General features: G+C 42.8%; 1 protein-coding gene across 1 annotated transcript; it reads right to left on the bottom strand.

Annotated features, from left to right (window-relative positions):
* Positions 1 to 16,775: 16,775 nt before the first annotated feature.
* On the bottom strand, positions 16,776 to 49,361 carry LOC147637176 (zeaxanthin epoxidase, chloroplastic-like). Its single transcript, XM_086800786.1, has 5 exons — positions 49,020 to 49,361; positions 43,653 to 43,717; positions 43,499 to 43,559; positions 43,239 to 43,385; positions 16,776 to 17,114 (listed from the first exon to the last, which is right to left on the bottom strand). Exons 1-5 carry the CDS (start codon positions 49,267 to 49,269, stop codon positions 17,056 to 17,058), a joined length of 582 nt encoding a protein of 193 aa, XP_086656912.1. The 5' UTR covers positions 49,270 to 49,361; the 3' UTR covers positions 16,776 to 17,055.
* Between the last annotated feature and the right edge of the window lie 22,728 nt (positions 49,362 to 72,089).

Genomic DNA, 72,089 nt, shown 5'->3' with positions numbered 1-72,089 from the left:
TAAGGGATCTTATCTATATCATATTATTTTTTATTATTTGTGATTTGATGATAGTGCGAGCATCACCAATTTTGGTGTCGCACGAGATTTCTTTTGTTTGTTGTTGTAGCATTTTCTTTTACGCAATTGAGGACAGTTGCTTTCTCAAACAGGAGGACTATACATGTATATATTTTATCATATTTTTGATGAATTAATAATCTTACAAAAAAATATGTTTAATTTAATTTGTACAAGATTTAGTTTAATGGAATATGCAAATGGGCACAAGATTAATGTATAGGTGTAAATGTGCACATAGTCATTTATGTAACAAGGCCCACTAGCAATTATATATTGGGCAAGGTTTATTTTTGATGAAATACTTTAAAAGCATTGGACTAAGGTTCAATTTTGTAAAAAGCCCAATTTTGGAAAAGCTATGCTATTTATGGCTCTAAGGGCTAAATTTATTAATATGATTTAAATACCGCATGTGGGAGTGGAGCCACACACGTTGGGGTGGAGATTGCACCCAATCTTGTCTTGATGGTGATGTTATTCTTTCTCTCTTGTCTTACATTATGCTATGTGATTTGATTTTTCAATTAAATTCAAGTCTTTGTTTCAATTAAATTCAAGTCTTTGTTTCAATTTTTGATGTATTTTATGAGTTTCTTTAATTATTTCTTCAAGAAGATTAAAGGGTCCCGTGATCGAAACCCCGACCAAAGCTCTAGTACAGACACTCTTAGGTCTTTAATGAACATAAAGGGATGTTAAAGCTTAAGTTCCACATCAATTCCTACCCTGTGAAAGGTAGTATTTATGTTATGACTATAGGTATGATTCTTGAAGAGATCATCCTTATAGAAGATAGTATTTATGTTATGAAAGGTAGTATTGATTCTTGAAGAGATCATCCTTACCCCGTGAAAGGTAGTATTTATGTTATGTGACTGTAGGTATGATTCTTGAAGAGATCATCCTTGGAAGGGGATGGATTGCTAAACATGATTGTAGCATAGATTGGACCATGAGGATAGCAACAATCAAGCTAGCACAACGGACAAGAGCGTTATTCTTGCTAAATGAGGAGAGCCAAGATAGATTTACAAAGATCTAAAAGTTAATATTACTATAAGCAGGTCCTATTGAGCCGGTAAGTATAATTATCTATAAACTCATCCACACCAGATCCCTTAAAATTGTCAATAGCCCAACCAAAGGAGGAAAAGCTTTTTCAAAAATCTAGGCATCATAAGAGAAACCTAAGGCCAGCAAATAATACATCCAATCCTGCTACCTTAGTTCCTCAAAAAGCCCCAATGAACCAAATAAAGAAAGTGTGGGTACTGAAGACACCGAGAAAGCCCCAAGGAACCAAATAAAACAAGTGTGGGTACTGAAGACACCAAGAAAACCTAGTCATCATGAGCCCACCAAATAGTCAAAGCCTAAGAGTAAAAAGTCTAAATAGGTGTCGATTCCAAAGGACAGTATCCCTAAAATGGTGATGAAAGTTGACATTGATAAGCGTGTGTGGATCCCTAAGCTGAGAAGAAACTGAAAGCCATACAATGATCTAGGGACACAAGGATGGGTGACCACACAAAGGTCACTAATAGCCCAAGGATGCTCCAAAGGAAGAAGCCAAATCCAGGAGCCAAGGATGTAATATGCACAAAGATGCAACCCTCCTAGAGCGCAAAAAAAAAGTTAACAAAATCATTATCATACTTGAGGACCTTGCATCGACAAGTCACACCAAAGGAGGTATGGATGCTCAAAAATCAAGATAAGGGGAAAGTTAAGATAAAGGACACATGGACTGTAAAAGAATAGGAGCAGCTCCAGCAATAAATCCATGAACTACCCTCTCCTTTAACTTTGTATAAAATCCTAGCTTCTTTATCTACTAAACCCCTCTAATGAGCACATTGTTAAGGCTATCCTAGCATAAGAAGGCCCAAAAACCATCAAAGTCTTATTCTTAACCTGGGCAGAATCCATACTCATCAAAATGATTCAAATCTCCTTAACTCATGTAACAAAGATAAAGAAGCCATTGCGCGCTTAAAGCATAAGTTTTTTTTTAAAAAAAAAGAAGGGATGGCATCAAGTATGCAGTCGACTCCAAGGTCGTCTCACAGAAGGACAAAATGTGCCAAGGGCATAAGAGTTCACAATTTGAGTCACCACCAAGGGTCAAGACATACCTAAGGCATAAGAGTTAAGAATCAGGTTGCAGAAGGCCAAAACGTACCCAATCATAATTCCTAAGAGGTTCACCACACTCATACACATGAACATAATTGCTATTTCAAAAGTCGAGTCGCTTGTGCTAGGGAAAGAGGAGCATAAGAGTTCAATCGAGTCGCCTATATGGGATGTGATAGGCATAAGAGAAGTCCAATTGAGTAAAGAGGAGAGATAGAGCTAAGTCCTTAAAATACATAAAAGGTGCACTAAAAGAATTTTAGTGAACCTTGCCATTAGAAGCCCAAGACACTCGGCTCACAACTTTGCTTGCACCAAATTCTTGTTTGGAACATTAATTTCAAAACATTTAGGTGTCACACCTAATTGACGCATGCATTAGGCACTCTATTATCCCCATTGATCTCTCAAAAACACTTGCAAAATGCCACATCACTCATGCACTAAACACATAGGCTACAAAACCTTGACATTGAAAGTCCATAGACCCACACTAAGTGTGTTGCACAACATGACAAAACTACATTAAGCATGGCTAGGGAACTGACATTACATGGTGCGGCATTAGGCACAAAATCTTGTTGATACCCAAGCACTAACACTTGAAAATTCCTAAAGGTAAATTCTTGGATCGCTAACGATCCCACTTTGAAACGATTTTACTTCATGAATCTCCAATCCAACTCTAGGATCGCTAGCTTCAGGATCGCCAGAAGTCTAGAATCGTCATCGAGGATCGACGATCCTACCTCTCTAATTGGCCACGATCTAACTTCATAAATCATCGAGTTCTTACATCACACAAATTCTTGAATCGTTTTCTTCTTGATTGGTGGACTTTACCTAGGTGATCACTTGATCCTACTCCAAGGATCGATGATCCACCTTTATGCCATGCCATCAATTAAGTATATAAGGTAATCTGCATTGATTCAACCCTATTCCAATACTCAAAGTCCTTAACTTAAGATGACCCTACTATTGACTCCCTTTTTGTAGACAAAATCACTCTCTTTTTTGCGACCATATAGTCTATTGTAGCTTTGATATCGAAGGAAGGCACCCAACGTATCATTGATTTACATATTGGTCTTTCAATCAGTGTGAAAACATAAATCTTATTGGGAAAGCACGAAAACTTGCAACTTTTATGTGTGCAAACTTTAAGGTGCCTTCTTTAGCTATTTTTTAGGTCAAGGTGTAACACCATGTGCAACAACTAGGCAACAAGAGAAGAGTAGGTGTAATCCCTATTTTCTAAGTAATTGGCCGTACAGGTGTACAAATGCACGTAACATGATCGCTTGCCTCCAGGAGGGTCACCGACATTATGGATCACTTGCATAGAAGGATCACTAAGAGTCAAATCGATCTGATTCAACTGCACAACAGTAGGATCACCCACATTATGGATCACCTGCATAGAAGGATTGTCATAAGAGTGGATAGTAGAATCATTGAGTTGGGTGGGATCGCAAAACGATCCAAGTGCATAGTCACCCAATGATTCCAAAAAATAGAATAGTGATAGTAAGTGTTGCCATATTTTTACAAACTCAAATGCATGCAAACTATGGTAGTCCCCACCCTAGAATGCCACAAGCTCACATTGGAAGATGAGCCAACAAGGTAGCTACTATAGAATATTGGGATGTTGTTCTTGTTTTGAGTTACCTCCCTAGGGAATGGACCTATGCCAGGTCATCCATTCATTTCACAACTTCACTGAGTCTTTTGTCATATAACCATGGGACCCACCGAGCAATGAAAGAAGAATAGTAAAGCTCACACAAGAGTTAGTAAGGTAGACATTCAACTTGCCAATGGTCACACCATGGAGTGGGACTTTAAAAGAATAAATAAACCTACAGAGAAGGTAGCCTATTTTAGAACAGACAAATGCAAGCCGCATTGGATGTAATCTTGCCTCATCTTATCATGCAGAGTGCAAGTTATGTTACACCTACTTATCCTTTTACAAGCCACATTTCTTGCTTCAACAAATCTCACATATGCCCAAATCCCATTTAGGCAAAAGAAAACTAGGTAGAACTGATTTATGTAGAGATTAAGAGGGTGTTAGCACTGAAGAATCCAAAAGAGACCTACCGCGGAATAGCATCCTTCCTCACACGGGGCCATAGATTCTCTCCCACCACAATTGATAGTAGCATAGGTGCTAGTTTCCAACAAATGATGCAACTCACGGAAAAGATAAACACATGAAGGACAAGAAAGACAAGAGACCAGGGAACAACAACAGTAAGAAACCACCACCCAAGAAGCAAGGATTTTCTACTGATGAACATGGTAATATTATTGTTGAGTCTAGGCTAGTGTTAGAGATTAACACTAGGGCAGATAAGGAGCCCAGAAGAAGAATGAGAAGGGTAAAGAAAAGGAAGAAGAGGGCAAGGATACCATGGCTGAGGCTGGAGAAAAGCAGCAAACCACATCAGCACGGTAGCCTGTCACACAACCATCACTGATGTAGAGTCGAGCCAGGTAGTTCTCCAAACTTTCAGGAAATGCCAAGTAGATAGTGCAATTGGATGTAAGTGACGTTGTGAATCAGTTGTGCCAAGCCCAAAAGTAGAGGAGGGGTGCGTAGAGGAAATTATATACAATACACTATATCTTTTGTAATCACATGTAGCAAAAGTGCAGATGTATGAGATTTCTTTGAAAGATGCATAAAGCACAAAGCTAAAGCATACACAAGAAGCTAATACCCTTTGTGTAGAACAGATTCTTGAAGGTCAAATGCAACAACTAAAGGTGGAGGTAGCAATAAAGGAAAAGGTGTCCACTAAGCTCACTTAAAAGATATTCATGCTAGATGACCACCTGTCAAGATCCAACATAATGATTTAGAAAAAAATTAAATTATCAACAAGTGTAGTGTTGATCTGGCAGGCATGCTCTAGAGTGGATGAAATGTAGGTTAAAGCTGATAAGATGCAAAGATCCTTGGAGCAAACACTAACGATATGCTGGTGCAACTAAAGGTCAAAGATGACCAAATGACAACCTTGGAGGCGGAGTTGCAGATGCTGAAAGATGCCCAAAAGCAAGACAAAGATCCTTCCACACCTTGCACTCTTGTCAACCCACCAGGAGGAGAGGGATGCTACCTTGAAAGATGTAGCATTAATGCTCCCAGGTATCCTATGTGATAATGAGAGTCCTTGTAATTGGATAAAGCTGAAGATGTAGCTTGGGACTTGCTTTTATTTGCCAAGTGATGACGGTTTGAAAAGGCACCTCTTAATTTAGCCAAAAAATGCATGAGCTCTAACAGTCGAAGAGTACACAATAAGCGATATGGCCAAATGCCGAGTAGATTTAGAATGGTTGGAGGGCATAAGAAAGCAATTGAATGCAAAAACTTACAAAAAGCTAGCAGATATAGCATGCCCAACATATGAGCCTACCAACTTTTTGCTACTTTATCTTTGAGTCCACAGGCAACTTAGCTCCTTGCAAATAGAAGAGAATGCTTGTTTCTTTGGGATGGGGCACATGGCTTATCCCAAGACCATCTACAAGGAGAAGTGGAAGATTTCCTCGAGGAATGAGGAAAGTGAGGGAGAGGAAAGCTCGGATGAGGAAGGGGAGCTGCTTAGAAACTCAGAGGTTGGACTTACTTGTAACAATAGCCCACCACCATAGAGTGCACTACCCAGTGGGGTGCCAAACATCTATAAAATGAAGCTACCTATACTAAAGGAGTACTTGGAGTCTAGATGGAAATAATGGAATATGGATCACATAGAATATGAGAGGGCGGGCAAATCGCTTAAGGAGAACTTTTTCACCAAAAGTGCAATGGAAAACCAACCAACATGGAGGCTCATATGGTTCACTAGAGCCCCCCAATATAGAAACACTTACTGCAAAGGAAGTAGAGCAAATAGATCCACAATACATGCCAATCAAAAAGATATATTTGTATGGCGGAATTACTTCGAGTGGCAAGCAACAAATTTATTTTGATCAATTAGCTATTTTGATCAATTTTCCAAAGCTACCCTCTCCACCATGAAAAGATTGGGGGAGGAGAGAGAGCTTGAGCTCTTGCAAGCACATGCACTCACACAACAATGGATAAGACACACACAGAGATGGAAGGCTGTAATCTTCTTCTTGTTGTTGCTCTCATAAGAGGTCTTCAAAAGATAACTGAAACCAATATAAGTACTAGAGTACTATGTACAAGCGATGCATTATGTGAACATGCTAAATAGGTGAGCTGGTAAGATAAGTATACCGTAACTCAGTTTGACTAGGTAGGTGTAGTCACTGGGTGAAGATCAACTACCAAATGCACCAGTGGTGTAAAGGTAAAACAGTCCACCTAGGCACGTCATGAGTGTGAGTTCATGTTGAGCTTGACATCTCAACACTCCCCCTCAAGCTTAACTCCATCTCCAAGACTCCAAGCATAGTGCGGAATCTGCAAAGCTTGTCTGCTCCCAAGGCCTTGGTAAAAATGTCAACTACCTACTCCTTTATGATGCTGATTTGCAGATGTACACAAGATCAACATCTCTCGCCAAGACCTTCTCTCTGATGAAGTGATAATAGACCTCTATGTATTTGGTCTGTGCATGAAACATTAGGTTCCTGGCCAACTATATGCTACTAAGGTTGTCACAAATAGATGACAACCTGCCTATCCACATGATAACCTGTCTCTATGTGCTTGGTCCACGCATAAAACACTAGGTTCCTAGCCAACTGTATGCTACTAAGGTTGTTGCAAAATGACACTACTTGTCCACATGCAGCCCCAAATCTCTAAGTAGCTTATGTAACTAAGTTACCTCACATGTTGCCACATAGCGCCCCTCTACTCTACCTCTATACTCGGCAAGACAACTGTTGGGCAGGCCGCTTCTTGTTTCTCCATGTAATAGCACCACTCCTAAAGGAAAACATAAACCCGGTAGTAGATCTTCTGTCCAAGAAGCTGCTAGCCCAATATGCATCACTGTATCCATACACCTACAAATATGTACTAGCTTCATAGAAGAGGGCATAATCCACTGTGGACCTCATGTAGCATAGTGTGCACCTCACACTATCCAAATGCAACTTCTGAGTAACCTGCATAAATTGGCTCTCTAACCCAATCGGTATTTCATATCTGGCTTAGTGATCATCATACATAGTGGCATTATCTAAAATCTTACCTGTGTTTGCACTTAGCTTGCCATTCTAATCCAATGGTATAAAAATGGGCTTATAACCAGCTATACCATATTTGGATAACATGTTTGGCATCTTGATGACCTCAATGCCAAGAAATTATCTTAGCTCCCCAAATTCTTCATGTCAAACTTCTTCTTGAGTAGACCCTTTGCATTATCAACTTCTTCTTGAGTAGACCCTTTGCATTATCAACTTCTTCTTCATTGTCACCCTTAACAATCAAGTCATCCACATAGATGGTGATGACCACAATCCCCTTATCACTCTTTTGCACATAGAGTGAATGATCAGTATCTACCATGTGAAAGAAAATGGATACTGTGGAATCTTATCATGCCATGCTCTCATACAAGGCTTTACGTAGCTTGCACACATAATCTGGGTGACTCAAATCCTTATAACCAGGTGGCTAATGTAAATATACTTCTTCTTCCAACTCACCATACAATAACGCATTATGTACATCCATCTAATGCAAAACCCAATCTTTTGATGCGCATACTACAAATAACAGCTCTCATGATTGCCATCTTGGCAATAGGATTGAATGTCTCCTCATAATCAATGCCATAGGTCTGATCATAACCTTTGGTAACCAACGTTGCCTTATACCTGCTAATGCTTTCATCTGAGTTGTGCTTCACTTTGTAGACCCACTTCTATCTAATAGTCTTTTTACCGTCAGGCAAAGGCACCAATTCCCATGTCTTATTTGTATCCAATGTAGCCATTTCTTCATGCACCATGGATTTCTCCCAATGTACATGCCCAACAACATCCTCAATGTACATGCCCAATAGCATCCTCAATGTACATGTCCATCTGAGTTGTGCTTCACTTTTTAGACCCACTTACATTTAATAACCTTTCTACCTCAGGCAAAGGCACCAAGTTCTATGTCTAATTTGCATCCAATGTAGCCATTTCTTCATCCATGGCTTTCTCCCAATGTACATGCCCAACAACATCCGTGGCTTTCTCCCAATGTACTTTCCTGACAGCAGCATCCTCAAAACATGTGGGTTCAATATCTTGGACAATCTTTACCATGTATGCATTATGCATAATGGTGAACTACAAAGCCATCATATGCCAATCTTTGAATAGGGGTTTTGACCCTATCCGACTTGTGTGGTCATGGATCTGTCCTTGGTGTCCTTATGCCTTAGCATTCCTTGCACTAGGTGTCCTAATAGTTAGAATCCAAATCCTTATCAAGGCTTTTCTCTGAGCCACTAGACTCTCTATCAACATATGAATGCCATGCTGAAATGTTAGGCATACCAAGAGACTCATCAACCTTCTCTTTACCTTTATGTAATACACTTTTGCCAAACTTGTAGGACTGATTTTCTGATGCAGCCATTCTTGGTATATCATCATTAGACCCATTGCTAGAGGACTCTCTCAGTCCACTTAATGACTGTGATTTTGCTGACCTGAATTCTATGCAACCACCTGCTCCTATGCATCAGCCCAAATTGAGTCTTTTACATCTTATCAAAGTGATTTACTGACTTGTATTCTATGCAACCACCTTCTCATGTGCGCATCAGCCTAATCGAGTCTCATCTCATCAAAAGACAACATCCCTGTGCTCACCATCATCTCATGTGTGACAAGGTTATAACATATGTATTCCTTTTTCTCAAGACAGTAACCAATGAACACATATTTTTTAGCCTTTGGATCTAACTTATTGCGTAGCTCATCAGGAATGTGTATATATGAAATGCATCTAAATACTTTCAAGTGTGACAAATCTGGTATTCTCCTCTGGAGTCACATCATGCACTATTGTTGTTGTAGGGGCCTATTTATAATGTAAACTATAGTTACAATTGTTTCAGCCCAATAATGGTGAGGCATGCTCTTCTCAACCATCATCAATGCATGAGAAACATTTGTAATGTGCCTATTCTTCCTCTCATTAACACCATATACTTCTCCTCTGGAGTCACATCATGCACTATTGCTATTGTAGGGGCTTATTTATAATGTAAACTATAGTTACAATTGTTTACTTCTCCTCTGGAGTCACATCATGCACTATTGTTGTTGTAGGGGCCTATTTATAATGTAAACTATAGTTACAATTGTTTTAGCCCAATAATGGTGAGGCATGCTCTTCTCAACCATCATCAATGCATGAGAAACATTTGTAATGTGCCTATTCTTCCTCTCAGTAACACCATTTTACTACGGAGTGTACCTACATGTGAATTGCCTCGTTTGAATTCCATGCTTTCTCAAGTACTTACTAAACTTGTTGGAAGAAGTACTCTCCCCCTCCATCTAACCTTAGACACTTAACCTGCAAACCTATTTGCTTTTCGGTCAACACTTTGATATTCTGAAAGTGAGTAAACATTTCACTTTTCTCCTTCATAAAATAGACCCACACCTTCCTCATGTGGTCATTAATGAAAGATACATAGTAATGATATCTTACCATCAATGCCGTCTTTGTCGGCCCCCATACATTTGAGTGCACCACATCAAGTTCTCTCTTACTTACATTCCTGTCATGTGGAAATACATTCTTTGTTTTCTTTCCAAACTGGCATGTTTCACATGCTTTATGTATTCCATCCACCGTAAACTTTGGTAAACCTATAACAATTTCTAAATTCTACATAGACTTCAATCGTTGCTTATTCATATGACCAATATGTTTGTGCCAGATATATAAGCCACAACAGTTGCACCTTGTGCAAACATAGAAGTTTTTACCTCAGGCATGCTTACATCTAAAGTAAACATTATGCCCACTCTTTTTACCTTTTACAACCAAACGACATTTGTTATTGAAGTCCTCAATGTAGCAGCCCTCAAGGTTAAAATGTACCTCCAAACCCTACTCAACCATCTGCCCAAACAGAAACCAAATTCTTTGTTATGCTAGGAACATGAAGTACATCAACTAAGTACCTCATCTTACAATCCTGCATAACCGATGGCACATTCGCAATGTGAGCAATAGGATGAACCATGTCATCCCTCATCTCTAAATAACATGGTTTTTTCAAAAAATTTACATCTCTAAACCACTCACCATGATAGGCCATGTGGTTAGAGGCTCCCAAATCCACATACCATACCATACATAATCAATGTTTATGGATACATTTGTAGTCACATCACTAAATTCAACATATGCTGCATAAACAAACAAATGCTCACATCTATCTTCAACCTACTTGCTTGAAGATGTATAATTGTTTTGCTGTAACTTGCCACTTTTTATGTCACTCTACTTTGCAACATTCTGTTGCAAAGTGACCTAGTTTTCCATAATAAAAACAATCCTTTGAACCTACTTCCAATTGCTGTCTTTTCAAATTACCTTGCCCTCTCTTGCTCCCCATGTCTTGAGACTGGCATCTTCCCCTTGTGTGTGTTTCTCTTGCTTCCCATGTCTTGAGACTGGCATCTTCCCCTTGTGTGTGTTTGCAGCTAGCTGCCATGAATCATTGGTGTCCATACTTCCGATTTCCAAAACAGCACCACCTTGGCCTCGACCACAATCTCTACCTCTACCTCTACATAGATTTGAGTAGAAGGCCCGTTCTGAAGTGTTCTTATTGGGAGGAAGAGTCTTCAACCAAAGTCTCCTCTTCTATGAATCATTGCTGTCCATCACTTTGATATCCCATAACTATCACCATCTTAGTCTTGACCACGATCTCTACCTCTACCTAAATTTAAGTAGAAGGCCTATTTTAAAGTGTTCTTACTGGGAGGAAGAATCTTCAACCAAAGACTTCTCTTCTATGATTAATATAGACACCAAATCCCAAAAGTTGGGAACATTCTCTCTTATAGCAATAATAGAGGTTTTGAATGGCTTGTATTCTTTGCCAAGCCCATTCAAACAAATACTCGCCAAGTCATCATCTTCCATTGAGACAGAGACATTAATAGATCTAAGGGATTTAATAGTACTCTTGATCTTCAATGCATACCCATTGATGTTGTTAGACATCTTTGCTTGCAATAACTAGAAATTTGTATAAACAAATAATTTCTGTATGTAACTTGTAACACACTAGTATTTGTTGTAACTCCTGGTAGTACTTTTACACAATCTATATGCCACAACACCTGATAGAATGCATGTACATACACCCACAATCAGCAATACATGTACAATCACTATCTGGACACCTAAAATGCACTGCCCGAAAACACCTTGCAATGGTGGAACGGAGATCAAAACGTACCCAAAACGTAAATATGGATGTATATTTTTCAGTAAGAGGTACTACACACCATGCAGGTACCTCTATACACCTGCAAAGATAACTCCTTAATCGAAGACATGTACCCAAGGGGTGTCGTATCGAAACAAGAAGGGAAAGAGTGATGATGCTCTTACCCATGTATACCGCTTCCTTTGCCTTCATAGCTTCCTTTGCTTGGCCCCTGTGCTCCTTAGCCTGAAGCAGACTCTGATACCATGAAAAGATTGGGCGAGAAGAGAGAGCTTGAACTCTTCCAAGCACACACACACTCACACAACAATGGATAAGACACACACCCAGATGGAAGGCTAAAATCTTCTTCTTCTTGTTTTTGTCGAAAGAGGTCTTCAAAAGAAAAGCGAAACCAACATAAGTACTATTTTTGAACACGCGGTCCATAATATGAACATGCTAAAATAGGTGAGCTAGCAAGATAAGTATGCCATAACTCAGTTGGACTAAGTAGGTGTAGTCCAGCTATAGAATCACTCGTGAAGATCCATCATGTTAGAGCTACCAAATGCGCCAGTAGTGTAAAGGTGGAACGGCCACCCAGACAAATCATGAATGTGTCAAATCGTGTTGAGCTTGACATCTCAACACACCGCACCAAGTGAAGCCATCACCAAGCAAATGTTGGAAGTGTTAACCATGTTCATGGGTGAACACAAAGAATCTAAAGACCTACATGTCCAAGTCACTTACAAAATCTTCCACACACTAACTATTTATCTCAAAGGTTTCAATGAGGTAAAAAGCTATCGAGGGTGAGACATATATCACGAAAGCAGTGTAAAAATTAGCCTTCAAATTTATATGACCCACCTCTGAGGTAGAGTTACTGCTATTATGAGCGAGTTTGATACCTCTCATCCCATCATTGAGGAATGTTTTATGATAGAGTTTTTCAATGTGGTATGTTGAAGATTTTTTAGCCTTTTTCTGTCAATCCTCTACTATGACATGATGCTATCCACAAGTTCTCGCTCACACCACTTTTGAGGACAAAAGCTAGATTAGGTAGGGGGTTGTTACTCCTTTTGGTACACTCTTTGTAATCCCCATCCTAGATTAGATATTTCACCTTGTATATGGCCAAAGGTCTAGCAAGATCAAATGGCAGTGGCGGTGAGGATTACTAAGACCAGTGAAGACCTAGCACGAAGATGCATTAGAGTGTTGCCCCTAAAGAAGGATTTTGGTGACCTCATTGGACATGCAAGTGTGTAACCCACCTCTTACTTTTGAGGAGTTCACTGTAATGTTCGTGGAGGGGGTCGTGTGCCCATTCAAGCATGGTTTACTGATCTGGTGTTGGTGGGACTTCACCTTCTTTTAGTGCCTTTTAGGCTTCATGCAGCTATGGTGTTAATGTTGAGGTTCTGGAAGTCAGAATCGGGATGACTTTACATCTCTAGGTGGTTCCTTATTAATAGTTTCGGAGGGTGGCTCCTCTCCCCTTCTATTGTATCTTTGTTACCTTTACCCACCATGATACGAAATGCTATGCTGCTTCTCCTTTAGAATGCCTTTTTGTTGCAAGCTGATTCTCAAGGTTTTGAATTCTTGTTTGATTCCTCGTCTCATACCAGTTCTTAAGAACTTGCCATGCTTCAAAAGCTATGGTAGCATGATGAGAATCAGAGTCACTGAATCAATGACATTGGTAACAATGTCATATAACGTATCTCTATTCCTACACTTCCACACTAAAGTGAGAGTAGGATCTCGTGGTATGGTCTGTTGTGGTTTTGCCGGATTGGGAGAAGTAGGGTGGAGCATTGAGAAAATTCTTTTCTAACACCAACCTCATAAAATCGTCTTTTAAATTAGGCAGGATCATCTACTCCATTTCCTTATGTAGGAAATTTGGCCACATCTAAATCATTAGCTTCTTTTTCCGAAGTGTAGAAGTCAAGATTGTTAGCTTCTCAAAGTTAATAGAGATGTTAATTGCATGAAATGTTCATCAAGATTGTTGACTTTTCAAAGTTAGGCATGCGGGAGGAGGTGGGTATTGAACCCAAGCCGTGGTGGTGTAGGAAAAGAGCCCTTACCATTGGGCTATCCCCTCCCCACCTCAACTTCTCAAAGTTAAGAGGGATGTTAGTTGTATGAAATGTTAGGAACATGGTTATATATGGATTTTTTAAGCAAAGACATAAGAGTATTTAGTTTTTTTGAGGGGGAGAAGAAGAGGAAATATCTTTTTTCCCTCTTGGCTCACAATTACAAAGCCCTTTACATCAACTTGAGTCCTGGGAGGGGCCAAGGTGGAGGCAAGAATGGGGTTTCTTTTCCTATTCATAGAAGCCTTAGTCTTTTAAGAAATGGCCTTGAGACCACATAGAGTTAGGGAGATCTATGTAGATTAGTTTCTATTTTTCATTTGAAAGCCGTTTGAAAGACAGCAACCCAAGTCCTAACTAAATGACAATGAAGTAATGTAAAGGATCTAAAAGTTTGAAAGATGTTTGAAAGACCACCACCCAAGTTCCAAGTAAATGACAATGAAGTAATGTAGAGGTTCTAAAAAGATTGATTTCAACACAAGTCTGGGAGTGAATCCTTCATCTGGTCTAAAGCACAAAAAATTTCCTAAGGGCCTCAAACTAGGTTGCATTAATTCGAGTGAATTTTTAAAATTTTATTTTATTCTATAAAATTTGTGTTTTATAGAATAATGCATGGAGTGTGGACTTTTCCCTAATTCTATTGTACAATTCCATCATATATGATACCTTTGATTGTACAATAGAATTAATTACCTTGCCTATATAAACATAGCCTCTCCTCCTCCTTGATGCAACTTTTAGTAATATTTCTTAAGAGCTTTTAGGCAATTAAGTTTTAGTTAATTACATTTTTGTTTTGCATTTTTAATGTTTAATTACTTAGGTTGAAGTTTTGGAATTTTTATTGGTTTAACTTAGATTTTTTCTCAACAGATTGATTTAGATAATTTGAAATATTAATTTGGATAATTTGATATAAAATTTAGATACATTTGATTTAAATGTTCTATGTTAGATGAATCAAGTTTAATTAAATATTTTGTGTTAGACAAGCAGTCTCATATATGATTATGTGGAATGCACTAATTACTGAAAACGTAAGAGGGAAAGGTTAAATGCCATTCTTGATAAATGTAGTGATTAAATTTAGTTTTTAAAAATATATATAAGGCCCGGGAAGGCTCCCAACAGTAATATATATTTATCCACAACTTTTCCATCAATCCCAATGTTCTATATCTTCAATTTTTCTAGAATATTTCAATGCTTGTGCTTGTTCTTATAAGGCTTCAGTACACTAATTGGAGGGAGACTGGTGAATGCATTATGACTACTTTTCTAATGCCACCATCAAAGGAGAGAAGGGAAGGATAAGAGAATGAAATGTGCAATGTATAAAGGCTACACTTCCAAGAAAGAAGATCTTTCATAGCACCAAACTTCAACTCCGATTGCACAATAATGTGTCTTGCGGCACAATAGATGGCTAAGCCCCACACTTCTAGTTCTCCTTCAATTGGCTTATCTAGAATTGTGTGAGAGAAGGTTGTATGCTAATAAAAGCTGGGGTGCAGCATTTATTTTGTAGAAAATTAGTGAAGGTATGGATTGAAGTGTGACTATGTCAACAGCATATGTTAATCATTTTGGTTCCTGCAACCCTTCATGGTCACCATGTAATAGATAGGTGAAGCCTATGGTTCGGTGCGACTATTCTAAGTCCACAACAGACCTACAAACTAGTCACTACTTCCAAGCCCATCCAAAAACACATACTCACACCCCACAAAGATGTGGCCATGCCAATCACTTGCAATAGAGGTTTGTGGACAAGTCCGTTGTCATTCTCATCCTACCTCAAACTACATCTGCATAACATGTGTATCATTGTGACATTTGAAGAGTATGTGCAAGGAAACAACTGATACCACTTAGGCATCAATGCAACCCTAAAGATACAACACTCCATAGCATGTGTAGTATTGGGACATTTCAAATTGTTAAGTTTAAACGGCAAAGGGCATCAAACCCAATGCCGAGCCTTTGCCACCTCCATGGAAATGCCATTAATATTCGTAGCATATGCAAACCAAGTACAATCCCTAAATTGATGCATATCAGTGTTAGGGCATGGGATAGTGCTCAGGTCTAGTCAACAAACACATATGTTTCCCAAGGCATGCGCGACTGTCTACAAGGGGTCATATACTTGCTTTAGAAGAGTCAGGAGCATACTTGTGTATTTAAAATAGTGCACTTGAAGCCTAATGAATGGGCTCCTTATAGAGTACATGGGGTATATTCCAAATAAGCAAAGATTATCCCCAGGATGAGTGGACAGATCACACATTTCTATTGTGCAACTTGTGAGCTGAAGATACGCAACCACCGTCTACTAGGAGTACATGCACTGCTAACCATGAAAGGATAATGTTTGGTAACAAGATCTTGCATTGTATGAGATACCCCCTAGTATCATTTTCGAAATTTTCCTACAGCATTACACTACCATCTCCAAAGTTTTCTACATACAAACTAGGTCATAATTGTCTTTAAGCACGGCTCAACTTGAACTCATCTTAATAGCGCGTGTGTCGAGTTATACTCTCATCTTGATGTTGGAATATTTCGACCCTAGTGAGCAATCAACCCTCCATACTTTCCTCCCACTTATATAACCCTCCATACTTTCCTCCCACTTATATAACCCTCATGGTAATGTTCCTTGAATAAGCATGATAAGACTACAACTGGGCTTATAATTGTCTTTAAGCACGGCTCAACTTGAACTCATCTTAATAGCACGTGTGTTGAGTTATACTCTCATCTTGATGTTGGAATATTTCGACCCTAGTGAGCAATCAACCCTCCATACTTTCCTCCCACTTATATAATCCTCATGGTAATGTTCCTTGGATAAGCATGATAAGACTACAACTGGGCTCTTGGACATTGTTGTGTCAAAAAGAACCCCTCTTTCCAATGCTTGCTTGCCCTCTCCTGCACTTTTCGCTAGTGGTGCTAGAGAAAAGAGAGATTCGCACCCCTCTTCACCTCGTCAATCTCCAACTACTCAACCCATATGACAAGCACATATAACATAGACATTGAACCATCGCCCTTTAAATGCTTTCATCTCCATAAAATCTCACCCAAACAAGGGCATTGAATGAAATATCATACAATTTCCAACACAAAATAGATGTGAATTGGCTTTAAAACTTCATGTACAAGCACCAGTTCCATAAAGAAGGTACGAAACATGGCACCTCAATAGGTAAGGCAAATATTATTAGACCTACATTTTGATACAATCCCTTTGGTGCATGAGCAGACAGATGCTTCCTGGCACCCAAGTACACGCTTACCTTCCATAGAATGTGTCAAGATGATGTTTCCTCTTCTATTTTGGAAAACTTGAAAGCAGCCAAGTGATCATCACCTGTAACTAAAAAAAGTGAGCATTCTTGAAATAGGGCACATGTCAAAAAGATATAGGAAACATCAAGAATATAATACGAACCTACAAGATTCACATGGTAGAGAAAGAGCACATTTTGGAGGTAAGGACCGAGGGACACATGAAGCCATGTGGCTTGACAAGAACTTCTTCAAAGATTATCCAGCATTATTGATGGACTACTTGGAGGCTTTGTAGCTTCCGTCAAGTTAAGCAAAAGAGTATGCCACGTGGATCCCAAGCAGGTGCAAGACCTGGAGTGGAACCTAGTCCCTTGTTAGCCCCAGTCTGTGACGAGTCAGCCAGGGTTCCACTCTAAGCGTCCAAGGTTAGGTGTACAAGTCTCGTACATGGTCTTGGTCAAGTGTGCAAGTCCCACACATGAGGCAGTGCCAGTCCATACTGCGAGTCACCCTCTAGAATGATGACAGATGTTCCGAGTATTAGGCTTGTAGCCAGATGCCAGGAATCTGAGGTAACATGTAGTTGCATGTAGTTTTGCATGGAGTGTAGGGTGGAACCCTACACTTTGGGCCATGTGGGGCAGCCCATGGGTCATGACTTTCGCCCATGAAGCTTCATAGCATCTAGTGGCCAGCCCTAGGAGGGCATGGGCAGCCTGTCGGCCAGCTTATACCAAGCTTGCCACCATGGCAGCCAGCTCAAGGGCTGTAGCCCAGTCAGCCAGCCCCAAGGGCTGCACAGCCAGTCGGCCAGCACTTAAAAGGTTAGTCCAGCCAGACCATAGAGGGCCAGCAGCAAGGCAGCCAGCACCCAATTCAAGGCGGCCAACAGACTGGACAAAAGAAGCATATATAATGAGCATAAAAACAGGTCGTGGAAGTGAATAAAAGCAGGCCGACCCCTGCTGAAGTCCACCGACCAGCATCCTTGAGACTATATAAGCATGGGTTAGCCCAAGGCTTTATTCATCTGATAACTCACGAAGTGCCGAAGGTATTCAAGGGCCTGAACAGCCAAGGGAATCCCTACCGCAAAGGTGAATTTGAAGGTCAAGAATCAGGTCATCTTCAGGCTGCAAGTTTATAGGGAAGGAAGGTCATCAAAGTCGGTCTTTTTATCATCATTCAATAAAGCAAATACACCATCCTTGCTGGGGGGGCCCTACAGACGGTATTCAATCAGGTATTGTGATTCTTCATGGGTTAGCCCAAGGCTTTATTCATCTGATAACTCACGAAGTGCCGAAGGTATTCAAGGGCCTGAACAGCCAAGGGAATCCCTACCGCAAAGGTGAATTTGAAGGTCAAGAATCAGGTCATCTTCAGGCTGCAAGTTTATAGGGAAGGAAGGTCATCAAAGTCGGTCTTTTTATCATCATTCAATAAAGCAAATACACCATCCTTGCTGGGGGGCCCTACAGAGGGTATTTGGGACCCAATCAGGTATTGTGATTCTTCTCTCTCTCTCTCTCTCTCTCTCTCTCTCTCTCTCTCTCTCGCACTCTTACTTCCGCTACATTGTGCAATCGACAAGAACCAAGGTGCTGAATATTCATTATCTGAAGTATAATCCTGTCTGTAAGCTTCCACATGTTACATGGGGACTCGCATTTATGCTTCCACAAGCTGGTAGGATCTTCCTTTTGCTTCAACGGTGTGTGGACTGAATTGTAGACCTCCATATGCTTGCATTTGTTTTGTGTTGGGGTAAAGGCATTATGCCCACCCTTATAGTGTGTACAAGCCCATAAGTTATAGTACATAGTACACTTAGTACTTTTAATGTACTAAGTGCACTATGTGTACTAGTGCAATATACATGTGTGATAGGGGAGTCACACACTCATTCCTTGATGAGTTGACTTATCCCCACATATCTCTCTCTCTCTCTCTCCCTTCTTCTTCTCTCTGTGTGTTTGTCTCTCACATGAAACCCTAACCCTAATTCTCTCTTCCATTCAATTGGTATCAGAGCCTGCTAGACTGCCTGGACCTGCCCGCCTTCGAGCTACTGTGGATGGACCTGTGTTCACCTTCGAAAGCTGCTCTGGCCGGACAACCTGAGAGAGCTTGTGTTTTCTTGTGAAACGCTGCCTGTCGCTGCACAGTGGGCCGGACAGTGATAGGGAGTGGTTGAGGCCTGGCCACCGCAAGGCATAGCTGCGCATATACTAACGCCTTGCCACAAGGCGTAAAACTACCGGGCGGAGGCGGTGTCAACAAACATGACTCGTCGCGTGTAGCGCTGGCCACCAGTCGAAGGCAGTGTCAACGAGCAAAAGACCTTGTGGCGCATGTTGACTGGTTCGCTTGCCGTGTATGCCAGCTTACGCCTTCACTGCAGCCGGCAAGAAAGTCATCGTCGTCGACGTCTCCGGTAGCTGGAAATCGTGCGCGTGCGCTTACAGGTGTGACTCCAATGCGGCCGGCAAGAAAAATCATGCCACTTCTGCGTGCGCTTTTGCTTTAAGCTGCAAGTGGGCGTGAAAGCACCGGATACGCGAATACTCGGCAGCTTGGTACGTCTGCACGTTTGCTGCCCTTCAATCCTGCTCCCGCCACGTCAACAACCAGCAACGCCAAACTCTTTGGTGCAGCCTGCAAAGCCCATCAGCAAATCTCACCTCATTTCTGCAGTAGCATCAGCACGACCCCCCTTTCCTGCAAAACAAATTTCAGAGGTACATGCTTCAATTTTTTTTTGGGATTTGCAATTGAGCAGGTACAATCATCAATTGAGCAGGTACAGGTGCCAAATTGCTCAATTTTTGAGCAAAATTGGCAAAATTGGGTGACATTGGTCACAATCAGAGTCAATTTGCAAGAAATTGGATGTCAAAATTTGGGGCTTTTGATGTAATTGTGCAATTAAGCATTCATACATGCTGTATGATGTGAGAAATCGCACATTCGGGCAAAATTGCAGCAAATTGCAGTGCAAATCAAGAGGCTTTTGTGCCGATTGGGTTGATTTGCATGCAGGCACTCGCATTTGATGCTTTGGGCAACATGTTGATGCCTGTCAAGCACTCGATGTGCCTGTAAATCAAGGGGCTTTTATGTATTGGATGTATATGTGGCCAGGGGGAAGCATTTCGAAGACTCTGGATGCCTTCATGTGCGTTAATGTACCATGTATGATCAGAAATTGATCTTAAATCAAGGGGCTTTTCAAGATTTTATGCTTGTTGAGCTTGGCAAAGCAGCAGGCAAGACTTTTATGCCTTGAATCTTCAGAAATCAGCTTGTAGTCAAGGGGCTTTTGCCCAATTTCTGTTCGGGACTGTTGTATGCAGTGGTCGTGACTGTAAAAGTCTGATTTTCACTCATTTGGACAGCTAGGAGAGCATTTATTGCTACTGTACCTACTGGTACAGATTTGGTACAGCTTTGTACAAGTTTTGGCATGGCTGCACATTGATTTGAGTGACCAAAAGGCTCAATTTCAGCTGCTGTACTTGCCGATACAGGTTTGGTACATCATTGGTGAGCACTTAGTACTGCTGTACAGTACTTTGGAAGGGGAACAGAGCACATTTAAGGTGCTGTCCTAAATCTGCAGCAACCAGATTTTGGTGATTTCATCACATACAGTGGGAGTAGAGTTGCGTTTGTGCTTCCGCAGTGGGAGATAAACTTTGGGAGAACAACTGTGAGCACTTTGTGTGCTTTTGGTGCAGTGTTTGCACATCTTGCAGGGAGTCAGGCATTGACAGGTTGCATATTGCTATGGCAACCACAGGTGAGAGCTCTTCATTGCTTCACATCAAGAAGCTTGAAGGCTCACATAACTATGATATTTGGCAAACCCAGTGCTATAATGTGTTGCTCCAGAAGAAGCAACACAAGCCTATCAAAGAAAGGGGTGTAATGCCCGCTTCTCTTACTGCTGAAGAGTGGGAAGATATGGATGAGCTAGCAAGATCCACCATCATGTTGTCTATGTCAGACACTTTACTTTTCAGCATTCGTGAAGAGAAGACAGCTTGGGGAATGTGGCAAAGATTGCAGGACTTGTATGCCTAGCAAAGTGCCTCAAGCAAAGTGTATTGGTTGAAGAAACTCATAGGTCTTCAAATGAAGGAAGGGGCGTCTATGGCAGCCCATCTAAATGAGTTTAATGGTATTGTCAGCCTGGTCATTAATCAAAAGTTGGCAATGGACGAGGAGTTCAAAGCCACTTTTCTCTTATGCACTTTGCCAGAGAGTTGGCACACATTCAGGACAGCCACTAGCAATTCGAATGCTATGCTGTCATATGCAGATGTTGAGGGTGCTCTTCTTCAAGAAGAGATGAACAGGAAGAACAATTCTGTTGGAAAGTCCAATGCAATGAATGCACGTGGGGGATCCCAGCAAAGGGATAAAAGCCAAGAACGGGGAAGGAGAAAGTCTCGCTCCAAAAAGGACTTGGAATGCCATTATTGTGGCAAGAAGGGACACATCAAAAAGCAATGCTACAAATGGAAAAATGATCAAAAGGAAAAGGGAAAAGGCAAAGACAAAGACAAAGATGAAGCCAAAGATGTAAAGCCAAAGGGCAAAAGTGGAGTCAAGATTGAAAAAGTCAATGTGTCACATGCAGGTGACAGTGAGGATGAGGTCCTATTCACGTCTTCACTTGATGCCCATTCACTTCTTACAAGAGATGGTCATGGTATGCACTCATGGATCATTGATTCAGGTGCCTCCTTTCATGTCACAGGTTGCAGAGACTTGTTTGTCAGGTATACTGCTGGCAATGAAGGAGTAGTTTATTTGGGTGATAACCATGCATGCAAGATTCTTGGCAGAGGTGATGTGAGGCTTGTGTTTTCAGATGGCTCACAGCTTATGCTCCATGATGTCAGGCATGTGCCTGAGATCAAGAAGAACCTGCTTTCTACTGGACAGCTTGATGATGCTGATTATGTTACCACATTTGGTCGTGGAAAGTGGAAGATTAGTAAGGGCTCACTGGTTGTTGCAAGAGGCTCTAAGGTGGACACTCTTTACTTCATGCATGCAGGTGTTTGTCACCATGCTAATGTAAATGCAACCGAGCTGCCGGAAATCTCTATGTGGCATAGCCGGTTGGGACACATGAGTGTCAAAGGAATGGAGCAATTGTCTCGTTTTGGTTACTTGCCTTTTCTAAAGTTCTCAAGTTTTCAGTTTTGTGAGCATTGTATATATGGCAGGCAACTCAAGTGCCCCCACAAGAAAGCTCTTGGACAGAAAGATGCTCAGTTAGAGCTTGTGCATACAGATGTATGTGAGATGCCTCAGCTTTCTTTGGGAGGGGCAAAATATTTTGTGTCCTTTATTGATGATGCCACACGCAAGGTGTGGGTTTATCCTCTTCGTTTGAAGAGTGATACATTCTCAGTGTTTGAGAAGTTTGTTGCTCTTCTTGAGAATCAAACTGGCAAAACACTGAAGGCTTTGCGTTCCGACAATGGTGGAGAGTATATGTCCAAACAGTTTCAGGACTTTTGTGATGCTAAAGGCATCAAGAGGGAGCTCTCTACTCCTTATGATCCTCCACAAAACGGGATAGCAGAGAGGATGAACAGGACCATTCAGGAGAAGGTCCGTTCTATGTTGTCACATGCTGCATTACCTCATGGTTTTTGGGCTGAAGCTGTTATGACAGCCGTTCATCTTATAAACAGGTCACCTAACATGAGGTTTGGTGGGAAAGTGCCAGAGGAAGTATGGACAGGGAAGCCTCCATCATACAAGCACTTGAGAGTGTTTGGTTGCGTTGCGTACGTGCATATACGCAGGGAAATGCGCACCAAACTTGATCCTAAGTCTCACAAATGCATATTCCTAGGATATGGTGACAAAGGTGAAATGGTGTACAGACTTTGGGATCCAGTGAATAGAAAGATTATACGCAGCAATGATGTCATTTTTGATGAAACATGCATGTATAAGGAGCCTGCAAGGCAACAGGAGCCTGGCAGAGTCATCTTTGATGATGATGGACATCATGGACAACAACCAAGGGCTGTAAATCAGCCATTACAGCAGCAAAACCAGCCCTTAAATGGTGCTGAAAATGGTCCAAATGGACAGCCAGAGATGGCAGAAGATATCCCTATGGATATACCACAGTTAGAGGAGATACCGGACATGATATTTCAACCTTATGGCATGGAACAGGAGCCACCAATAGGTGATATGCAGGCTAGACAGCAACCTGCAAATGATGGTCATTGGGTACGGAGGTCCACAAGACCCTCCAGAGCCCCTGACAGGTTTGTTCCAGGGATTGACTACTTGATGCTTACTGATTGTGGGGAGCCCTCATGTTACAAGGAGGCTTTACAGAGGGCAGACAAGGCTCTTTGGGAGCGTGCCATGAAGTCAGAGATGGATTCTCTGCACAAAAATGGAACATGGAAGTTGGTGCATTTGCCTACAGGCAAGAAGGTTTTGCCATGCAAGTGGGTTTACAGGCTCAAAGTTGCACCTGATGCAAAGCCAAGATACAAAGCCAGGTTAGTGGCTAAGGGCTTCAAGCAGGAATATGGTGTGGACTTTGATGAGATCTTCTCTCCAGTGGTCAAAATGACCACACTTAGAGCTGTGTTGGCTTTGGTTGCTCATGATGATCTGGATTTGATTCAGATGGATGTGAAGACTGCTTTTCTTCATGGTGATCTCCATGAGGAGATATATATGCAACAGCCAGAGGGTTATGCAGTGAATGGAAAGGAGAAGCTTGTATGCAAGCTAAAAAAGAGTCTTTATGGGCTCAAACAGGCACCAAGGGAATGGTATCATAAATTTGATACATTCATGAAATCCCAGGATTTCAGGAGAAGTGACATAGATCACTGCTTATACACCAAGAAAACTTTGGATGGCAGTCTATTGATCCTCATCTTGTATGTTAAAGATGACTCTGCCAGGCTCCTGTTGCCTTGCAGGCTCCTTATACATGCATGTTTCATCAAAAATGACATCATTGCTGCGTATGATCTTTCTATTCATGGGATCCCAAAGTCTATACCCCATTTCACCTCTGTCACCATATCCTAGGAATATGCATTTGTGAGACTTAGGATCAAGTTTGGTGCGCATTTCCCTGCGTATGTGCACGTACGCAACGCAACCAAACACTCTCAAGTGCTCGTATGACGGAGGCTTCCTTGTCCATACTTCTTCTGGCACTTTCCCACCAAGCCTCGTGTTAGGTGACCTGTTTATAAGGTGAACGGCTGTCATAACAGCTTCAGCCCAAAAACCATGAGGTAATGCAGCATGTGACAACATAGAACGGACCTTCTCCTGTATGGTCCTGTTCATCCTCTCTGCTGTCCCGTTTTGTGGAGGATCATAAGGAGTAGAGAGCTCCCTTTTGATGCCTTTCGCATCACAAAAGTCCTGAAACTGTTTGGACATATACTCTCCACCATTGTCGGAACGCAAAGCCTTCAGTGTTTTGCCAGTTTGATTCTCAACAAGAGCAACAAACTTCTCAAACACTGAGAATGTATCACTCTTCAAACGAAGAGGATAAACCCACACCTTGCGTGTGGCATCATCTATAAAAGACACAAAATATTTTGCCCCTCCCAAAGAAAGCTGAGGCATCTCACATACATCTGTATGCACAAGCTCTAACTGAGCATCTTTCTGTCCAAGAGCTTTCTTGTGGGGGCACTGTAGTTGCCTACCATATATACAATGCTCACAAAACTGAAAACTTGAAAACTTTAGAGAAGGCAAGTAACCCAAACGAGACAATTGCTCCATTCCTTTGACACTCATTTGTCCCAACCGGCTATGCCACATAGAGATTTCGGGCAGCTCGGTTGCATTTACATTAGCATGGTGACAAACACCTGCATAAAGTAAAGAGTGTCCACCTTAGAGCCTCTGGCAACAACCAGTGAGCCCTTACTAATCTTCCACTTTCCACGACCAAATGTGGTAACATAATCAGCATCATCAAGCTGTCCAGTAGAAAGCAGGTTCTTCTTGATCTCAGGCACATGCCTGACATCATGGAGCATAAGCTGTGAGCCATCTGAAAACACAAGCCTCACATCACCTCTGCCAAGAATCTTGCATGCATGGTTATCACCCAAATAAACCACTCCTTCATTGCCAGCAGTGTACCTGACAAACAAGTCTCTGCAACCTGTGACATGAAAGGAGGCACCTGAATCAATGATCCATGAGTGCATACCATGACCACCTGTAAGAAGTGAATGGGCATCAAGTGAAGACGTAAAGAGGACCTCATCCTCACTGCCACCTGCATGTGACACATCGATTTCTTCAATCTTGACTCCACTTTTGGCCTTTGGCTTTACATCTTTGGCTTCATCTTTCTCTTTGTCTTTGCCTTTTCCCTTTTCCTTTTGATCATTTTTCCATTTGTAGCATTGCTTTTTAATGTGTCCCTTTTTGCCACAATAATGGCATTCCAAATCCTTTTTGGAGCGAGACTTGCTCCTTCCCCTTTCTTGGCTTTTCTCCCTTTGCTGGGATCTCCCACGTGCATTCATTGCATTGGACTTTCCAACAGAGTTGTTTTTCCTGTTCATCTCTTCTTGAAGAAGAGCACCCTCAACATCTGCATATGACAGCATAGCATTCGAATTGCTAGTGGCTGTCCTAAATGTGTCCCAACTCTCTGGCAAAGTGCATAACAAAAAAGTGGCTTTGAACTCATCGTCCATTGCCAACTTTTGATTAATGACCTGGCTGACAATACCATTAAACTCATTTAGATGGGCTGTCATAGACGCCCCTTCCTTCATCTGAAGACCTATGAGTTTCTTCAACCAATACACTTTGCTTGAGGCACTTTGCTGGGCATACAAGTCCTGCAATCTCTGCCACATTCCCCAAGCTGTCTTCTCTTCACGAATGCTGAAAAGTAATGAGTCTGACACAGACAACATGATAGTAGATCTTGCCAGCTCATCCATATCTTCCCACTCTTCAGCAGTAAGAGAAGCGGGCATTACACCCCGTTCTTTGATAGGCTTGTGCTGCTTTTTCTGGAGCAACACATTGTAGCACTGGGTTTGCCAAATATCATAATTATGCGAGCCTTCAAGCTTCTTGATATGAAGCAATGAAGAGCTCTCACCTGTGGTTGCCATAGCAAAATGCAACCTGTCAATGCCTGACTCCCTGCAAGTGTGCAAACACTGTACCAAAAGCACACAAAGTGCTCACAGTTGTTCTCCCAAGCTTTATCTCCCACTGCGGAAGCAAGAATGCAACTTTTCTCCCACTTTATGTGATGAAATCACCAAAATCTGGTTGCTGCAGATTTTGGACAGCACCTTAAATGTGCTCTATTGCCCTTCCAAAGTACTGTACAACAGTACCAATTGCTCATAAATGATGTACCAAACCTGTACCGGCAAATACAGCAGCTGAAATTGAACCTTTTGCTCACTCAAATCAGTGTACAGCCATGCCAAAACTTGCACAAAGCTGTGCCAAATCTGTACCAGCAGGTACAGTAGCAATAAATGCTCTCCTGGCTGTCCAAATGAGTGAAAATCAGACTTTTACAGTCCTGTACACTGCATACAACAGTCCCGAACAGAAATTGGGCAAAAGCCCCTTGACTGCAAGCTGATTTTTGAGGATTCAAGGCATAAATGTCTTGCCTGCTGCTTTGCCAAGCTCAACAAGCATACGAACTTGAAAAGCCCCTTGATTTAAGATGAATTTCTGATCATACATGGTACATTGACGCACATGAAGGCATCCAAGAGTGTTCACGATGCTTCCCCTTGGCCACATATACATCAAATACATGAAACCCCCTTGATTTACAGGCACATTGAGTGCTTGTAAGGCATCAACACATTATCCACAGCATCAAATGCGATTGCCTGCATGCAAATCAACCAAATCGGCACAAAAGCCCCTTGATTTGCACTGCAATTTGCTGCAATTTTGCCCAAATGTGCGATTTCTCACATCCTACAGCATGTATGAGTGCTTAATTGCACAATTACATCAAAAGCCCCAAATTTCAACATTCAATTTCCTGCAAATTGATCCTGATTGTGACCAATTTCCTGCAAATTGATCCTGATTGTGACCAATGTCACCCAATTTTGCCAATTTTGCTCAAAATTTGAGCAATTGGGCACCTGTACCTGCTCAATTGTTGATTGTACTTGCTCAATTGCAAATCCCAAAAAAAAAATTGAGGAAAATACCTTGTAATTTTCTGATTTTTCTCTGATTTGCAGGCGGGTTTTGTTGTTGCAGGAAAAGGGGTGATGATGATGCTGCTTGTTGTGCAGGTAGGCAATAGCTGAGGAGCTCTGGTTGAATTGCTGAAGGCGACCAAGCTCAAGCTATGGAACTTGCCTCCCAATTGCGACCGAGAGGAGTTTCTGGAGGTGGCCCATGCAGGTGTCGAACTCAATGACGAGGAAGGGAAGGGCCTACGATTTGAATCGCATTGTAGTCGGGCAGGTCGTGGGGAAGGTGACGAGGAGCGAAGGGCCTACGATTCGCTAACGGGAGCGAAGGGCCTACGATTCGCTAACGGACGCCCCTTCCTTCTTCGCTCGCCTGCCTTCGCCTAGCTGCCTTTGCATACGTTCGCACTGTTGACGCCCGCCTTGTGGACCAGCCGACGCTTCTTCGCTGATTTAGTATCCTTCGCCGTCGAGCGCTACGTCGCCTACGCTCAGCGTTTGTTCGCCAACGCTCACTTCAGTGGCTCCGCCAGCAGCGCTAGAACTCCACGTCACTTAACTTGAGCGCCGCCTGCTCTTCGCTCCTCGCTCGACGTCTGGTTTCGCCTGGAATTCTTGCTGCCGCCTAGCGCTGGCGCTACACGCGACTTGGGCTGGCCTTGAATGAGTACAAGGCAGCAACGAACATGACGAAACAGATTGTGGCGTTGGCAGCCATTGCTCAAAATCCTGGGGAATTGCGTACTGAAGTGCTATCCAGTAGTTCGCTTCTGGCCTCTTCACACACAGGCTAATAGAAAATCGAGCTGCTGCCTGCCTGCGTCAGAGATTCGAAGGACACCTGCTCTGATACCAGTTGTGTGGGAGAGACGAGAATTAGGGTTAGGTCATGTGTGGGAGACATACACAGAGAAGAACAAGGGAGAGAGAGAGAGAGAGTTGTGGGGATAAGTCAACTCACCAAGTGAGTGTGTGACTCCCCTATCACACATGTATATTGCACTAGTACACATAGTGTGTCACCAATTGGCCGACCATTTGGTCCATTCCTAGTTTTTGCGTCTCGTTCACTTGAGGCCAGGCCGGTGTCTCATGTGAAGAGGCCAGTATTTTGCTGACATGGACGGGAGCCAAACTGGTGCCACCCGTGTGTTAGCAGGATGGTGTCGTATGGACGGGAGCCAAATCAGTGCCACCCGTGTATGACCTGGACTGTGTTCGATCCATGGGACTGTCACGCCATGGAAGAGCCAGTATTCGTGCCGTGTTTTACCTATGGGACTGTCACACCATAGGGAAACTCGTGCCTGGAACTGTGTCTTACCTATGGGACTGTCACTCCATAGGAAGACCAGGTTTTTATGTTTTTATGTCGTGCCAGTTTTGTGCCGACAGATATTTTGTACTTGTTCCATGAACGGGAGATATGTCCATGTTACTATTTGCACATGCACACATATTTTGCATGTTTGAAACTGTTTTCGCATGACATGTATTCGTGTGTTTGCCTGCTTGACGTGTTACTTACTGAGCGGGACGCCTGCCAGTGAGTCGTGAAGTCTGCCCTGTATTCTGACAAGTTTCAGTGCATGTGAACAGGTGGTAAGTATGTTGCACATGTAGTTTTTAATATTTAATTCTAACCCCTTTGTTTTATAAGGTTAGGGGTTCACACTTATTTAAAAGTGGGCACCCCCTTTGGGCACCCACTTAGGGGCCAAGGTGGGGAGCCTCACTTTTAAGTGAGTGTGGGGGTGGGCATGGTCACCTACCCCCACTAGCCCCCCACATGCAAACGTGGGTATGACCAAGGTTATCTCCACATGATTATTATTAAATAAGGCTTTCTCCATCGTGGATAGCAGCAGCGTACGTTTCCACCCTGTTTTCGTGAGACTACCAGCGCTTCAACCCTTCGCTCCTCAGGCTGCGCTTGTACTCGGGCAAACCACTCTCTACACGGCTGTACCCTCTGCTGCCGCTGCTGCACCTGCCCCTCTACAGGCGACTGAGCTTGCTGCTGCAGGCGGCTGCCATCTTTTCTACTGGCTGCGCTTGCCCCTCTACAGGCTGGCTGCAACCACCCCTGCAGGCGGCTGCCTTCTCTTTCCACCTCTACAGGCGACTCCTCCAACGGGCTGTACCCTCTGCTGCCGGCTGCGCTTGCCCCTCTACAGGCTGGCTGCAACTACCCCCCACAGGCGGCAGCATACTTGAAGACTGGCGCTGCTTTTCTCCTCTGCATTCAGACGTGGGTTCCACCTCCACAAGGACTGTTGTGGCTGCTCTCACAGGCGGCTACTGACAGGCTGCCATTTTCTCTACCCTCAGGACATTGTCCACCACCAGTAAGTTGTGCTCATTCTTTCACAGCAGGCGGCTGTGGCCTTTCGTGGTGGTGCTTGTCTTGATAGTTCTACACGAGGCAACTCTTTCTTCAACAAGGGAGGTTTCATCCTCAGCAAACCACAAGTATTGGTTTTCTATCAACCATCTACAAGTAAGTGATTTTCAGATTTTAGTAAAGCATTTAATGTTTAAACCTGATAAGGGATTCATCCCTCTACGGCCACACCCGTTCGGTGCCGGGTTGTCCAAGCTGTATTGGCGAACCTCGGTCCAAAGGTGCTGAGATCGGGAGAGCCAGGCGTTAGTACGAGAGCGCCTGTTTGTGCGTGGTCTCGGAACACCAGTGAGGCGCTCTCCGCGGAGTCCAGTGAAAGCACACGACCGTAGTGATTGGACCACACTAGTGGTCGTACTGCTTCGAGTATTCTTCATCGAAATCCGAGCCTATTTGTTTGGTACTGTTTTCATATGTACATGGACATTATCTGGTTCTCAGAACCCATGGAGCATTGTATTCATTAAATACTCCCAATAAATATATCATATATTGAGGGGGGGGTCGGCCCGTTCCGGCCCCAGTGCTGGTGTCCATCTTTCCAATTCTGTTCATTTAAATTCAAGTTGTTTTAAAGTTGTCCATTTCAAATTTGTGGTTTTAAAGTTGTGCTATTAAGCGTGTGGGTGTCCAACGGAGTCTTTCCCACTTGACGGGATCGGTTTCATTAGTATCAGAGCACGGTTGTTTCCCTCTTTCTAGTGGGGAAACGAACCTGTGTACTGGACATCCCGCTTTTAGCAAACTTTGAACACAATGGACAGCCAAGGCAACCCTTTGGAAGTACCAAATTCGAGGGGTGACAATAAGGAGTACTTGAAGGTGCTTCTGCGCATCCGCCCCTTCACGCTCTAGGTACATACTACCTACCGTCTACGTATTGCGCAAGGCTCAACTTTCAAACCTCAACCACGTTGTTTTTTGTGGTAATTGGTAGCCTGCACATTGTTCAGTGTTAGGTTTTTTTTTCGAGGAAAAAAAAAAACCTAACACTGCGAAGTTCACACCTTGGCATCTTGTGCAATGTGCATTGTGAGCATTGGGCACTTCAAAGAATTTGGGGCTGAAATCTAGCATGAAATCTGCCCATAATTGAACCCTTTTTTTTTTAATTTCATAAAAAAACCCCAAATTTTTGATACATTTGTATCCAATTTAGAGCGTTTAGCCCAAAAATTGTTAGCAAAATAAAAAAGCCCAAATTTGAAAGCTTAGCTCGGTCCAATTTGGGGCTTCTTTTAAAAGACTCGTAAAAATTGATAGTGCACGCTATTACATTAAGGCATCTAGCCGAGAAATTGATAGCCAAAAAAAGCCCCAAATTTGACAAAGCTCGGGGAGCTCTAGCATAGGCCTCTGCCGGATGGCCTGGATATCTGCCATAGTGAGATGCCTAGTCAGACAAGCCCGCTGCCTCGCAATGATGCTCTCAATCCTCTGGTGTAGGCACCGTCTCCGATGTGAGGATCCGCGAACCCTCGAGCATCTGGATCTGCCCAACTGGATAGCTCTCTCAACTAGAGTCCCACAGGGTGCCTGCAGCTTGGTTGTCGGCTGTGTCCCCTCCCGGGTAGTCCCTCTAAAGAAGTCAGTAATCTATCTCTGTGTGGACTCCCTGCCAGTCGGGCGTCTGCTCCTGATAATGGACTCTCTGAGCCTGCGGATCTCCAAGAGATAAAAACCCAAGCATCTCTGATCACAATACACCATGACTCTAGCCAGTGGTCCAAATCCCTCTCTCAAAAGGCAATGGTAGCGGCCTATTTTTTCCCTATTTTTCTGTGGCATGGGAAGCAGTCTGGTAGTGGCAGGAGGACCTTGAACCTGGCCGACTGCAACCGTGGAGACTCTAGAAGTGGCCGACTGCATTTCATGAGTCGTGGACTTCCCTGATGCTGGCCGACCCCCTCTGCTCGTGGCCAACTGTGGATTTTCAGTCGTGGGGGTGTTTTGTGTCGTGTCGGCTGCCCTACAGCAGGCCGACTGCTGATGGGGGGCCATATAAAATGGCCCCCAACCCCCTTGTCATTTTTGTATCAACTCCGGGATCTTCTTGTGTATATAGAGCAGAGTTACACGCCTCGGCTTTGTCAAATTTGGGGCTTTTTTTGGCTATCAATTTCTCGGCTAGATGCCTTAATGTCTCGGCTTTGTCAAATTTGGGGCTTTTTTTGGCTATCAATTTCTCAGCTAGATGCCTTAATGTAATAGCTCTGAGGTAAAAGCTCTAAATTTGATACAAATGTATCAAGAATTTGAGGGTTTTCATAAAAATGAAACAAATTTCTTCAATTATAGCTTTATTTTAATACTATTACATCAAGGCATCTAGCCAAGAAATTGATAGCCCAAAAAAGGCCCAAATTTGATAGAGTGAGCTCCTTCAAATTTGGGTTTTTTTTTTTAGCTATCAATTTCTGAGGTAAAAGCTCTAAATTTGATACAAATGTATCAAGAATTTGGAGGTTTTCATGAAATTGAAACAAATTTGTTCAATTATAGCCTTAACTTAAGGCTATGATCAATTTGTTTATGACTATTTTAAGAAAAGCCCTAAATTTGACCTCTATCAAATTTGGGGCTTTTTTCAAATCATAAACAAAATTGACGTGTAAACTTTCAAATTGAAAGATAAGAAGCAGCCCCAAATTTTGTTAGTTTATTAATGGCATGATTTGATATTTTTCTTATCAAGATTGAAATGTTTAGACCCAAAGGACTCCAATGAGAGCATGTCACCATTATGCGCGAATTAGAAAGCGGATGTTTACTGTCAAATACAAATATTGTGGCCATCAATGGAATGGGGGGCCTCTGCGCATTCGAGCTTATATCTTATGCAATGCACGTCAGGAGTTGGCAAATGTACAAATGGTCCACAAAATGCAAAAGATGTATGTAGAAGATTGCATGTGGGTGCAGTCTCTACGAATGCATGTGAAGACATTGATGCTCAGGTGAATGATTTGGGAGAAGCAGTGGCTTCCACCAATGCAAGTAACGTTGCGGGTCCTTCATGTAAGAGACAAAAAGTGTCTAAAGCTAGTCAAGTCCAAGGCAAGCTTGCAAACGCTTGGCACCTACAAGCAAGAAGGAATGCAACAATCGCCACTAGGAGGTTCTTTTATGCAAAGGACATTCCTCATTGCAAAGTGAGAAGTTATTACTTTTTGGACATGATGAAAGCAATTGGTGAAGTGGGACCGAGCTTCAAGCCACCGACATATGAAGCTTTCCATATTAGCTATTCGTGTGCTCTCTCAAGGGAGCACGGCTTCACCATGTGAGAGAAACTAGAGTCCTTTTTCTCTTATACATACCAAGAAAAGGAACAGGCTGAAGCCATCCAACACCGAGAAGTTGGTGTACATACACACCAAGCTTCAACTCATATCGAAGATCAAGGCTAGAGGACATGACAAGATGCAGGTGACTTTGGAGATGGTCAACAAGGAGAAAGATGATGAGAGGTTGATTGCCTTAGAGGAAACACAAGAGATTGTGGAAGATATGGGTATAGAAAATAACCGTGTAGGATGCTTTGTTCATGAAGGTCAAGATGGTAATGAGCATGATTGCGAGGCAAATGAGGATGAGGAGGATGCTTCATTGTCCTCTAGCTCCAATGCGGAGGAAGAAAACGAGGATGGCGAATGACTCATGAATCCTTACTCCTATGATTTATCTCAACCCTCTAGACTCTAGTTTTGAGTGCCCACTCTCTAGCATCTCTTATGATTTATCTTCTCTATGATTGTCTCGTGTAGCATTTGATCCCAAGTTCCAACTTCCGAGCATTAAGACTTTCAACTTTGAATTCGCACTTCCATCATATGCATTATTAATGTCTCTTTTTAATCATCTATGAAAGTCTCAATATTGCAAGTTGTGATATGTGACTCGTTGGTCTCTACAGTGTACTGTATAGTGTCCACAGTTTGAATTTTTGAAGTAAAGGTCTTTAACATTTGTTAGTGTCATGACTCGATTTTAATATTCATGTTTCACTGTAATATGAACTTTTTATGCATAAAACATAGGGTCGCGTATGAAACTTTACCAGGGATTGATTCATACTTTTTGCGATGTACCATAACAACGAATGGCCGTATGTGCCGTATGTTTGCAACTATGCTCCCCATAGTCCGTGTGGGTCGCCATGTCCTGTGATGTCCGCTCGAGATCCGTGCCCACCATGTCGATCTCCTGGTACATGGGATCATTCGTCTCGAAGAAAGGTACCTATGCACTAGCGGTGCGGGCATTGAAGTCTCCAGCAAGGAGGATATCCCCTAGGTTGAAGAACTTCATATATCATCATAAAGTAGCAAGTATGGAGACTCCCCACGGGTGGCATATTTGGATGTGGCTAGTGCAAAGTAGCACACTGCAAGGTAGATGTCTCGAGCCCTTTGTCATGATCCTCACCCACATGAACTATGCATCCTCATCTCGTCTGACCACTTGTAAAAGGAAGAGGTGACTGTCACCTCTCGTCATGCATCCTCTCCCCAAGGCACTAAGCCTGACAGATTTATGTATGCCAGTGCTCATGGAGGGCACGAAAGTCACATGCATGCAAGATATGTATCTCATGGTGACAGGTCTGCTTCCAGAAAAATTTTGCCTTCTGAGTTGTCTCATGGAGAGACCATGCCATATGCAGGTAAGTCACATGCATCTGAGCTTCGAGTTCGTGGAGCACATGCCACCGTGCCCCATGAAGCTTCTATGACGGCCCATGGAACCCATGCAGACAGGGCTATCCCGTTGGATAAGGGGAAAAGAAAAAGAGAGGACCATGAGCCTCATGCCAGGAAGCTCAAGGAGTTCAAAGCAGGTGATAAATCTGTCAAATTTGATGTCTTTCATGGTGAACATGATGCTTCTAAGGTGTTAGCGTTTGTGGCACAGTTCGACATTGCTTTTAGCGATGAGGACTTTACAGAAAAGTCGAAGGTGCGCCATGCTAGCATGTTTCTGAAAGGCACTGCTGCCCATTGGTGGATCACCGAAAAGATCACCAAGGATCCCATCTCTACTTGGAAGGAATTCAAAGATAGATTTTATGCTCAGTTCTTGCCACCCAATGCGGAGCAAACTCTCACTCAAAAGTGGGACAGGCTGGAACAAAAAGATAATGAGAGTGTGCAACAGTATGTTAACAAATTTTGGAAAGTGTTGCTGGAAGTGACTCCCTTCATGCTAATCACAGAGGATGAAAGAAAAAGGAAGTTTCGTTCTGGATTGCAACCAGCATATAGATCGGGTATTGAATTGCACCCAAAACATACGTTGCAACAACTCACAGCTTCTGCCCTTGCTACAGAGCAATTGGTGCTCAAGATCAAGCAGGATCAAGGAGGTTCCAAGGCGAAGGACAAGGCTGCCCCAAATCAGCAAAAGGGCGGACAGCCATCTAAAAAGAACTTCCGGGAGCCTTACAAGGGTGGTAAAGCTGAAAATTACTTATCCAAAGAACAGGGCCCAAGAAAGAACAAATTCGGCTTAACCCCGGAGCAAAGAGAGCAATATGCTAAGGATGGAAAATGCTTTTCTTGTGGTAGCAAAGACCACATGTTTCGGCAATGCCCAGATCGCAAACCAAAGCACGAGGACAAGCACACCAAAGCAAATGTTCATGCAGTTCCTGATGTGCAAGGTAATACAGGTCATGATGCTAAAGAACGTATGGTTTGCAAGGCTTGGGGGCAAATCAAGGATCAGCCCGCACTCTTCATGTTTGATGACTGTGCAACTGACAATTTCATCTCTATGCAAATGGCAGCTGCATTGGGAATTGAGGTTGAAAATATGGGACCTCAGATTGAAGCTGAAGCTGCATTTATTGGCAAAGAGGTGCAGGTTACCCCTTTGATTGGGAAGTTGCGTATCCATATCCAGGGCTACCTTGATAATGAGCATTTCCTAGTTGCTCCACTGAATGGATGTGATGTATTGTTGGGCAAGCCGTGGCACCATAGGCTTGAGCCTCGCAAAGACTACAAGTCCAATATAATTTCCTTTATGCATAAAGGCCGCATGCATTTTATTAATGCTGGCAAAGAAGGGGATTCTATCCCAATTGTATCACACATCCAAATTAATAAAGCAATGAAAAAGAGTCTTTCAGCTTACTTGGTTTTTGTGCGTGATAGTCTTGTGCCAAATCATCAAACTGTGGATGCTATGTCTAATGATAGGCTGAATTTTCTTAATGCATTCAACGACTGTTTTGCTGACTCGTTGCCAGGTGAATTACCTCCCCAAAGGCCCGAAGATCACCGCATAGATCTTGTGCCAGGTAGTTCTCCTCCTAACAAACCCGCATACCGAGTGAGTGCTGCACAACAAGAAGAAATTATGAAGCAGGTAAACGAGCTTTTAGAGAAAGGTTTGGTTCAGCCCAGTTCCTCACCTTACTGCTCTCCTGTGCTTCTTGTTCAAAAGAAGGACGGATCATTCCGTATGTGTGTAGACTATAGAGCTTTGAACAAGCTTACCATCAAGAACAGATTCCCTATTCCACGTATTGATGATATCTTGGATAAGCTTGATGGTTCAGCTTGCTTTAGCAGACTTGATTTGAAGAGTGGTTATCACCAGATACGCGTGGTGCCACAAGATGTCCATAAGACTGCATTCAGGACAGCTTTCGGATTATATGAATTCTTGGTAATGCCTTTTGGTCTCACTAATGCTCCTGCTACTTTTAATCGTATGATGGATAGGATATTCCGACCCCATCGCAAGTTTACAGGAGTCTTCTTTGATGATATCTTGGTTTTCTCCAAGAATGAGCAGGAACACAGAACTCATTTGGTCACAGTGTTCGAAGAGTTACGGAAGCATAAACTTTTCGTCAATGCCAAGAAAAGTGAGTTTTTCCTTTCAGAGATTCATTATCTGGGACATCTTGTATCCAAAGATGGAGTTACAATGGATCCTGCAAAGATAGAGACCATTCGGAATTGGCCCGAATTGCAAAACGTACATCAAGTACGTAGTTTTCTGGGATTATGTTCGTACTACAGGCGTTTCATAAGGCATTTTGCTATGATTGCCACTCCTCTACATGATCTCACGAAGAAGAAAACTGCTTTCAAATGGACTTCAAAGGAACAGGATGCTTTCTTGCAGCTCAAGCATGCGATCATATGTGGTCCAGTATTGATTGTTCCTGACTTGCACAAGTCATTCGTGGTTGAATGTGATGCTTGTGGTGATTGCATAGGAGCTGTTCTAAATCAAGAAGGGCATGCAGTTGCATACGAGAGCCGTCGTTTGCATGATGCCGAGCTTCATATGGATATCTATGAGAAAGAGCTCTTGGCTGTAATTCACGCCTTAAAGATTTGGAAACACTACCTTCTTGGGGCTGAATTTGTAGTCAAGACAGATCATCAAAGCTTGAGATACTTTCTATCTCAAACCAAGCTTTCAGAGAAGCAGATGAGAATGGCAAATTTTCTTTCCATGTTTCATTTTCAGATTGTGCATACTCCAGGAAAGAAAAATGTGGTGGCCGATGCACTATCTAGGAGGCCTTATATTGCTGCAGTCTCAGTGGCCTCTCATGGAGACCTATCTGCTATGAGAGATTTGTATCATTTGGATGCTGATTTTTGCCATATATGGACTGATTTGATGGCTGGTCATTCACATGCCTCTTATGTAATCAATCAGGGTTATCTCATGAAGGATAATTGTCTATGTGTGGTGAAGGATTTGCGTCCAAAGGTTATGGACGAATGTCACGCTCCACCATATGCTGGTCATAGAGGTATTATGCCTACTACTCGCATGATTCAGAGGTATTTCTTTTGGCCAAGCATGCGTAAAGACATTGAGGCTTATGTGCGTGCATGTATCACTTGCCAAAAGGTGAAATTTGATAGGCAAAAGCTCCGCAATTGTTGCAGACATATCTTGAGGCTTTTAAGTTGAGGTCAACTCTTTAGAAGCCCGGGGGGATGTCACCAATTGGCCGACCATTTGGTCCATTCCTAGTTTTTGCGTCTCGTTCACTTGAGGCCAGGCCGGTGTCTCATGTGAAGAGGCCAGTATTTTGCTGACATGGACGGGAGCCAGACTGGTGCCACCCGTGTGTTAGCAGGATGGTGTCGTATGGACGGGAGCCAAATCAGTGCCACCCGTGTATGACCTGGACTGTGTTCGATCCATGGGACTGTCACGCCATGGAAGAGCCAGTATTCGTGCCGTGTTTTACCTATGGGACTGTCACACCATAGGGAAACTCGTGCCTGGAACTGTGTCTTACCTATGGGACTGTCACTCCATAGGAAGACCAGGTTTTTATGTTTTTATGTCGTGCCAGTTTTGTGCCGACAGATATTTTGTACTTGTTCCATGAACGGGAGATATGTCCATGTTACTATTTGCACATGCACACATATTTTGCATGTTTGAAACTGTTTTCGCATGACATGTATTCGTGTGTTTGCCTGCTTGACGTGTTACTTACTGAGCGGGACGCCTGCCAGTGAGTCGTGAAGTCTGCCCTGTATTCTGACAAGTTTCAGTGCATGTGAACAGGTGGTAAGTATGTTGCACATGTAGTTTTTAATATTTAATTCTAACCCCTTTGTTTTATAAGGTTAGGGGTTCACACTTATTTAAAAGTGGGCACCCCCTTTGGGCACCCACTTAGGGGCCAAGGTGGGGAGCCTCACTTTTAAGTGAGTGTGGGGGTGGGCATGGTCACCTACCCCCACTAGCCCCCCACATGCAAACGTGGGTATGACCAAGGTTATCTCCACATGATTATTATTAAATAAGGCTTTCTCCATCGTGGATAGCAGCAGCGTACGTTTCCACCCTGTTTTCGTGAGACTACCAGCGCTTCAACCCTTCGCTCCTCAGGCTGCGCTTGTACTCGGGCAAACCACTCTCTACACGACTGTACCCTCTGCTGCCGCTGCTGCACCTGCCCCTCTACAGGCGACTGAGCTTGCTGCTGCAGGCGGCTGCCATCTTTTCTACTGGCTGCGCTTGCCCCTCTACAGGCTGGCTGCAACCACCCCTGCAGGCGGCTGCCTTCTCTTTCCACCTCTCCAGGCGACTCCTCCAACGGGCTGTACCCTCTGCTGCCGGCTGCGCTTGCCCCTCTACAGGCTGGCTGCAACTACCCCCCACAGGCGGCAGCATACTTGAAGACTGGCGCTGCTTTTCTCCTCTGCATTCAGACGTGGGTTCCACCTCCACAAGGACTGTTGTGGCTGCTCTCACAGGCGGCTACTGTAAGTTGTGCTCATTCTTTCACAGCAGGCGGCTGTGGCCTTTCGTGGTGGTGCTTGTCTTGATAGTTCTACACGAGGCAACTCTTTCTTCAACAAGGGAGGTTTCATCCTCAGCATACCACAAGTATTGGTTTTCTATCAACCATCTACAAGTAAGTGATTTTCAGATTTTAGTAAAGCATTTAATGTTTAAACCTGATAAGGGATTCATCCCTCTACGGCCACACCCGTTCGGTGCCGGGTTGTCCAAGCTGTATTGGCGAACCTCGGTCCAAAGGTGCTGAGATCGGGAGAGCCAGGCGTTAGTACGAGAGCGCCTGTTTGTGCGTGGTCTCGGAACACCAGTGAGGCGCTCTCCGCGGAGTCCAGTGAAAGCACACGACCGTAGTGATTGGACCACACTAGTGGTCGTACTGCTTCGAGTATTCTTCATCGAAATCCGAGCCTATTTGTTTGGTACTGTTTTCATATGTACATGGACATTATCTGGTTCTCAGAACCCATGGAGCATTGTATTCATTAAATACTCCCAATAAATATATCATATATTGAGGGGGGGGTCGGCCCGTTCCGGCCCCAGTGCTGGTGTCCATCTTTCCAATTCTGTTCATTTAAATTCAAGTTGTTTTAAAGTTGTCCATTTCAAATTTGTGGTTTTAAAGTTGTGCTATTAAGCGTGTGGGTGTCCAACGGAGTCTTTCCCACTTGACGGGATCGGTTTCATAGTGCACTTAGTACATTAAAAGTACTAAGTGTACTATGTACTATAACTTATGGGCTTGTACACACTATAAGGGTGGGCATTATGCCTTTACCCCAACAAACCTGACCAGCCACTTGGCCGCCTGTTTGGCTGCCCATAGGGCTGTCCACATCCCCATAGATAGCCTACACACCTTCCAACTCCAGATGGCTACTGTTAGTACCTTTAATAAGAGGACTCAAACCCAGCCACTGCCTAGACCTATAACTTTAACTGAGGTCTAGATGGCTGCTGTTAGTACCTTTGATAAGAGGATCCACACCTAGCCAGTGCCTAGACCTAGGCCTGTGACTTCAACAGGGGTTGTCTGGGCACCCGATAATAGTCTATTAACTGTCCTGGCACATTGTACATCATTAAATCTAGCTAGTGGGCTAACATTCTCTGTGTGGTACTGGCAACAACAGTACAGTGGCGGGTTTGCATAACCTGACCTGACTACTCTCAACAGTACACTGACGACTCATCCCTGGACAAGGGCTCACATTCTCTGTGTGGTACTGGCAACAACAGTACAGTGGGGGGTTTGCATAACCTGACCTGACTACTCTCAACAGTACACTGACGACTCATCCCTGGACAAGGGCTCACAAAATTGCACAATGTCCGGCCTCAAGTCCTTGCACTTGTCTGTAGAGCATGTCCACATGGCATTCAAGCAGGGATGCACAAGACAATACAACTCAACAATATCCAGTATGTTAGGGTTGAGAGAATCATCCAGTAACAACTCTTTCCTCTCTCCCCTCATCTCTGTGTATTCTCACTTTTATGCTTTAAACTGGTCTAAAGATTCACGCTTACACACAAGCAACCCTAACATCCAACCAAATTTGGTGGTCATCAGTCATGGATCATCCCCCCACTAATGTATTCCATGGATCCTTTTCTGCATCTCACAGCAAGCCAGGCAACAGATAGAACTCAACACTAGCAACCATACTTCAGCCTCACACTCAAAGTATCCCTTATGGTTAAGGAGCAATAAAGAACATGTAGCTCAGATTATTCAGCTTCTAGTAAGGGCACTTTACTAGCTAGGAGCTCTTGTTGACACGTGGACGCATGTTCTATAGCCTTGGCAGCTATTTTCTTTTTTTCCAATTCTTTCCACGACTCGGTATTTTTCATGGAGATATTGTAACTTTGTTTGGTCTCATAGACCCATTAGGTCTTTTGAAGACATTATAGTACTTTTTTTTTTCTCTACTGTACACGCATGGACTTCATTTCAAGGATTTAGATGTTAAAACATGTTGGTTGGGTGATCCCTTATTGAGTGGAGGTTAATTTTAGCAACCTACTATGTTGCAGGCTGCAAATATTGAGTCTAATGCATGTGGACTTGTCTTGGAGGATCGAGAGTAAAACCACATGTTGACTAGTAAGCCTCTAATGAGTGGTGATTAAATCTCAGCTGGAGTATTTTGAGTAGTCAATTGAGACTTTGCTCTCAAGTGGGATCACTTATTCTGGAAGTATTAGGAGAACAAGTTGGCAAAGTTTCAGAGCGAGATTCAAGCCCAAAAGGCAGTATTGGCAAATGCACACAAAGTTGACTAAGGCACCCCAATGGAGAGTTCACCATAGGCTGAAGGAGGGGGTTTTAATTGAGAGCTTTGAATCTTTGAAGCTGTTCAAGATTTAGAATTAATGGAGACCAAGGTTACAGGGATTCCATCGACACACAACACTCCACATGCCCATAGATGGCCTACACACCTTCCAACTCCAGATGGCTCTGTTAGTGCCTTTGATAAAAGGATTCGAACCCAGCCAGTGCCTAGACCTAGACCTATAACTTTAACTGAGGTCTAGATGGCTGCTGTTAGTACCTTTGACAAGAGGATTCACACCTAGCCATTGCCTAGACCTAAACCTATGACTTCAACTGGGGTTGTCTGGGCACCTGATAATAGTCTATTAACTGTCCTGGCACATTGTAGATCATTAACTCTAGCTACTGAGTTAACATTCTCTGTGTGGGACTGGCACAACAGTACAGTGGGGGGCTTGCATAACCTGACCTGACTACCCTCAACAGTACACCAACGACTCATCCCTGGACAGGGGCTCACAAAATTGCACAATGTCCTCAAGTCCTTGCACTTGTCTGTAGAGCATGTCCACGTGGCATTCAAGCCGGGATGCACAAGACAATACAACAACAATACCCAGTAGGTCAGGGTTGAGAGAATCATCCAGTAACAACTCTTTCTCTCTCTCCAAGTGAGATAGCTATGTTTATGTTTTCTTTCTGTTTTATTTTCCATTCCATGATGAGATATGCCGTGGACATTATTGTATCACTTTGTTCTCATAGGCCCATTGGGTCTTTAGTAGACGCTTAATATATATATATATATATATATATATATATATATATATATATATATATATATATATATATATATATATATATATCCCTCATCTCTATGTATTCTCACTTTTATGCTTTAAAGTAGCCTAAAGATTCACGCTTATACACAAGCAACCCTAACTGCCAACCAAATTTGGTGATCATGGATCATACCCCCACTAATGTATTCCACGGATCCTTTTCTGCATCTCACAGCAAGCCAGGCAACAGATAGAATTCAAGACTAACAACCATACTTCAGCCTCACACTCAAAGTATCCCTTATGGTTAAGGAGTGATGACAAACATGTCTCTCAGATTATTCAGCTTCTAGTAAGGTCACTTTACTAGCTAGTAGCTCTCGTTGACACATGTGGATGCATGTTCTATAGCATTGGTAGCTAGTTTCCTTTTTTTCAGTTCTTTCCACAACTCGGTATTTTTCATGTGGGTAATCCCCTATTGAGTGGAGGTTAATTTTAGCAACCTACTATGTCGCAGTCTGCAGGCTGCAAATATTGAGTCTAATGCATGTGGATTTGTCTTCGAGGACAAGAGTAAAACCACATGTTGACTAGTAATCCTCTAATGAGTGGTGATTAAATTTAACCAACCTCAATAGAAGCACTTTTTCTGAGGCCCTTCACAAACATCACCATTTATTGTCATCCCTCACTACCATTCGAGCATTGTGCCCTGGTCTCCACCTCTGGCCCCAGCCCCACACTCTTACTCCAACTTCAAAAACATCAGCATTTATTGTCTTCCCTCACTACCATTCAAGCATTGTGCCCTGGTCTCCACCTCTGGCCCCACCCCCACACTCTTACTCTCCAACTTCACAACCCAGCTGGTCCCAGTCCCAGCTTCCCCAACCAGTCTCCTCTTCAAGCAAACCTGGCCTGCGACTAAGCCAGACCCCACATTGCTCTGCTCACTATCTCAGCACTTATTACAGATCGCTGCTGTATGCAATCTGTCTTCACCTACTAAGTTTCAGTAGATTAAGTGGATTCAAAGGACTCTATCAACAACTTGATGGTAGACTAGAATTAGCATAACTAGTCCCATACTGCCAGGTTACACTAGTTGCATGTGGCTTATTGAATGCATTATTCCAGACACAATGATCCCTAATTTATCACGTTCAGACACGCCTTGAAAATACAATACACTGACCAAAAGTTACTCGGCTTCCAGGAGGCACAGGGGTAACAGCTCCAGGTCTGATCTGCCTATCATTGATATATGTGCCATTAGTGCTGTCCAAATCTGTCACATAAAGAGTCCCACTCTTCTTCTCAAGTCGGGCATGAAGTCCCGAGACTGATGTACAAAGGCCACAAGAACCAAAATTGGATTGTCATGAAATGTTGCTTGGCACATGATTATACTGACTAACACAGTTCAATACATCTGAAGTGCATCTTATAAACCACCTGTAGCAATTGGGATGACAATGTCAGCCTTTTCAGGCACCCGACCGACTGTAGCTGCATCCTGCAGCATTGCACAAATCATGAATGCTAGTGTATAATACAACAAACAAGTCCTTGCTGAAAAGCGAAACAGGCATATGGCTCTTCAACTCACAGCTGACAGTTCAAAGGCTCCTGGTAATGGGACCGCCTCATCAAGGTGACTGCAGTCTCCATCACCTATGAAAATGTAGAGTCACTACCTCAGCACATTGAAACTGACATGGCTTTGACCACGCTTGAGTAAAGCGGCATTACAACAAGCACTAACAGTCAGCATTGGTTACAATATAAAAAGAGTGAGACAAAAACAAAATCCACTTCAAACCATTTTACACAAGACAAAGAGCAAGTCTACATCACTGAATGTGAATAGAAGGAACCACTATCCAGTGTCAAGCTGGTAAACTTTAAAGAACCCAAATAAAAGCACAGGCTACTACATGCCCTAATAGATACCAAACAAATTAAGGAAGAATGCAAGTCTAAGAAAAGCTGTTAAAATCACGAGCCACCTAAAGGTTACTGCATGAGACCGTTTGACCTGTCTGTTAGGTGCTCTTGCAGAAAAAATTGGCCATTTAATGCACTAAGCAGAGAAAGACAGCGAGAATATTTTAAAAGAACATTTGCACAAACACCACACAGCGCAAGTACTGGGCCCAACCACAGCTATGGGAACTGGGAACATGAAAATGGTGCGACTCAAAAAAAGGTGTGAACTTAACCAGTTGTCACTTAGGTCCAGGAGAGTTAGTTTGTGTCAGAGAACTAAGGAGTATGGTTTCATAAGATTTGGACATCCTTGGGTACACACACTGCATGCATACATCAGTTCGGAAAGAGAGGTGAAATTAAGCAATGTCACTTAGGTCCAGGACAGTTGATTTGTGTGAGTTTTTGTGACACACCTCACCTATGGCAGCCACATGGCAGGCGGGCAACAAAGTTGGCAGTCGGGCAGCAGGCCACAAGGCAGCCATGCTTGGAGGGCATTCGAGCAGTAGAGATGGCAGCCGGGCAGCATTCAGAGGTGTGCATCTGGACGGACAGGCCATGGGCAGCCCACACATGGAAACATGTGAAGTTTTGTTATTGGTCAAGGGCAATTATAACAGCCTGACATGATTAAAGATGGCTGACCAGCAATAACATTGCATATATTCATGTGCATAACAAAATCATCAAAATCATCTGCTTCCCCTCAGTGCAAGCCTTCTACAAATTGTTTCTCTACACGTGGGCTGGCCAAGAGATCTTCTTTCAGCAGTGCTTAGGCTGTATTTGATGTCTTCATTTCTTAGTCATCTTTTGTACTAGAGATTCAGTTGTAACACTTCTTTCTTGTACATGATAGAGATGTGTGACAACCAGCCCTAAAAGGGAATTTTATGTGGTATTTGATGTCTTCATTTCTTAGTCATCTTTTGTACTAGAGATTCAGTTGTAACACTTCTTTCTTGTACATGATAGAGATGTGTGACAACTAGCCCTAAAAGGGAATTTTATGTGTTTAGGCTGTATTTGATGTCTTCATTTCTTAGTCATCTTTTGTACTAGAGATTCAGTTGTAACACTTCTTTCTTGTACATGATAGAGATGTGTGACAACCAGCCCTAAAAGGGAATTTTATGTGGTATTTTTGTCTTCTGCTGCTGAACAGCTTTCTCTGACCAACCAGCAACCCAACCCCATATATAAGCATCGTTTCATACAATCACAAGTAGGTTTACATTGATTATTTCAAGTTGGCAAATGGTTCTAAGACTTGTTAGTTAGCAATGGAGGAGAAGGGAAGGGGGATCCTGAGAAACATTGACACAATCATCAAAATGCAAGACAATCTCAATTCCTAATTTGATAGCCATACCCTTACCTGCAGCACCTGGTTGATCATTGCAGATTACTTGGTAGTGCCCAGTTCTCTGCTGTGTACCTGCAGCCTGTTCATCGCCTGAAGCTCTGATCCTTATACCTGCAGCACACCTCGGGACAGCAGCCCATTCTCTGCTCATTCGACATCAACTTGGGACAGCAGCCCTCTCTGCTCTTCACCACCTACCTCGTGACAGCAACATACCATCTGCCCGGGACCGCAGCCCTCTCTGCTCCTCAGATCTGCACCCCAGCCGCCCCCAGCCCTGCACCCCTCTATTGTCATGAAGAGGAAACTCTTATGGATTTGGGCATTGTCCAAATCTATGGGGTAAGCTGGGAGGATATCGTTCAATCGGTTCCTCATGCCACCAGTGAGAAAGACCATTTGTAAGTTATTTGTGATTGCACTCAAAGGATAGTGGAGCATGAGAGATTCCAATAAGGGTTCATGGTAGACCCTAAGGCACCTATGCTACAGGTCAGGACATCAAAGGCAAGAGCACTTGTTATGAGTGACATTGTTACCCCACCAATGAGCCCAATTGATCCTACTTTTGCAGTGTCACCTGGATACACTATAGACCTAACTGCATCTACTATTCCACAAGACCTTGCTAGCACGAGCTTCGCATTCCTTGTGTCAAGAGCTATTAAAGCCTGAGACCCACTTGGCATATTCCTTGCTCCAATGATTCGTAGCATGGCAACAACCACAAAACCTTTGCCACAAAGCTATATGCCCACAATCACTACAGTAATAACTATGGCTCATCCAATGCCTACTACCACTGCACATACCTTTCTTGCTCTAGGCATAGCTGGCACAACCATTCCAAATATGGGTGCTACAAGAGAACCATCCTCTTCACAACCCCCTTCGTTTGTCACATCTCACTCTAGTGCGCATTTTTCTTATCTAATGCGGAGAGTCATAGGTTTTACACCATGAGCTGTTGGACCCATTATTCCAACACATGCTCTGAGGCCGACAACCCTTATTGGGAAACCATCCGGATATACACCACATGATTCAGTTTGATACCCCCTAGGATTCTGAGGGTATCACACCAATGTTAGAGATAATGGTCAAAGCAATTCAGGTCAGATAGCAAAGCTAACCCACAAGTTCAATGGAGAAGGAGATCCTAGGTGACACCTAGAAGTGTTTGATCAACTTTGCGAGGCCCTTTGGGAATGCAATGAGATTGCTACAACCAATGCTATCAGCCTAACCCTAGATGGGAAGGCAAGGGATGGACAGCATGTACAGCAGCACCCTTGTCATCAGAGTCTACATCCATCAGGTACAGCAACACCCTTGTCACCAGAGGCTGCAACACTTCATTTCCGCTGCCCACTACAGACATACCTCGGAGTGCCTCCGCATCCACCGACGTGAGCCTTCGATACCGACCACCTCACCGAGTGCCACCGCTGTCCCCGACACAAGCCTTCGTCACCGACCAAGCCCCTTCCTTTGACATCGACATCTTCACGGAGTGCCACCGCTATCCTCGACGCGAGCCTTCGTCACTGACCGTGCTTCAGCTCTGACCTCATCTTTGCTTCTTCACCGGTCTACTACTCAGTCACCTCACATCAGAGGGCCTCTTGTACACGATTTCATTCATCATTGTACATACACTCATTCATCCATTTCATGCTGTGTTGATTTGCTCTGATCTCTCGCACATCTGGTTCTTTCGTCTTTTTGCCCTCACAAGAGATCCGTAATCTCATACCCTACGAGTGTCAGAGCCAAGGAAATTGCCAAATTTTTACTTTTAAAACCCGTGTGCATAGCTTGCCTGGTTAGGATGGAGCCCTAGTCTCCACAAGAGCACAAGTCGAGGTTGGGAAAAGTCGTTATTTGGCTTAACTTCTTTCTTGTACATATTACAGATCAATAGTTTAGGACTCGTGTGTGTTTTGTGTGTTTTTGATTATGCTACAATTTACTCTCATACCCTAGCACATAGACACCAATGTTCAGTTTTAAAAAGCATAATTTAATAAGGTTTGGACGTCTTTGAGTATACACGCATACATAACTGGAGGAATCCACAAAATATACTTCTCCAAGGCTAAAGATGTATATCTCAGACTCTTCTTCACTAACCCTAACCGGATAATGACCAGCTGCACTTGTCCAATCTAGGCTCATACCCTCAAAACCCTATATCAAGTCTATGATACTAATTGAAAGGATACATCATACTACTCATGAATGTGTTCTTTGGGTATGTCAGGTGCACCTGCTATACTAGGGTGCCACGTGGCCATTCTACATTAGCCAATACACTCAGGACTCTGTTGCCCATCAGGGACTAGCCTTGGATAAGGCATGTCCATGTGCATGCACATGACAAGATCAATCACTTCATAGAAAGCGATCATGGACATGGCTTGGGCATCCCTGGAGTCCAAGCTACGTTGTTCTTCAGTTTGTTACACAACCACCTAGCACCTGTTTATTCCCACATTCATCACTATTATATTTAACACCCATGCCCCGTGTCAAGCACCTTCTCAAACGCTTAACTGGTGCAAAAATGTTCTCCAAGATAGATCTAACGAGTGGGGTACCACCACGTCCAGATATTCGACGGGAATACCCCCAAGCTAGCTTTCTAAACAAAATGGACCCATTTGAGTTTCTGGTCATGCCTTTTGGAGTGACCAATGCACCCGCCACATTCAACTATAAGATGATGCATGTCTTTAAAAGCTACAGAGGAACAACACAAGAAGACTATCGAGAAAGTTCTTGAACTATTGGACATCAATAAGCTATTTATCAATTCCAAGTCTAAATTTTTCTTATCTAAGCTTCACTGCCTTGGTTATATCATTAGTTTAGAGAGCATTTGTTTGGAGTAGCCAAAGTCCAGGAAGCGCTCAATTAGAAACTCCTCATCACAACATATGATATCCGTTCCCTCATAAGGATCAGGTAGAAGTTCCACATTCGGGACTCACAAGAAGGCCCTCTTTGAGGCACCTTGTCTACAGGTGCTAGTAACCATGCTATTGGCGATGTTTTGCAATAGGAGGATGATCATTCATTGCATACATGAGCCAGCAAGTTGAACATAGTAGACAATAATTATTTGGTCTATAATAAGGAGCTCCTCAAGCCCTTAAGCATTGGAAGCATTTCCTTTAAGGGCGAGAATTCACAAATCATCAGGCACTTAAATGGCTTCAATCCATGCCAAGTGCGCAAAAGACCAACCGTGAGGCCCTTGGAGTCAAATTTTCCAACAATTTGGTGAAATGATTGAGTATAGTTGGAAAGTTGAACCCAGTTGCGGATGCACTCACTAGGAAGGGAACTACTTCAGTCATCACTACCCTACATCCAACCTTGATAAGCCTGGAGGGACTTGATGGCCAGGTCAAATGTGATTTTCCAATTATGATGTGACCTCTGATGTAATCAATGTCTGCCACATCTTTACTCTGCAGAAGTTGCAGGAGATTCTGACAAGTCAGAAACTTCTGAAATTGCTGAGCCTTAGAATTCAGCCCCCCTCGACCCAGTAACATGACAATATGTCCAAATTAATAAACTTGAAGAAAAACAACAGGGGTTAAGGCATACCGATAGGCTGGAGAAGCCATTTCTCTGTTTTGACGGAGGATTCAGCTGCGAAGATACGGAGGGATTGCCGGGCGGTTATAACACGGCAACTGACGTTAGCGTTAGTAGGCCGAGTGTTGCAGAATCGGAGAGCCGAAAGCTGCCGGAAAGCAAGGGGAGATGGCAGTAATGCATAGTGGGCGCTGCTGCTGCTGGGGCTGGCCCGCGCAACGGCGGCTGCAGGAGAGGCGGATGCGGGGAGGGCTTGCATCTCTTCCCCCACGGGCGTCCCAACCTACACGGAATGTTTTTCCTCAGAGCGATTCGTCCTCAGTGTGAAAAATCATAGTCTGTGTGTCAAAGATCTCTTCGAATGACATGCCGGATTTCCATTGGTTGACGTGGATTAACATTCAGAGGCTTTGAAAGGCCGGACAAAAAGTTGTCCGGGCCCATAGCCTTCATTCTATCCGCCTGTACAAGTGCAGTTGAATCCATACTAAAACACAACATACAAAGATAAATTGTTGTACAAAATCAATAAATCTTTTGTTAAATTCTTAGATGTCAAGATATCATGTAAAGCAAAAGATGTAAATAGACCTTGCATTTATTGTTGATTACTCATATTGCAAAGATAAACGTACGCATTAAGTGTTGAAGAAAGATCTAATTACATTCAAAAATATAAATTCTATATTTTTCTATGATGCTTCAAATAATAGTATTTGGTATAATGTGTTAGATGCCCTTTCAAGTTGTTATACCCTTTGTCAGTTATGTTTCTTCTAATGCTATCTGTTGTTGCACTAATACTCTAGATATAACTAAGCTTGTAGTTGAATGCAAAATGGGGAACGTGAAATTCTCGTGGAAGGGTTTGTAGTCTTTAACATCTTTCTTCATTCTATTCGGTGGTTTTCTCTAGTGTGCACTGTTTTTTTTTTTTGTAGTCTTTTGTAACTCCAATGTATTTTCTCCCATTCTTAGAGCACGTGATAGAGTAGACTACGTATTCATGCTCTTTGTGTGTCTTGGTCTTTTTGTTGGTTGCTCCTCTTATGTCTCCATTTGCTCGATCTGGATTACCTGCGTTGGAATTGTTTTTTTACTAATATATTTTATATGTATTTTTTTCGTATTGCATTTTATGTTATTGGTCATTTAGTTACCTGATGTATTCTCAATCTTCTTGTATGGATCTGTGTTTTGCCCGAAGCATTGGTTGAAGAGTTTTCTGTTGAAGTGCCATCTTATTTTCTCATCATTTATTGACGGTGGTCATGTGGTCGTATTCTTTCATCATTTGGGACAATATCTCGCTTGTGATTTTTTTGTTAACATCCAAGAGTTGATTGATGTCGACCGTTGTATCCATAACGGAGTATCTATAAGTTTTTGGGCTTCTACTTCTAGCAGTCATCCAGTTGTCTCATCTATTTCAATGCCGATCTCTACCAATATCTCCTTCTATAGTCCTGTAGAAGGGTGGTAATATTACAATTCTTTTGGTCAGTTCGAGAGTTACTAAGTAAGGGAAGGGAGAACTTTGTGTTTATATACATAGCGGCTCACCTGTTGTGCCGCCTTCAAGTTTTTCTTCTTGTTATCACGTAGTTGTTTGCTGCAATTGTTCATGTATGAGCGTAGATCGGTGTAATTTGAAAATCCATTGATATATGTTATTGGTTGATCTCCAGTCAAGTTTGCTAGTCACATCTGGTTTGTTGTTAGGTAGCGTGGTGGCCGTGACTTTGGTTTGAGTTGTCAAGTGGTTGTTGCATTTTTCTTAAATAATTCAAATAGCTGCATGTTAAAAATGTTTAGATGTTAAAAATGTTTAGATGTTATTGTTCAAAACATAGGACATTGTTATATTATTGATTACATGAATGAATGTGTTCAAAACATACCTTGTTGTCATCCATAGGTGTTGATGACTTCAGTGTGTGGACCTAGTAGATGTGTAGGAATATAAGTTAACTGACAATAAATGAACAAAAAGTAATTGGGTGCAACTCATTTACGATAGTGCAAGATCAAATTATGTGCACGTGGTATAGTGAATGTTGTGTTTGTATTTCTTATTTTGCATGTTTTTGATTTTAAATAAAGAAAAATGATATATAGTACTTGCATTGTACTTGAATTTAGAGTCATTCGAGTCTTGCAGCAGCTGAGAGAGGGTACGGCATGTGGTTGAACATTTTTGAGAGAGGGCAGTTGTAGGATCTTCAAATGTCGACGTTCTGTGATATGTGAGAACATCACGTATGCTAGTCTAGGTGCGAACGCTTCTTTTATCATTCACGAGGAGGAATTTTGGTGGCAAGTCAACTCTGGAGAGAAGTGGTCCCCAAAGAAGGAAGAAAGTGACCAAAAAAAGAAAGGTTGCAAGCAACAAAACTTGGGAAATACACGCCTACGAAGAAGACATGCTACATAAATTAGAACTTCGAGAAAAAGAAAACAACTGCTAATGCCAAATGCCTCCACATGGTATAACATAGAGATGATGTATGAGCGATGGCGTTCTGCGTGTGATATTGTTGCCGAAAACATTGCACTATGTCCTGGATGTGGTGTATGCTCATTTCTGACAAGGCAGCATCATACTGACTGCGAAAGCTGCACGACTAATGTGAAACTAGTAAGTGCACTGTAACTGGATGCTGCAGACAAATACGGTGTTAAAGCACACTTGCAAACTGCAAAAAGAACATAACCAGGCAAGCAAGTATAGTGCCCCTACTTCCAGATTACATTCCGGCTGCTAATAGGCAACCAGCTAAATACCCAACTTCGTAGTATCATAGATGTGTCAATGAGCATCACTTCCACAGCGAATGCCATTACAAGAGGCATTTTGCAGAGACGATCTATACTAGACAACCCCCTAATCTATTGGTCGACTGATTTTGACGGGGCTCGCATATTAAACGACCTAGCCTTCAAACCACTTGCAAGCATACATGCATACAATATAGTGAATAATCCTATTATAAAGAAGTACAAGACACTCACAAGATGTCCTCACACAAGGCTAGGCATATGTGGACTTTCACTAGAGGCTGTAACTAGCATCATCAAGAACCACAAGGAAGATGACCCATTTCAGCTAATGACAAAAATGGAGACGCATAGTGAACTATCACTGCTGCAAAATTTAATAGAGCCTTCACAACGAAGAGTAGTTAACAAACATGAGTTCGCTTCGATACAATTGCATGATGCTGCAACACTAGCGGAGTGCATTGTCGATCTAAATTTGGTGATATCACTGTTGAAACTGATATTTTCTTTTCCCCTTCGAACATGGGAACTACAAAGGAGATGTCCGTTTCAGTGACTATATTAGAATGAGGATTGGAACACTCTTCTTAGTCTTCACATTAAACAAGCCATACTTGCAAATGATGTATCAACTGAAGCAAGCAATATTGATTACAAACAGTTCAAACAGCACATTGTTTACAACACCATATTGGGGAATATGGGAATTTCCCATAAGTTTGGGACATGTGGTCAAATCTTTGGATTAATCATAACTTGAACACCGTTACTCCAAATTGAGCGCTCTATAGCTCACTAGATTCCATTTTCCAAGCGCTTTCCAACAATAGGTCACATGATATGGTTTTGAAAAACTTATAGGCATGTTATCCAGGTCCCACCTTTTTAGCATTCAAAAAATGGGAGTTGGGAAATTCCCAAACTCACGAATATAGTGTTTTACAGTGCGACATCGATACATACAAGAGATTAAATAAGACAGCAAGTGATTCAGGACACTATGAGGAACATCGTGCACTACAACTTACCAACATCTTTGCAAGCACACCATCTTGGCACCGGAAAAACTTAAAAGACTTGATTGCCATGGTGGACATGTGAGGTCTCGAAGACCTGTTTGTGACGTTCACAGCAAACGAGGTGTGTGAAACAAAGTGGCAAGAGATAACATTAATTGAGAACATAGTTCGTGAATTCAACCCAGTTTTCACTTCGAAAGACTACTTAGTTGAGTGCGCTCTGCTATTTCACACACGGCTTCACAACTTCTTGAATGCAAACATTCTTGAAGGAAATAAACTTTTTGGCTATGTAGAACACACATGATCAAGTATGAGTGTTACATTCCCGTAACGCCACCTACGGGCATTACCACAAGAGGGGACGGCCTCTGGCTCACCACCCAGCCATAGAGGAAGAATGAGGATTGCCCCTCATCCCCCAAGCTATATAGTGTGTGGCCTGCCGTCCACACTAGCCTGGCCGCCCATGACTCCGCATGGGCGTCCTCTCCCACTGAACCCCGGACATGGCCATCCGGTCTGCCGTCGGTCACAGGCATTACAGTCTACGTGACATCAGTGTTACATTCCCGTAACGCCGCCTACGGGCATTACCACAAGAGGGGACGGCCTCTGGCTCACCACCCAGCCATAGAGGAAGAATGAGGATTGCCCCTCATCCCCCAGGCTATATAGTGTGTGGCCTGTCGTCCACACTAGCCTGGCCGCCCATGACTCCGCATGGGCGTCCTCTCTCACTGAACCCCGGACATGGCCATCCGGCCTGCCGTCGGTCACAGGCATTACAGCCTACGTGACATTACCCCCCCCTTAAGAAGGGTTTTCGTCCTCAAAAACAAACTGGGGAAACCTTTTGGAAATTGCACTATGGCGTTCCCAGGTTGCCACTTCCTCATCCCTATCTGTCCATTTAACAAGTACCTCCTGGTACACTTTATGTCGGGTTTGTCTGTCTCGATACCCAAGAATCCTTTCCGGTTCATGTGGTATCTTTGGTGGAGTGATCAATTCCACCAAAATATCTAGAGAAACTACGTTCTCTAACCCGTGAACTGATTTCTTCAGTTTACTAACATGGAAGACAGGATGAACTTGAGAACTCTCCGGTAACTCAAGTTTGTAGGCTACGTCCCCAATCTTTTTAAGGACCTTGAAAGGACCGCAATATCTAGGAGAAAATTTATTACACTTTTCCGTTTTCATGGTTGCTGACTGCGCAAGAACCTTTAAAAATACAAAGTCACCTTCTGCAAAGGTCACTTGTCTGTGTCCTTTATCGGCAAATGTTTTAGCGCGATCCTGTGCGCTACGAATGCTCTCGCGTACAGCTTTGAGCATATCATTCATATCTTCAAGGGAATCCTTGACAGATTGAATCTTCTCCTTTTCTAGGCCTACAGCCATCGGAGATCTCGGCTGGAATCTATACATTAACATGAATGGTGTAAATCCAGTCGCTGAGTGTTTGGAGCTGTTATAGGCAAACTCCAATAAGGGCAAGTACTCTTCCCAATTAGATTGCTTCTTACTGACATAAGAACGCAACATATGCTCGAGTATTTGGTTAACCCTTTCTCTTTGACCATCAGACTACGGATGATCTACCGTACTCATACTCAGAGTAGTATCCAACTTTTTGAAGATTTCCCTCCAAAAATGACTGTTGAACTTTCTATCTCTATTTGACACTATATCTGCGGGCAGGCCATATAGCTCGTAGAGATGTTCAATAAAGAGTTTTGCCAACTCTGGCGTTTTTACAGTTTTCTTCGTGGCAATAAACTTTGCCATTTTAGTTAACCTGTCCACTACCACCCACTCTGAGTCATTCCCTCGACTCGTCTTGGGTAAACCGGTAATGAAATCCATGGAAATGATTTCCCATTTCCTTGAGGAATCTCCAGCGGATGGAGTAGTTCTCCAACCTTAAGACGTTCATGTTTATTGACCTGGCACTTACTGCATTTCAGCACATAAGTTTGGACATTCTTAGACAAACTAGGCCAATAAAACTGTCTTTTTACTAGTGCATAGGTCTTCTGAATCCCAGGATGACCCGCACTTGGACTATCAAAACTATACCCCGAAGGCTCGGCTAGCCTCTCCGGACTAACTCTCGCCTCGCTACCCGCCGCACCTATGGCCAGTCTCTCCGGACTAGCATTACGTGTTGGCGAGGAAGGTGGGCGTGGCTGTGACAAAGTACGTACGCGTACAGCACGCCAGACCTCTGTAAAGACAGGATCATGCTCACACAAGCCATGATTTGGTATTTCAACCAAAACCTTAAGGCAAATTTCATGCCTTATTTTGCATCATGTCATTAGCACAGAAGCTAATGTACTGGAGAGCACTCTAGTAGCGCAAGTTCTTAGACTATGCTACTAGATATTTGTAGACTATGCTACCATGTTGCTTCACCAACTTGTTAAAACTTCTCCTTGGAAAGCTCTACGGCCAATCTAATCATGCATCACAAGGATTAGTTCCAAAGTTGAGAGATACTTCCTCTCAGAGTAACATCTTTGCACAAGCATATGCTCTAGAATCTTGTTGAGTTTCTAACTACCATTAATCTACGGATGGTTAAACTCCACTCCAACTCAGAGTAAATGTAAGTTTTGAAAATTTCCCTTCAAATATAACAATCAAACTTCCTATCTCTTATGCCATACTATATCTGCGAGCAGATCATATAGTATGTGGAGATGTTTGATAAAGATTCTTGCACCGCTACGGGTGTCTGGAGTTACATCCAATCACTTACAACTCTTTGTTGCTATTACCAGACACATCTTTTCAAGTATTGTCTGGACTCACACAACTATTCCAGTTTATGTGATATTTGAGGATATTTCTCCTTTTCCTTAAGAAAGGTTTTTGTTTTCAAAAACTCTCAAGCGGACTACGCGCTAGTGTCATAGGTCCAAGAACAAATCTAGACCGTGTTTAATATCATATGTTATATTCTTGAGTCCTTCCAAGAAACTTTTAAACATCGTGCAACGAAGATGTGGTATAGTGTCTACGCACATATGGTGGTACTATTGATAAAATGCTTTGCAACAGATCAGTGGTTTCACACTTGTAACAAAGTGCTTCATTGTTGCATATTATTACCCTTCATAAGCGGTTACACACTTATGAATCATCTGGGTGGGTTGTACCATCTATCAAAAAAAATTCCAAACTACTAATAACCACATTATCAATCCACAGATAATGACTGAGCTTGCTGCGAAGCCATAGGTTGCTAGATAATTGATGGTAATTACACAAGCCCAATGTCTTATACATCATACATTCAATATAAATGCAAACATCACAGTACTTCGTGATGATGAACTTAGGAATTTCATCCTATCCCTGTTTGGTGTTGGTATGAAGTATAACTATGAGAACATTATTTGCTGCCTCCTCATTATAGCGGCAAAGCTACCTACCCATCAAAGGTGGCAATCTCTACCAAGCTATAACCAATGACAAGCAAATAAACGAGTACTCTTGTAAGAACTTCATAACCATATCTCACACCAAACTCATAATCACTACGGATTAAATGCCAGGGCTTGCAAATTGAATGTTATCTGATAGGTAGAGGGGATCATCAAACTACGGATGACCTCGACAACTCACTAGGACTAGTGATGTGTAACTTTTAAGTTACTCCACTCTCCTTGCTTATTCCACATCATCGAACAAATCGGTCCCTCGATTTGAGCAACGTCAACATATTTATGAGTACCTCGATACTCATGGATTGTGGTTCGGTAATTTAAAATGTTGATCTAGAGTATCTTTCACTCAAGGATCTTAATGTTATTAGCAACTATGTATTAGTAGTGAGTAACTACGTACCCACTATCATCACACTAGTAGCTCCATACTAGTCTGTGAGTAACTCCGTACCCAATGGCGTACCTCCCCCGAGTGGGAGTACCATATACAACCATCTATAACAACTTGCTGCTAAAAAGTGACTACACAAATTGACCCCTCCATTGTACATTGCAGTACAATTTCTGGTATTACAACACAAATTTTTGGACGTCCTTATCATAGACGTCAACTTAAAAACTAGTGCATAGGTCTTGTGGAGTCTCGGCCGACCTAACCACACCACTGGTGACTTCCTACAAAAAATGTGGCGCCGAAGTCACCACCTATGTACTTTAACTCCGTAAAGTACATGGTCTCCATCTATCATCTATGGAAAGTTGTAAAACATTCTTGCGATGGATTTTTATCACCCTAAAATCATTGTGCACTATTTTAGTGTGAAGAGCTTTTTTCCTGGGTACCATGGTTCACCCTAAGCTCATCTTTTGCTAAATTCTCCGATTTAACAAAAGATATGTCTGCCTCCGAACACTCGAGTTCAGCCCCAGACTTTGAGTTTACTTCTTAACACTCCGGTTAAGTCAAAACTCACCAGATACAGTAGGATTTACCACTAAGCTCTCCGGCTTAGCCTTCTATCCTAACTCAGCCCAAGTTTATGTACACTTCATATGTCGGATCCGATACTAACAACAACCAGGCTCATCTGGAGTGAGATACTACTCACTATTACCATGTAAAACCTTATTAAATCCTAGAAATGCTCCACCCATTCCCAAGGGTCATACGACTCATAGGGTTTACACGCACATGAACTTTGTAAGCAAAATAGCCTGTCATGCAATATTACAATTGCTTATGAAGGAAAGTAATTTATTTTCCAAATTCATATGGTAGCAACTAAAATGTGCTCACAATCGCACACTTATGTTGAACATAGGCAAGACTACGCTTGCAAAATGCTATAGGGCGTCCCCCATGCATAAAACTGTCCAACCAAACTAGTCTTACTGCTAACCTCTAGATTTAGATCACTCCGGAACTAAATCACTTTGTTAGCACTAGTACACCATCATGGTCTTGCTACCTAGAGCTTCTCCGAACTCTGTAACTGGGTTTTATCCCAACTTATGGCTATATTTGGTAATTTGCAAAGTTTAAATTTTTATCTTGCACACTTTATCACTACAGACAAGTGTACATATAGACCTGCCAAAGAGTCAAGTTACATGCACAAGCCTTGGCGTCCCATTCCACCAAGACTACAATCGATTCCGTGAGAATTGGATGTCCCATACCATCAAATTACCACCAAACCAATTGATGTGACATATAAAAAGGCTCTTTCCCCCCTCGAAAGATCACCACAAACTCTCGAGCAGTGGGATGTCGACACATGGCAATAAAAAGAAGAGAAAACCATGCTAGTAAGCTTAAGAACAGTTCTCTCGTCGATCAACTTTTATAAGGGCATTGAGCATTACATCTCAAGACTATACCCCTTCAGATTTACCTTTGATTTCTACAAATCAATCCTAAATCTGCTATTATTATCTAGGCGTATGCTAATCCCTCAGATTAGTACTCCTAGATAAACCATTCAATTGAGTACTGCTAGCAGCACTACTAGCCCCTTTATCCCAAGTAATACACACCTTAGGGATTACTTTTACCAGGCAATGTACGTGACTAAATCAAATTAGTCACCACTCTCTAGGCCTAAGTAGTGACACAATTTTGTTACTTTTAACAAGGGTCAGCTTGCCTCTACGGGCCAAGGCCTTTTATTGCTATAAACAGTAAGCAACTTGTTTGGACACGAGGCATAACCACATCAAGACTACGCTTGTACATGGTTCTCATTTGCCAAAGTTTATCACAATCTTCGAGCATCTGTTAAAAGATTGTGAAGGGTTATGAGCACTACGGCTCAATTAGGCTTACCTTGATTTTTCGTGATAAGCACTTCGTCTAATTTGGCACAACTGCGCCATTGCTGGTCCTTTTAGCCCGAGTAAACACACCGCGGTTTCACATTTACACTATAGCCAAACTACGTGACTTTTATGGTCTATACTTGCTCAGCTTAAATTTAGTCTCTCCGAACCAAATGTGTGATCACCACATGTGTTATTCTCGCGGCGCTACGGCCATAGACGTGTTCACTAGGCACAATGGCCATAGAACGGCTCTCTTTCGAAGGATTCGGCACTACGTCCGTGGGATTTGTCTCTCTCTTAGCACGCGGCGCTACGGCCGTATGCGGTGGGTCTCTCTCGTTGAAAACAGGCACTACGGCCACACGGCACGACGGCCGTGTGGGTTAGTTTCGTGGGGTGTGTCTACAGAAGAACACATTTGTTTGTCACTACAGAACAAACACAAATTTGTCCGAACAAAACTTTAACTCTAGCAAGACAACGCTCGCAAAAGTGTAAATTGAAATCTGGTGAGGCTACGCTCCCAGAGTGTTCATAAAAAAAATAAAAATTATCGAGAGGCTATGCTTGCCGGGATTATTTCTTGCGAGAATTATTTTTTTTTCACCAGCCGAGAGAGAGCGTTTGTTTGAATTTTTCATTTTTTAATTTTTATTAAAATTGAATAATGAAAATAAATTTAAAAAAATAAAGAATTTTTTTTCTCTCCTCTTTTTCTGGCCGCTGGTGGCCGCCTTGGTTGTGGCCCTGGCCGCCCGCTGGGCTGGCCGCCTAAGGGCTGGCCGCCCAAGGTCGCCCGCTGGGCTGGCCGCCCGCTGGGCTGGCCACCGGGGCTGGCCGCCGCCCAAGGCTGGCCTGGCCGCCCCCCTCAGACGGCGCACATGCGACGGCAAAGTTTGCTTTGCGTTCGGTGCAGTTGCTATGCCCTAGGTGGAGCTGGTACGCTCTGGTGGTGGCGGCGGAGGCCATGGAACCAGACGTACGCGCAGTGGCGAGTGGCCAGACGAGACAGAACAAACTGACACGTAGGCAAGTAAGCGTGTACAGTGCAGTTCATCTGCCCTTGCAGACGACTCTCCGCAAGAGAGCTCACGTGGCAAAATGTCGACCCTGCAAGCGCAAACGAAGCCACCACTACCTCCATCTTCGTCAACGCCATTTTTCACGCCTTTTGCTGGTTTTCGCCCCACCGCAACAATGCGTGCACTGCTAAGCCAGTCGGCTGAGCGTTTCTAAGCTCTTCGCCCACACAAACCGCGCACGCAGCAACGGGCCTGGGCTCAAACTTCGCCTCCCTACACTTAAACTTCGCCCCACCTCAACAGCTCGGCTCAAAAAGGGGCTAGTGTTCGCTGGGGGCTGCTCTTCGCCCCCCCAGGCTCTTCAACGTGGCCTTCGCCGCCTTCAGCAGCAGGTCGTGTCTTCGCTTATTAGCTTACCCCCAGCAGTCGTGGGGCTGGTGTCGCCCCCCCACACTGGTCATTATTAGCAACGGGCACTCTTCGCCTCCCCCCCACCTCCCCCACACACAGCATAGAGGCGCTTCTCTGTCTATGAAACGCAGACAATTTCAATGCAGAAAAGAAAACGAAATTCACTTACCTCCAATTCGCTTGCTCCAATTTGCTTGCTGTGTGTGACCGGGAGAGAGAGAGAGAGAGAGAGTTCTTCCCTTCCATTCTTCCATGGCTGCCTCCCTCCACACCCTCCATTCGAGATAAGGATAAGGAGATTGTGGATGAAAACCATCGAGTGGGCTCCGGTCCCCCGTTCACGCGCGGACTCTCACGATTCCCTCGAACCACGCTCTGATACCAGTGTTACATTCCCGTAATGCCGCCTACGGGCATTACCACAAGAGGGGACGGCCTCTGGCTCACCACCCAGCCATAGAGGAAGAATGAGGATTGCCCCTCATCCCCCAGGCTATATAGTGTGTGGCCTGCCGTCCACACTAGCCTGGCCGCCCATGACTCCGCATGGGCGTCCTCTCCCACTGAACCCCGGCCATGGCCATCCGGTCTGCCCGTCGGTCACAAGCATTACAGCCTACGTGACAATGAGATACAAAACAGGGGTTCTCTACATGCACATATCATTCTCTAGGTGCATAAAGATGATGTGCAATGAGTCTAAAATGAGATACCCGCATATATTCCTGCAGTAGTAGCAGACGGTGCATCCAATACCTTCACAAATGTCTTTACGCCAACTCGTTCTCTCTCCAAACAAATTCACATTTGCAGGGAATCTTGTAGGATAGGGGCTCATGGTTCTTCATGCAAATATGGTTTCCCATATGAAACACATTTGCAAATGGAGCCTACATTGCACCCACAAACTTTGAAGTGGTTGCATTTTTGCCTAACCCATGAACACAGTAACGTGGTGCCATATCAGCCAACTATATTATTGCTATGGGGTGCACACATGAATATACAAAGAGTGACAAACTCTTCTATTTCCCACTATTTGTTGTACAGGATGAAAATTGAGCCATTAGAGGAACATTGAATATTTCAGCAGAGGGATACCACAAGGCTTAGGCTACAAGGCCTCGACAAAGTGACGTTGAAGCTCATCGCGAGGCTACAATCATGTCGAGACTGACGTCAGCTCCAGAAGCAGCCTTGAATTGCCTTCAAATACCAATAATCACAGAGTGACTACCTATAGCAAATGTTTGGCAGTTTCGATTGACATATCTCAAAGGAAAAGTTTAAAATTAAGAAACATACAATCATGCAATTTTACTTATAAATATCTTGAACTGATCGAACGAGCATGAATCTATAAACATACTTGGAAAGGGTGCTAGAGGCATGTCTACTGCTGATAAACCGCATGCCTATGCGTATGATCGATGGAGATCTCGAAGCAACTTGCAAAAAGGATATTTTCAAATTGGTTAGCATATCTAAATCTGAGTTACACGTCTTTGTTCAAGTCATACTAATTTTGTGCTTGTTTGCACGAGTGAAAAAAAACCATACATAAAGTATGGTGGGGAGTTGGCACAATTCTCCCCAAAATTCTATAAACGTAAGGGAACGTGCCCTTCCCCCGTTTCCCAAATAACACTCTCGGTATCGAAAGTGGACCAAAGATACACCTTTAGTGTTGAAAGTAGCTTAGTTTGTTCGAATATGAAAGAGAGAAAAAAAAAGGAATACCTTTGTGAGTCTGCGAATTTGAAGTCGATGATGCGACAAGTCTCGTGTGGTATTGTTTCACAATCATTAATTAATGAAGAGCTAAACCGCTGTCGGTGCACACGAGTTACCTTCGACCTCGTAACCAAAGTCGCAATCTATATAAAAAAACATCCAAATCAGGAACAAAATAAAGATGCAGGCTCTACCTGCTAACTATATAAAGTACTCTCGCTTTCATCCACGCCATGGGCTGTTAGCTCCAATTTCAGCCATGGTCATGTGTGATCACGTGACCACCTGACAGGCCAGAATCCACGACATGGAGCAGGACATTGTGTTTCACAATCATTAATTAATGAAGAGCTAAACCGCTGTCGGTGCACATGAGTTACCTTCGACCTCGTAACCAAAGTCGCAATCTATATAAAAAGACATCCAAATCAGGAACAAAATAAAGATGCAGGCTCTACCTGCTAACTATATAAAGTACTCTCGCTTTCATCCACGCCATGGGCTGTTAGCTCCAATTTCAGCCATGGTCATGTGTGATCACGTGACCACCTGATAGGCCAGAATCCACGACATGGAGCAGGACATTGTGTTCAGTCATGGCGACTCTTTCCTCACAAGTTAGCTAGACGCATAGTGCACAATTCTGAGTACATGTTTCTCATCTCTGCTCGTAGCTTCGGCTGAGATCTTAATATATATATATATATATATATATATATATACATATATATATATGAGAATTATTTTATTAAATAAACAAATTAAAATTTTTAATAAAAATTTAATAAAATAAACTCACTTGGAAAAAAATTAAATTAAACGATTATTAAACTAAAACTACAACTAATTTTATTTTTATTTTTTAAAATTAACTATATTATTATTATTATTTTTTTAAAGGAGGGTGGCAAGGGGTGTGGGGTCGGGCGCTTGTAGGCGCATGGGTGGCAAGGCCCTGGAGTGCAGAGGGATGCGGTGCAGAAGTTGGACGCGAGGGTGGAGTTGGACGTGAGGTAGGAGAACCGATAATAGAAACAAACTTATTGGGTGGCGAGGCCCTAGCAGGGTGGTGGCCAAGCACTAGACACAGATACAGCAAGCGGGTGAGGTCAGCGTAGAGGAGGGTGACGGGCGGTGCGAGGTCGAGTGCTTGCAGGCGCATGGGTGGCGGGGCGCTGGCGTGCAGAGTGGAGGCAGCTAGGCACTAAACGGGGGGTGGAGGGTGGTGGCTAGGCACTAGATAGGGGGGGTGGAGGGGTGTGGTGGGGTCATATAGACGGGAGCCTGTGGAGCCAGTCCCGTTGTTACAACAATCGGGACCGGGTGCAAAAGTTGGACGCGGGGGTGGAGTCGGACGTAGACATGGGGTGAGAGCGGGTGAGGTCGACGTAGAGGCCAGCGCATGTATTCAGTATGTGGTCTTGTGTTTCGTTCGCAGCAGGTGATGGCCAAGCTGCAAGTGGAGGGACCCGGAGCCTGGTGGCATAGTTCTAAGCGCACACGTTCGGCAGCTCTTACAAGGACGTGCACCTCTGCAACACGATGAAAAGAAGTTTGTATATTTAAAGGTAAAGAACTACTACCTCAACGGTGCGTTCTTTACCAGTACAACCTGTGCGTCGCTCCAGCGTTTGTACCTCTTTATACTTGTTACAGCCTGGTGTGTTTTTTAAGCTTTTCCAGCCAGCTTCGTTACGCTTTTTTTTAGTGTTCACTTTTGTTTGTTTTAGCATAATTCCAAGGTAAATGTTTTTTTGCATGCTACGCATTTTTTTCAAGCTTTTCCAGCCAGCTTCATTACGCTTTTTTTTTTTAGCGTTCGCTTTTGTTTGTTTAGCGTGATTCCAAGGTAAACATTTTTTTAGCGTGCTACCTGGCCTAGCACCTTTGCACGCTTTTGTGCAAGGATGTTAGGCTATCCAAGGTAACTTAATGTTCTTTGGCAATAATTTTGGGTACAGCCCAGGTGGACACAAGTAGACTTCTAGGCAGTACCATTAGTGGTCATGAAAAGGTTAAATGGGACGTGTTGAAGGTGGAGAAAGACCTCTCTGACCTTTCTATGAAAACTGGTTTCTCTTGGTCTAACAATCAAAAAGGCTTCTATCACAGAGCTGCCACATTGGACAGACTTTATGTCTCGGGGAGCTTGATTGATATGTTCTTAAAAACCAAATTTACCACTGACTCCTCCCTAACCATCTCAGATCACCTCCCTCTGATCTGTAATCTTTCTTTAGGCCAGGCCAAAGGAAGGGCTGGATGGCCCCATCTTGACCCCTCCCTTTTCCGTCTCCCGTGTATCCAACAGATGATCAAAGCCTCCATTTCTGATGCCTTCAATCAGTTCGTTTCGCCATCCAAAGGATGGGAATGTCTGGTTAACAAGGTTCATTCTATCTGCAAGGAGTATAAGATGAAAGTTTCTACGATCCGTCTGAATCGTAGAGTTCAGATCAGGAACCAGATTCAGGACATTTATCTGTCTAAAAATTGTGTTGTAGACCACTCCTTGATTGAGCTAAAGAATCAACTCAGACTTGAGGAGTTGTTGGCTGCTAAGGCCACTAGACTGTGGTACAGAGAGGTTTGGGCTGGGAAAATTGACACTCCTCACCCTAAGATGTATGCTCTCCTTAAAAGGAAAAAAGGTAGAGATCTCATTCCTATGGTCAAGAAGCCCAATGGTCATCCTGCTTTAGATGATGTGGAAAACTTGCAGGTTATTAAGGACCACTTTTTAAACTTGTTCTCCACAGCCCTTCCTCCCTCTCAGGAAGTTTCTGCTGCTAGGGCAAATTAACCACTCCAAGACCAGTTTCAGAGTGTTCGAAGGTGTGCCCCCGCCCTCAATCCTGTCCACTGGTTGTAAGATTATCCCTGATGGTGTTGTGTTCAGGCTTCTAGGAATCCCCATGGGCTTTAACATCTCTTCCAAACAAAGGTGGGACTATGTGCTTAATAAACTCAAGAATCAGGTCAAGAAATGGAGTCGCATTAACACCGGGGTGGCATCAAGAGCCTTTGTCCTCAATCACTTCATCATCCCCTCTGTTGTTTACTTCCTGGCCTGTTGGAGACCCTCCATATCATGGGTAATTATCTGTGGGGGGAGGGGGTCTCTGGAAAGTAAGAGGATCAGCAAAGTAGCTTTTCAGGCCTGTTGCTTGGAAAAAGAGCAAGGGGGTCTTGGCATCATCAATATTGGTTTGCTTGCTGAATGGGTGCAAAGAGCCATTTTGTCTAATGATTTTTGGGCTGACTTGCTCAAAAGGGATATTAGTAAATTTTGGCTCAAAGGTAAAAGATCTTGGAAGGGTTTCTCTCTCAATGAAGTGTTGTTCTCAAAGGCCTATCTCTCCCCCATAGGCAGCAAATTGTGCTGTAGGATGTGGGAGTCTTGGATGAAATACAAAAAGCTCTTCTGTTTCCAAACCTATACTAAGAGAGGTAGGTATGCTTATGCTGCTGACTCTGTGTGGTTTGGTCACCTCGTGTTTCTGATCTCCAATGATCAGGTCCAGATCAGTCTTTCTTGTTTCAAAGCTGGCATAAAGGTTTGGGGTGACTTATATGACTCAGCTGGCATGTTAAACAGGGAACAAATCAGCAATAAATTCATCTTGCCCCGTGGTGGAGTTGAGTTTGTAATGCAAAGGTGTAATGCCCTTAAGGTTTCCATTCCCCCGCGGATGACTGTATAACCTTTTCTAAAGCCATCCGGTGGGGCGGCTCCAGTAACCTTGTTAAGTTACCTAACACCTTTCATGCAGGAAATCTGATTCTTAAGCTTAACAAGAGATGGTCCTTGTCCTGGAACAAACATCAATGGGCCTTCCGCTTCAAGCTAATTTGGGCCTTCGCTCAAGAAAGAAAGCACGCCATTTTGGCCTGGCTGGTCATGCACAAAGCGACCTGGACCCTTGAGAAGGCTTTGAAGTTTGGGCATGGGAACGGTCTTTGTCCCCGCTGTAATACCAAGCTGGAAACTGTCCCCCATCTCTTCTTCTCTTGCCCAGACACTAGACAATTCTTGAATATTCTGAACAAGGCCTTTAAGGAAATTAGGAACACCCCTCTAAGTTGGAAAGAAGTCCTCCTAGGAGAATGCTACTCTCTGGACCCCTTAACGTGGCAGTCCGTCAGAATTCTGTTTCTTTGGCACGTATGGAAGCAACGTAATGAAGCGCTGTATGAAATAAAAACTAATCACCACTTTTATCTATTTCTTGACAGTGTACTCAAGCTAATCCACCAGCTTCAGCCGAGTGGTGTTTCTATGGAGGTGGACCGTTGGCAAGACCTACCTTGGAGAAAATGGAAGAAATTTCATGGCTCCTCGCATTGCCAAACAAAGGAATCCATGATACAAGGATTGAATCTGGAATGTCAAAGAAGGCTACAGCACTCCGAGTACTACGTCCAGGCATCAGAAAGTTTCTGTGTGGGGTCCCTTAAACCCTCACGGTCTCAATCTTCTGCTCATGATGTTTTCCCATCCTCTCTCCGGGAATAGAAGACAGTCAAGCTCCAACTGGTGCTGGCTGGCCACTGCCGAGTGCTTCAGGCTGTTCATCATGAGTTGTCTCATGAACCGGTTCATCAAATTTTTACTGCTACAGTGTTGTTGTAGAAGTTTCAGAGTTGTTCCTTTTTTCTGAAGGTTTTAACAGTTACTGGTGTTGGCTGGCCTCTGCCGTGCTGTTCATCATGATTTGTCTCATGATCTGGTTTATCAAAGTTTCAGTCTTGCTGCATTTGTCTTAGAAGTTTCAGAGTTTTTCCCTTTTTTCTGAAGGGTTCAACAATTCGTAGTGTCTCCCCATGGACCTTCCGCATGGGATCTTGTAACCACACCTTTTTTTAATATATTCCTCTGTTTTAACTAAAAAAAAAATCTTGGGTACATTATGAGTAGTCCCTGCGATTCTTACTTTCTTCTCATCGAGATCCTATCCAAGGATAAGCCTTTTGACCCACTCCGATGGCTTGTCAGAGGGAAAGAGGTGGCCGAATCCACTACCACCTCAAGTAGCTTCAGACACCACCAACATGCGGATATTGACACTTCAGTATCATAGGGGTGGCGCCGGGCGGCTAGGCACTAGACGGGGGGGTGGAGGGGTGTGGTGGGGTCGCTTAGATGGGAGCCTATGGAGCCATGGAACTGGTCTTGTTGTTGTAGTAAGCGGGACTGAGTGCAGAAGTTGGACGCGGAGGTGGAGCCAGACATAGACACGGAGGGCATAGAGGGCGGGTGAGGTCCGCATAGAGGCCGGCAGATGTATTCAATATGTGGTCTTGTGTCTCGTTCGCAAGGTGATGGGGCCAAGCAAGTGGAGGGACCCAGGGCGTGGTGGTGCAATTCTCAGCGCACACGCTTCAGGCAGCTCTTACAAGGACTTGCACCTCTGCAACATGATGAAAAGAAGATCGTATATTTAAAGGTAAAGAACCATAAAGATCTACGTGTATGTCGACTTCTCACTCTTCCTCGATCTGCTACCTTAGCGCTGCGTTCTTTAACAGTACCTCATGTGCGTTTTTACCTCTTTATACTTGTTGCAGCCTGGTGGCAGCCTGGTGCGTTTTTTTCAAGCTTTTCCAGCAAGCTTCGTTACGCTTTTTTTAGCGTTCTCTTTTTTTTTAGCGCAATTCCAAGGTAAACGTTTTTTTAGCGTGCTATGCGGCTTGGTGCATTTTTTTCAAGCTTTTCCAGCTAGCTTCATTATGCTTTTTTTAAGTGTTTGCTTTTGTTTTTTTTGTTTTTTTCGTAATTCTAAGGTAAATATTTTTTTAGCGTGCTACGTGGCCTAATGCCCTTGCACGCTTTTGTGCAAGTGTGTTAAGCTATCCAAGGTAAAAACTCACAAGACGAGCATCTACCTGCTAGAAACTCAACCCATACGATGGCATCTTTACGTTTGGCCTACAACAATGTGGTGATCTTACATGGGGTGGCACGGGGTGGAAGCATTGGAGCTTCTTGATTTTTGAGCCAATTTGTTGTTTTACGACTACATGAGAGTGATGTCAAGCATGCGAGGAGACAAATAAAAAAAATATTTTGTTTTTTTTTCTTTTAAGCTAATGTACGTGTTGTTTTTAGCATTGAATGGATACCACGACCATGCTTTGTGGAAGTCTTGACTAGCCACAACAACCTCCACACCAAATCCCATTGAAGGACCTACCCACATTAAGCATCAATATGATGATATTGAACTAAGTCTTGCTCTTCTTTTGAGCTTTTATACATTCATGTTCTTAAAGAATTATCTTCTAGAGATAGAGATGATGGTCGTTATCTTGAATCAATCTTGGTGGAGGTGATGATGGTTTAACATTTCCTTAGGGATAGTCGATCAAGCATTGATGGGACAGTGACACCATCATCAGGTGTTCAAGCCAAAGTAACCAAAGTTAGCAAGAAGGTGCAAGACAATGAACCTTGAGGTCTCTCAACATCTTTAGATTGTGAAAATGGAAAAGTTATTCAAATGTTTTATTTTCAAGCTTTTTGTGTTTGGGATGAGGTGTTGTGATTGTTACGCTCTACAATACCATCAATGCATTACACATTTTTTCATTCAAATAGCTTGAATGTTTATTGGGTTGCCTACTCCATTGTCGTGAACAAAGATATATATATATATATATATATATATATATATATATATATATACATATATACACACACACACACACACACACACACACACATATATATGTATATATATATACATATATACATATACACACACACACACACACACACACACACACACACACATATATATATATATATATGTATATATATATACATATATACATATACACACACACACATATATATATATATATAGATAGATAGATAGATAGATAGATAGAGAAGAAGAAGAAGAACGCTGTTTTAATGTCGTAGGAACAATCCCAAGAGACCAAACAAGATCTATCCGACAAAAGTGAGATTCGAACACAAGACGTGTTGAATAACAACTCCAAGAGAGAGAGAGAGAGAGAGAGAGAGAGAGAGAGAGAGAGAGAGAGAGAGAGAAAGATAAAGACAGAGACTGAGAGACTGAGGCAGAGATTGAGAGAGGCAGAGGTATACAAGGATTTACACAGCTTTTAAACAAAATTTGGGTGTACATGGTTCTCATATCTTGGTGGCTACACCATGTAGACATCCTCTTGTAAATCACCATGTAAAAATATATTCTTTACAATGTCATCCATTCGATGTACATACTATCCCTTAGCTATAACCATAGCAATGACTGCTCTCAGGACTACCATCCTCACAAATGAGCTGAAAGTCTCCTCATAGTCAATGCCATAGGTTTGTGCATATCCCATTAGCTACCAAGCTTGTGTTGTACCTATTCATAGACCCATCTTAATTATGCTTTTCTTTGTAGACCCACTTGTATCCAATTGCCTTCTTCTCCTTAGGCAAAGACACTAAATCCCATATGTCATTTACATCCAATGCATCCATCTCTTCATCCTCCATAGCATCTTCCCAATGCTTACATCCAAGGGCCTCCTCAAAATATTTGGGCTCTATTTCTAACATTGCTTTGATCATATATGTATAATGATGGCCTATATATCCATCATATCTCAACCAATCCAATGTGGATATTTGGCCCTCATAGACTTGCATATGCCTAGATCATTTCCAAGTGTTCTCAACACTACTTTGGTTCTTTGTACACCAATTGTAATAACAACTAAGATCCAAAAATCCTCATCAAGGCTCTGTTTTGAGCCACTATCCCTATCAAACAAAGGAATGACCTACTGAAACATTAGGCATTATGAAAGCTTGATCCACCTTCTCTTCTCTCTTCCTAATTTACCAATTTTTTAGCATCTTTAGTATCATCAAATGTGATGGAATTTTGCCTCAACCTTCCCGACTAAGGTCTAACAATAGACTCACTGCTAGAGGACTCTCTTGGTCCACTAAGTACATATAAATGCTTCTCTCCATTCACTACAGCCACATTTTATTGTTTACGTTAGTCTTTATGGAATCTTTCATTGGTGTATTACTAACTACTCTCATCTCATCAAATACATAACATCCCTACTCTCATCTCATCAAATACATAACATCCCTACTCACTTGCATCTCACGTGTAGCAAGGTTATAGCATCTATAACATTTCTACTCAAGGGAATATCCAATAAAGGTATATTTTTCAATGTGCGATGGCTCCACCCCCATCATTCAAATCAAAGAAGATCCAATCATGATGTTGAAAACTTGAGAGATATCACTCTCTTGGTATCACCAAGCGACCCCAAGGCTAAAATGGATCACCACAATAACACCCTCGTACACTATTATGCCACACCACCACCTTGCCAGCTATAGAAGGCGAAAGGTCAATCAAGTAGACAAGCAAGCAGTGGCATCAAAGCTTTCATCATGGATGGGCAAGAGGTTTTTTACCTTCACTTAGTGAGCTCACAAGGTAAGCCAAAAGTCTTAAACTCCATTTTTGTACATATATAATGTAGCACCTGCTACCAACTCCTGCCAATTTCACATATACCAAGTAATGATGAAAATCCTAAAATCTAGAAAAATCGCACATGAATACACACTTGTATGCATGTGCGCATACATAAATCACATCCACTGCATGTGCACTCCTTCTCTAAACACCAGCATGTGTCCACCCCTTTGTTGGGGGTTAATCGACACAACAAGATGGATGCCTATTGATTAGGATGGATCTAAAATGCTTGTACAAGATCGCCAACAATCATTGGGGGTAGTGCAATCTGACACGCACATACACATAGACAAGCACCACATCAACACACTACTGAAGTAGACTTTATAGATGCAGTGAAAGAAGATTATACCATTGTGTCTATATGGTTCTTCTATATAGGATTGTACCTCCTTTCTTTCATTATCTAATGCGGTCTTATTCTAAGTCTTTTTTCATTAGTAGCCTCCAACACTTTTGCATGCATATTTCTTTGACTGCTTTCTAACTACATTGCCCTTGTTCTAAGTCTTTTTTAATAGTTGCACGTGCAGTCTGCGTTCTAACTACATATTTCTTTGACTGCATATTTCTTTGACTGCTTTCTAACTGCATTGCCCTTGTTCTAAGTATGTTTCGATTGTTACACGTGGGGTCTACTACCTTTTAGGCGGTTATTGCCTTGCTAGCCTCTTTTGCTTCAAACTTCTTTTTTTGCAGTGCCTACCTCATTCTTACCAGCTCTTTATGGACTTTTTTTCTAGCAACTTCTTTGGCTTGTTCTCCAACTGCCTTCTTGAGGTAGCTACCTTCTTGAGGTTTTCTAAATCTATAGATAACTTGGGAGCTTCCTTGGCCTTAGCCTCCATAACTTGGTGTATTTCTTGCACCTTTTAATGTAGTTTTTTATTATTCTTCTTCATTACTTGTTGTTCTTGCAACTTTTAAGCTATTGGTTACCCTCTTTTGCTTGCATATGTGCTTTCTACCATTGCATGGTACACTCCACTATCAAATTATTGACTTGACCATGATATTTTTTTAATCTAAATCTATTGATTGCTTTAGGTAGTGGCATGCCATCTAGTGAAGTCGCGGGCTATGCCCTTCCCTTATGTTCTTATTATATGATAAGGGCTTATCCACCTGAGCTTTAATTTTCCTAGATGTGGACCCATTTTTGAGTTCAATAATAACACACCCAATCACCTTCTTGAAGAGTTTGTATATTATGTTTCACACACCCAATCACCTTCTTGAAGAGTTTGTACATTATGTTTCTATTAACCCAATCACCTTCTTGAAAGAGTTTGGACATTATGTTTCTATTAACCCGTGCTTTTCTTCTTGGTTGCACAACTTCTGCTAGTATGGCACTTTTTTCCCTTTCCTCCTCCAATGCTAGTTGTTCTAGTCTATATTACATAAATTGGTCTAAAGAAAGCCACTCTCATAGGGCACAACTACTTCCAACCCATACACCAACTTGAATAGTGTCAACCTTATATGCTATTCTGATTTCCCATAGTGCCAATTGGATCTTTTGATCCCAATATGTCCAATTTTTAGTAACAATCTTTTTAAGTGTTTTATTAGTACACTCTGCTTATCTATTGAATGTGGATAGCATCCTCTTGATTTTTTGTATATGACCTAGTGTTTTCCCATGAGCTTAGATATTAAATCATTGAGGAAATGTCCTCCTTGGTCACTAACCAACTCCACTAAACATCCAAATCGTGTTCTCATATAAAAACTTTGCCATTAAGTTGGCTGAGTTGTCCTTGAAGGCCTTTGCGTCTACCCACTTGGTCCAATA

This window comes from Cibotium barometz, chromosome 7 (assembly GCF_041138505.1).
Source record: "Cibotium barometz isolate CiBa-2024 chromosome 7, ASM4113850v1, whole genome shotgun sequence".
Classification (NCBI taxonomy): Eukaryota; Viridiplantae; Streptophyta; class Polypodiopsida; order Cyatheales; family Cibotiaceae; genus Cibotium; species Cibotium barometz.
This window is presented reverse-complemented; position numbering and strand designations above follow the sequence as displayed.

Bases quoted from the DNA above. Each gene is read 5' to 3' on its own strand.
- LOC147637176 (XM_086800786.1), bottom strand. From the start codon at position 49,269: ATGCAAGCCCTCCCCGCATCCGCCTCTCCTGCAGCCGCCGTTGCGCGG. The intron at 43,560-43,652 runs GTGAGTTGAAGA...GCAATGCTGCAG, and splicing joins GAGCCTTTGAACTGTCAGCT to GATGCAGCTACAGTCGGTCG. The intron at 17,115-43,238 runs GTCAGTGTATTG...TTTTAGTTACAG, and splicing joins TGGAAGCCGAGTAACTTTTG to GTGATGATCACTTGGCTGCT.